Raw genomic sequence first — 52,221 nt, 5'->3', positions numbered from 1 at the left:
TGCAGATTGCAAAACCAATGGATGGCAGCAAGGTGGCTACACCCATGTTTATATGTCAATGGCCCATAGCAGGACCTTAAAAAAGCCTGAAAATTGAGTGTTGATGTTCCTGAAATAAAAAATTCCACTCATATTCTCCATTAGGATTAGGATTAAGAGCCATAACACTGAACCCATTCAAAGTAGTTTCACTAAAGGTTACAACATTGTGAAACAATTGTATGTGTTCCTGTAGAAACCACAAGTCTGAATAAAATCAAGCATGTTTTAACAAAAACATATTTTACCAACAATACCAAGGAAGCAAACTCTTGTATCCACAATCCTAAACTAATAGCAATATCTCTGATCGGTGGCCACTTTTTCAACCCACAAACATGTGGGCTCTTTGCAAGTGCCAAACGTCCAAAACTGCAGTGTTCACAGTCTAAAATGAACCACTGTGTCATATTGATAACCAGGCTATACTTTACTAAACACACACACCACAAAAATGACAAATTATATTATTATTATAAGTTGAATGAAACTGATTCAATTTAAGGTTCTTTACTGTGGAATTTTGGGGATTTACAGTGCATTGTGGGATTAGTAGTTCATTATTAGACTTTCTAAAACGTTAGTGACGAAAATGAATGAGAAATGCACCAAAACCCTTAAAAAAAATGGGTGCTTATGGCTGAGCTCTACAGACTTAATTTTTACATTGTCTACATAGTTTGGTGACTGCTAGGTCTATGGTAGCTAACGCTTATTAAAGTACTTTGTGGTTCCACCTGACATGAAACATTATATAGACCTGCAACCTAAACTTATTCTCCAAAAGCCCAAAACCACTATTTGACATACATAATGTTCCATCTCCGTGCAATGTAAGTAGACAACACTATTAGTAGACCTGAGGTTCAGCCTATCCACCCAGTGTCTCAAACTACAAAAATGACTAATGCAAAATTAGTCTGGGTACCAACAGCAGGATGAAATCAGGACACAACTGGTTGTTAGACATGACGTACCAGCAGTACGTGGAAAATCAGTGGAACACTAGGCAGCAGGATTTTAATAATGAGAATGATAAACATAGCAGGTATTTGGATATTATAAGCAAATATGAACTGCAGTAAATGGGTCAGTTTTCTTGAGGAAGATGTAGCATTGTCAAAACCTTGTGAAAATTCCTAAATAATTTCAGTGTAATCAGAAACAAAGCTATTTAAATGTAAAACCTTTGCATCTACAGTTATCTAGACCTACCGATGAAAAGCAGTAATGGGAACATTTAACCTTCTCCAAACCCACACCGCAATAATAAAGCTTTGGCTACTGCATATATATTCTTCAAGGCAACTACTTTGCATATGGAAGCAATGTCTTTTCTGAAAGGGACACTAGCACCATATTGTGGATAAAGTCAGCATTACTGGACATTGATTACAAAAACTACCTAAGGCTAGTGACAAACAAACAGACGACTTATTCAAAGGGTGTTTTTCTCTTTCGCATTTCTCGTCTAATTATTTACACTGCGCTGCACGCTGTCATTTTGAAACTCAATAGTGAGGTCACTTCTGTCACTACCACGAACCCCAATGTTTCTGCATCTCCGTGGGTACAGTCTTAAACATATGGACTCTTTTAATTAAATCATACCTTGACTCAGTCCTTCTCAGTCTTACTGACAGCAAGGTCATTAAACTATTAAAGGGAGTCACAGGCAAAATTGTTGTGAGCAGACTGAGGCAGGAAAGGTTAATTAAATGGCCATTGCTTCTCCTTACCTCAAGCAAAGCAGCATTCTTCCATCCCAGACAGGCCAATATGAGAGAATGTGGCTTTTTTTTTATGCTGCACAAGATGTGTGAGCGCAGAGCTATTTTTTTCAGCACCGAGAAGAAAAGAATGATTTATCTTAAAAAAAATGTTGTTTTTTTTCTACTCCCACAATGCTGATACAAAGCTGTGACCTCTTCCAGTGAACCCTGCAATACAGTAAAACTAAGGAAACAAAAGCAGTGAGATAGCACCTCTGTATCTGGCGTGGTTAAGGACAAACTGTTTTAGAGTATTTCAGAGATTATTCTAAAACATCCAGATGCTGCATGCGTATGCCTCTCCTATTACTGTTTCGTGAAAAGGTCAAGACTAGCCATTATAAAGTCTATTTCAAATAATTAGCTTTTAATTAGATAGCACACACTGAGAAATTAGCCTTATTTTCACTTTGGTTTGTCCTTGCAAAATTCCAAACACATAAACATGCCTTTCCGGTATGTAGACGGAAAAACAATTCACTGCTTCCCACATGAATAATAACATCTGCAGCTTTAGCACTGATTAGGTTTGTGTACCTCTACCACCAGCTGCAAGACACACAAACATTTACCGTAATTAAATATTACAGTGGGACATAAAGGATGGCGATTCGTCTTCAAAAACATTGAAACATGTAATCCCGGCATTCTTCTCGAGCCTGAAACCTCACCTTCGTTGTCCTGTTAGGATTTTATGGAAGATAACAGGAAGATGCCATCTGTATTGTGGCTACAATCACAGGCCTCTATTATAGCCACCTTTGCATCAGACAATACAGTGTTTTAACTGAAGACAGCTGTGATGATTTTAACAACAGCTGGAAGTGATACTTTACAGATCTCAAGAATTTTATCTGCTTCGTGCCTGATGCTGGAATTCCACAACAACCTTGAATTGTTTTGTCTGTGCGTTATCTTCAAACACTAAACTGGTCTGTATAATAATCTGGACATACAGTAAACAGATTTAAAAACTGTATGTATTGATTTCTAATTTAAAAAAAATCCCAAACCACCAGAAACCAAAAGCATGACTATGTAAAGGTAAACACTAAACAGTGGCCTCGAATCCCAAACCTCTCTCGCAACTCATTATACAAGATATGACACATAAAAGACTGCAAAACAAGATCCAGTATGTACAATGGAGAAATACGTCAGTGGTTTGTTGACTTTTCTAACCAGCTGCAATGTCAGTGACAAAACTCTATTACTAAAAAAAGACTAGAAGAACAAGATTCAGTTTACAGGCATGCTAATAGGTCTGGACTGGAAGCGACTTCTGTGGTTACAAAAGTCCAGTTTTACAGACATTTACACAAAGACTTGGCCTTTCAAATTCATTTATGGCCTTAGCTGCAAGAGTCTTATTTTGTAAGTTTTGGTTCCTTTTGCAATCAAGAGACAATAAAGCAGGGAATGGTAGGGTTGTAAGCTTACAATCCTGCAATCTCCCTCGGTATGACAGTTAAATCCACCCCGAACACGATAATGCAAATGCTCGGATCAAGGCTGGGGACACTGGCTAACCAGTGAGTGAAATCACAAAGTCTATATACATATTTTAGTCAGTCTACATTTGCCAGCAGAGGTAAATTCCAAAAAGACGTCTGGTTTTACAGAAGACGTAGTCCCTCTTAGCCTGTGACCCCCGTAAACATTCTGATGATGAGCTTTTAGGCTACTTGGTTGCTTGTTGTTCAGTCGTATTGAGTACAACATCATGTTGATTTTGTCACTTGGGATCCCCATTAGAGCCTCCCCACTTGAATCTATAAAAAAATGCCAAAGAAAACAAAGTTTAACAGTTAATTACATTTATTAATTGTTTTGTCAATGAAAAATATCTAAATGTTCCAACAGCATGAAGTCAAGTCTTTCTAGAGCTCAATAAACTAAAATGTGCTGATAAATCAGTGTGAATGGTTTTATTGTAATTCAACATTTTTAGTGCTATTTTATTGACCCTTTTGTGGTTGACCACACAAAAATGATAGATGAACAGTTAAGAGCATAATTATTCAGCTGAGTGTTTAGTACTGTTTTTCTGAGGGGTTGAATTGTTCTGTTTTCATGTATTGTTTTCAAAGTGTGGGCATAGAGAATCTCTGAGAGATTGTGACTTGATTTGAGAATGCGTTTGCTCCTCTTTAACTGCTGTGAGCTTTGCATTCTTAAATACTGAGGCAACGATGTATGCAATACCAAGCAACCATGTGAACAGTAGGAAATTAGTAGCTAAGACGGAAACAGTAGGAGGAATAAAACCCTGAAAGTCAACCTTGCTGCCAGCCAAACAACTCTTCTTGGCTCTGCCATTAGTCATATTTCATCATTTGCCGTTATTGAACTATTAAAGGTTTAATTCATTTTGAAAAGTTGCATCAGAATGCTAATTTCCAGAAATAAGTATTTGTTAGCACACAGCTCTATCATTAATCTTATGTACTTAGAGTTTCCATATTCAGGGGATCGAATGTGAAACACTGAGTAGCAATGGTTTTGCTAAACGTTGCTGTGTAAATGGTGGATCCTTTCTAACAAGCTTTCTTGTGCTATTTAAGCATAGGCAGGAAGGCATGGGACAGCACAGGCAGCTACATTTACTGGCGTGTTACAGGCATGTTTCTGTTCATGCTACACAAAAGTGAAAGGAGTGCACCTCACTGCTACTCAAAGGGGAAAAAAACTTCTCTGCCTGGCTCTGCTAGCTGTTGATGAACTCTCCAGCTTTAAGTTATGAAAAGAGTTGCAGTCTGAAAGCTGCCAAGTCTAGTCTGAGGCCAACTGAATCTCATGTCAATGCTAAACTAACAATGAAGCACCAAGCAGCTGTTTGGCTAACACAGGCCGAGCTGAGGTTCAGGACCAGCAGCACTTTAGCAACAAAACTAAAACAAAACATGCTGAACTGCAGTGCTAATACTCCCTCATTTCTACTGGTGGCAGCAAATACCAAAAGACTGATTAAGCTGGTGTGATTTGTATAAGGTTGGTCAAGCTAAAGAGCTATTTCTAACAGCAGTAACATTAACACAGGCTATCTGTCATATTATACTTCAGTCTGAGAATTGTGTGAGCTTAGCTGAAGGCAAAATAAGTCGTTTTAAAAGAAACAAATGTGTTTGACTTTATTTAGCTTGATATGATTGATCTATATCAGTTTCAATGGATGATTGCGTATAGTCAGAAAGGAGTGATAGGACTGCAGGTTCATTTCAATTCAAGTGACTTGATGTTCTTTTTATTTAGATTATTCATTTTCATTCATTTTATTCTTGATTTGTTCTAAATTTACATAAAAAGACCTGATGTATCATAAGTTCACTGGGGGCGATACAACAAAAATGGCAACTTTTAGTAGTGATACAAGTTACCACTAACTGCACAATAGATGATAATGTTAAATAAATAGCAAACTGTGTTGAGACCACTAATAAAAATCAACTGGTGCCAATACAGCTTCAATTTTTACAAGCACCCATGAAGGTTAATGTCCTTCATACACAGTGTGTGATGCTAACACAGACCTAGCAGTTAGAAATGCCCAGATCTACACCTAGCTCATAACTACTGTGGATCCAATGTAAACATAAGGGATATAGAATTGAACACACACCTAGTATTCACTGCCAACCATCTGCCAGACCTCGCAGCAAGAAAACTGCTGTTTTTGGCATCATAAATGAAGTGAACTGTAGCTATAAAACTTGCATGCTATTAGCATATACTAAGACTGCACCTGTGTAGTGTGGGATTTAGTCATTCAGTAAACGAAGGATGCTTAAGGCCATTAAACATACCGACGATGAGTAGTATCACCTTCCTACTGGTTCAGTGAAGCCTTGCAGCTACATGAAGACAACAGTAAAGAGAAAAGCCCAGAGTCCCAGGTGAGGTGTTAGAGCTTGTGCCTGTGTAATTAAAAAGGATGAAAGTGCCGGACTCAATTATGAGATACAGTACATTGTTTAAGGCACAATGTCCACCATGCCTATACTCAGAAGATGAAGTTAGCATGGCTTCGTCTTTTGTGCTCACATGGCATGCAAGCATGATCAATGAATTACTTCGTCAGGTAGCGATGCCAAATGGGCACGGAGCTTTAGCACGCAAGAGGTGCAGAAATTGGTTATTTCGTCACTTTTAGTGAAATAAATATTTAATGGATTAAATAACTCCATAGCATGGATACTTCATGTTCCTTTCACAAACCAGTTGGGGGGGTGTTGGTTCATAATGTGAACCAAACTTCCATCACCGCCATCACTCACCACAAGGCTACTGCAAGAAACCCTCAACAAGCTGCATAGTTTTGCTACATTTTTTCAGCCTGTTGATCAGAGGTCAACCTCCTCAATTAAAAGCTTGTTTATCAGCTATGCGCTAACACTAAAAAGAATGTAATGATTTTGTATCAATGTTTTCGTCACATACCAGATAACATCACAGCTTCTGTATGGAGGGAATCTAAAGCATTAAAAACACCCACTGACACAATAAGCATGATATATGCTACAAACTCACTTTCTGATATTTAATTTAAAAAAAAATAGTTAGCATTAGCTGCACATGATGATAAAGGAACACAAAGAAAGAAAGTTGATAGAGAATACATTTAATACTGAAAATAATATTTTTTTCTACATTATTGTTTCAGTTTTGAGGTTGTGTTTTTTATTATCGTTTCAGACGAACGTGTTATTGTGACTTGTGACTTGTGATGTTGAGTTTTTAAAAACTCAACATCACTCATTTTATTCTTCCATGATAAGGATTAAATGCAGAACTCAAAGGTGTCCTAGTGCAAATTTAATGGATACCAGCAAGCTAACAAGAAACAGGTTGTTTTTTTTTTATGTCAATGATAGAACAGTTTTTTAAAATAATTGCTGTAAAGAGATATAACTAACATGACCTGACAGTTTCTTGACTAAACCTAGGGTTGGATTTCTGACATCAAAGACTTTTAAATTGAGTCGCCCGACTTTTTTTAGTTTTCTAGCTTGGCATCCCCGTTTTTTCCTGCACCAATCGTTTTTTGATCAACTCGGGTGTGAAATTCAGCGACTTGACTCAGGACACTTCACCATGCACACTGTAGGAGACAGGAATCAAACCAGCGAGTTCACAACTTAGAGTTTACATCGATTTTTCAGGTGGACTGCTGAGCAAAAGTATTCCTGTTGGATTAAGAGTCAAACATGTGACTAGAACTTCTTACTCCAGGGGAAATAATTAATCATTATTATAATTACTGTTATAATTCAATATACTGAGCCAATATATGACTTTAAATGGACAAAATAGCTCAAGATGAACGAAGGACAGCATTTGTGTCTTTTGTAATTTCTCATAGAATGTCCACACACAGTTTGGACCAGGCAGTTGTTTTTGTTTGATTAGTATATGCAGAATCTACAAGGACGATGAACAAACACTCTATGAGAGGCATTAAATTCAGCTTTGCAGCAGTCTGTCTGTTACACTATTGTACCAAAAACCTTCAAACTACAGTTTATTTTCTTTACTTTGCTCTGTGCCTCAGTAAAGCAGTGTTGTAGTTATAATGCACCTACAATTCTATGTATTGTTACATTTTATTTTATATATATTTATTTCTTGTATGTGTCTGATCACAGCTCCAATTTACTTATCACTTTGGCTAACTCACTATAACACTTTTCTCTGTTGTTTTTTTTTCTTTAATTTCCCCTAATGCTTTAATTCAGCGGTCCTCAAACCTCGGGCCTCGGACCGGTACCGGGCCGCGAGAGTTGAGGCTCAGGTGTGAAATGTATGGTTTTCAGGATTTTTATCGGTTTTCAGCGTTATTTTGTTATCGTTTTTATCATTAACTCGGTTTTCCTGGGTCTTTTCACGTGTGTTATGAATAAATCTTATTTTTTTCAGTACCGGTACTAGTTTTATTTTGTTGTATTTATCCGCAACACCTTAAAGGCCGGTCCGTGAAAATATTGTCGGGCATAAACCAGTCCGTGGCGCAAAAAAGGTTGGAGACTGCTGCTTTAATTCGTTCATTTCTAAAAGCTGGTCTTGCAATTACATTGTTAAAAAAATATAGTAAGAAAACCTCTGTCGATTCTTAATTGCACTGAAACAAAAACAGTCTGTCTTGGAGGTCATTTAAAGTCCTTTAAAACACAATGAGCCCGTGAAGCAAGCAGAGCTTAGAGTAGGTTTAAAGATTAGGTGGTTCACCATTCTCTGCACCACTCATAATTACACACAATAAAACCTGCCATCCTCCTCTTCCTTTGCCAGGGGATTGTGGTCAGAGGGAGTGGAGTTTAAAAATTGCCTTCATCGCTGCCCTGGCATTACCTATGCAGATCTTTATCTGGAAGGCCAGTGACTCTATTGTGACTATTTTGCTAGCTTTACAATGGCTTTCTGTGCACCCATGCTACCAGGAGATTGGCTAAAATTATATTCTCTTCCTGCTTGGCTAGGTTGCAGCTTAGAAACAAGCTGCTTATGGAAGCCAGTGGAAGATTGCTGATAATAGTAGCTTCACATCCAGTTGACCTTTTTCCCCACTCTTTTTTCACACCTTTGCAATAGCTCAATTGCAGTGACAGGAGGAAACAATCTCTTCTGTAGAGGACACACAACCTGCACCATCTAAGCCAAGGCCCAACTTCTCTGAATGGTAAGGTCTTGGCTCCTTGGAAGCAATACTGTGATTTCAACTAACTAAATGGGATTGCTCAGGCTTACTCATTATTTATGTCTGTCAATTTCCACATCTCTTTGCATCTTATTGCCTAAAGCTGAGATTCCATACCGTCCGGTCTGAGAGCTGCACTGTGCCGGGGGCTGTTTGCCACAAGGCAGCAAAACATCTGAAAATCCTCAATTTTATCTGCGCTTTGTACAACATTTACAAACAACTTTATAAGCAGAGTTACAAAAATATTGTAAAACTTGAAAGCTGTGCTTCAAACCCTAAAATTACCTGGATATTTTGAGTAAATTCTGAGAGCAACAAGCCCTCAAGAAGTTTGCATCAAACTACCTAAACTTTGGTGCTAACATTATCTGACTTCATCTGACTCATTTTACAATATAATATTTGTTATATTATATATACACACATATTCATTCTTGTGAAATTTCTAACCACTAAAAGTGATATGGAATGATGTTTCTATAAGGTCACCTTTATGTGGACGAACATATAAAAACAGGCAGCAGTGGGTTTCACTGTTATAAAGGAATAATACGCTAACAAATTCAACAATGTAAAGATGCAAAAAAACAACAACTTGCAGCCAATGTCAAACATAAACAATTCAAGTTTTATAAAATTCAAACTGTCTTTGTAAAAAAGTTTTAATGACAAAAAAATACATTCAACACGTTCCAGTCCACCCGCGACCCTGAGTTGAATAAGCGGCTAAGAAAATGGATGAATTGATGGACGGACGGTAAATCTCAAGGATACATAAAATCTGTCTCTGAGAAAAGAAAAGAAAACATACTTTGGCTTAGATAATGTTTATTCAGTTACTGTATCTCTCCCATTTTATGTATTTTCTCATGCAGAGTAAGAAATGAACAAGGATAAGGTTTCACAGAATTCTGTTTTAGCTTTTGGCAGATAGGATAATTTGTGTCTAAATGTAATGTTTCATTCATAAAAGAAACCTTTAAAAAAAAGTCATTTACATATTTAGGTCATGTAAAGTGTGGCTTCATTAGCTTTGATGAAAAAACGAAATACAATATAAATAAGACACATTAATGTAAATCTTTTTATCTAGTCTAAAACCACCCATCTGGCCACAGTGGGTTAATTTTAAATGTGCATCATACACATTTTATTCTTTTAGTGAAGGATCTCTGCTGGTGTAAACTAAATAATGAGTGGAGACATTACAAGACGTGTGCACTCTGAATCATGTACTGTATATATTATCTATAGTCATTTAAAATAGGAAACATGGGGAGTGGGACTGCCACCAGCCCTCAGCAAAGTAAATGACATGTAAAAATGAAATGCTCTAAAATGCTTGGAAGCTCCATTTACATCAGCTTTAATCCTACTAGCAGCCTTTTGCAAGAAACTTGGGCTTGCAGAACACACCCTGCCTGCTTAGTTTATACAGAAATAAATGATGCGTTGCTGTCATAAAAATGTAGAAAGAAAAAATAACATTCCCATATTTTTCTTAGATTCGGTATTAGATTTCCAGTTCAGTTGAATTCATGCAAACTCTTAAAGAGTTAAACTGAAGTCTCACATTTTCACCCTTTCAGATTAAAAAAAAAAAAAAAAAAAACAAGAATAAAAGTGATCCGAGAGATAGCTCTGGCCCTCATGTGGGGGCCAGTGGTTGCAGGGGATATGTATATCTGCAGATAAAGCCTTCTGTTCCGAAACAGTATTTACCAGGCCTTTTTAGATACACATCAGCTGTGAAGCCATGGGTCCAGCCTTCATTATACTGTGTGAATCTTCCCTCATTTAGCCCGGATAGCATCTTCTTTCTTCCACCTCCAAATACCCCCATCCACATTGCCATTCGCTCTGCACAGCTAGCGAGCAAGATGTTGCCATTGATGGTGGCAAAATAGCTGGAAACAAATGCCTTTGTTCAGTCTTTCTCCGAGACCCCCCCGGTCGTTTTTGACAAACCTCGAAAGAGCCGAGAAATCAAAAAGGTGCTCAAGGAGACGACACAAAGTCAGGAGGGGCGAGGTGCAAAGACCACCGTGCGATAAGGGGGCAGGATAACCTTTGAGAAGTTATCTGGGAAGAAAAAGAAACAATAATATCAAGAAGCGATCTTTCAAAAACTGCATCAACACTGCACACCCCGGAAAAAGCCATCCTCGACTTTAAAGCATCAAACACTAAATTTACGTGCAAGTATGTCAGAAAATGACTGAACTGACTGTGAAATTTAGACCTGACACTTCAACATGCAGTGATTCATGTGAGAAAGCAGAAAAGGCGAGATGTGCTGACCTCTACCGCAGCTGTAATTAGAGACGCTCTGTCCCGATCTCATAGCTGTCATACTGCTGTTTGACAAGAGAAAAATATCCTTTATATCCACATGCACTGACAGATGTTAACAAAATGATCGCTATCTGAGCTTTGCGAGTGTAGTTTACACAATAAAACACAAAAATGTTCCAAAAAATTCCCAATTTTAATGCCAAAATACAAACAGTGTTACAAACACACGACAGTATTATTCAGCTCATGGGTCAGACGACATCCTCTCATTGGCAAGATGCGCCCCGTGACACTCTATTGACATTTTTCCCCTGAGAACACAAGACCCGGGAAGCATAAACATTGGCTTGCGAGGCGTGCACTTGCGCTGATGTTGAGATGGGACCATTCCCATATCAGATTTCCGTCATATTTCTCCGGCTGACTAGACTAAGCACAAGTCAGAGGTATGAGCCGATAAAGGGTGTCTTTCACACAGCAACAACACGTACCAGTGTGCTTATCACCTCAGTTCCTAACATGCAATCACAAGGAGGACAGGAGAAAGATTGTTACATTTGGTGATTTGTTTTTTTTTTTTTTCTTTTGGTGACTGATAAAAAAAAAAAGTGGAATCTGAGCAGGAAAAGCCCGTCTCTGCAGGCACGACATGAGCCGGTGCTAAGGCAGGCCTAGATTTGTTCCCCTATGTCTTAATGTAAATAAAATGCTTTGTTGGGTGGCAACAGCAATAAACACAAAAGGTGCGAGCCGGAGAAGACGCAGCCAAAGCAAATGCTGAAAATTAGATCATGAAATGAAATCAAAAAGAGAATCATTTTATGCTGAAGGTGACAAAGAGAGATGAAAATGTATAGACTGTTGTTATTAATATGAGGCATTAAAGGGCTTTCTTTCCATTCAAATCTGAGCTTTTAGTCTGAAAGCCACTGAAGGTTAAGGCTCGCTTTTATTCCTTTAGCTGTAATGGCAGCAATTAAAAAAAATATATGGTAAACTTTTTAAAGAGCCCTTTCTCCAAGATGAAAAACACTGTGTAGCAAAATGGTAATAATATATTCATCCCTAGGTAAACATCCCTGCCATGTCCTTTATAAACAACAGCGGTGAACAAAATGAAAGTGATAATTTCTCTCCCTTTGAGAATTCTCTTCTTTAATTCTGACAGTAAACTCGTGGCTGTTACGGGGTGTTAAGTAGGATTTAAAACTTGTCAGACAAGACATGTTTGAAATTGCTTTAAATAAGTGCACTGTGTTGCTGTCAACCACAGGCTTAGAGGAAAATATCCCTACAATTGAAGCACTCATCTGGGCTCAGAGAGCTGTGCCCCAGCAACCGGCGCCAATTTCTTCCTCCTGGTTGCCGGCTCTAAGTACTGTGAGCCAGCACCCCCTGCTGGACGAGGGACACGCTGCCACAGTATCAGCTAACATTCAGGTGACGTTCCCATGCTCATCCGTGTCTGGGTGGCTGTCTGTGAGTTAGGTCCTTATGATTTAGAAATCAATAAAAGAAAAAATGTTTTCAGGTGTACAGAAGATGTGTTTTTGACCTCACATAGCTGCTCGCTGAGTCTTTTTTCCTTGTCATTGGTGATATAGTTTTCAAGCAAGTGTCCATGTCTTCTTACACCATTAGCCTCTACTGAACCTGTGTTCTCCGGTGCCAACGGCCAAGTCTATACGAGCGCCTTGCATGCGAGTGCAGTTTTAAAGCGTCTCAAATGCATTTTTCTTATTATAGAAATATCCTTGGAGTATAAATGGAGAGGAGAGTAGACTAATATCAGTGTTTTAATGAGTTCTGATTCTACCCTGAATCATCTGACTCCCGCAGCTTATAAAGCTTCACTGAGATTTGTCCTGAACTTCAATTGAGAAAGAATCAAAGCGTTTTCAAAAATTTACAGTATCACCAACTTCCGTGAGAGTGTAATAATTTCTCCTTCTCGATTCCTGCAAAGACCTAATTGCTGAGTATTCATGTTCACTGTGGAGTCGAAAGACGAGTCTAATATGGGACTACAAACTAATATTTCAGCGCAAGCTAGTATTATTTGGAACATGTAGTAGTTGTGTGTTCATTACTGAAGCACCTCAGATGTTATTTTGTACATTTTGTGATTGCTTTTCTTTTCTCTAAAAAGAACAACAACCCATTCAAATTACAAGTAAAGAATTCTCAGTTTAAGATTTTGTTATTTCCAGCAAATTCTAAGTTTATTCAATTAATCTGTAGCAACGTTTGGTTAAAATATTTTTAGGCAGACGCAAATAATGTTCCTTCTCCAACGTGTGAGTTTTCAGGTTTTCTCTAGATTTTTAAATGGTCGTGAGACAAAAAAGGAAATATTTCACCATTTATTATTTGAGGCAGAAAACAACTAATCGCAAAAATAAATAATAGATTCTTTAATAATGCCGATATTTGTTCCTGAACTAAAGATCCAGTTCTGCTCATTAGAATTCCCTCCAAATGCTCTCTCACTCAAATTTACTGCCGTTTAATCCGCTACAAGCATGAAGCAGGAAGAAGCCATGGCACTGCTGGCACTGCTGAAATTTTCTGCAAACACACATTACAGGAAGGGGTTAAATCAGCTGTTGTCAAGTGCATCACACAACTTTTTGTATTAGTGTAATAACTTTGGCTTCTGCGTCTCAAATTGCTTGTATTTCCCAGTGAAAAGAGGAGGGAAAGAAAGCGCGGGGTTGTGATTTGAGGGACTAAACCTCTGCAGCACCTTGTCCTATGATCTGGCACACTCTCCTGCCAAGACAAGTCTTTATCATACAAAGGGATTAGATTGCCCAGTGTAAGTGCCTTCAAGTTATTAGCACCTTCTTATACAAAGTATAACAGCAAACCCAAAGACATTGATTGCAGGGAACAGTTCAAATATGATTTCCTTATAGCTATTAATATGTATGCCTTAAATAGAAGCACACCGCTAAGCAGCTTATGATATTATGAAAAGAATGTTCCCTCAGGGGCATAATATGCCAGCAGTGACAGTAAGGAGAGATTCGTATTTACCCAGATTGGCTGTACTTACGTCAAGCATTCTCAGAGCTTGTGGGAGGGAAGATGGGGCAGTGGCAACAGCTCGGTTTCGATAAGCACTTACCGTGAATAAAAGACAAGCATGAAAGTGAGGTTTAGCCTCTTTAAAGATTCCCGACCAAATGTAGAGGCAGATAGGGCAGGTGCCTTTGGTTCCGGACGTGATTAGCTGTCTGTGCAGCACTGTTCCCACAGAAATGAGACATAGCAGAGACATTGTCCAAGCTTGTCCAGGTGGGGGACCTGTCATCCCAAACCAGAGCTTAGCAGTGCAGTGCTTGGAGCGAAAGATTAGGACCCAGAAATTCAGATTTTTTTTTTTTCTCAATGAATGCTTAATTCAAAACTGTTTTTTTCTCTCCCTTCTGCATGCCTCATACCAGCTTTCATTTTATTCTATTCATCTTCACCTCCATATTATATTGATAATTTATACCTTGTCTCTCGTTTTCTCCTGACAGCTTTATAAGCTTCCATGTCGTGCAGACATTTTTAGGTACAAATGTGGTTGACAGACATCACCGTGTGCGCTGGTGAAAATATGACTGTGTGCACTCTTTTAACCGCTTTGTTGAGAGATGCAGTATATTAACACTGATCTGTAAATGTGTATTAATTCTGCCTTATGACCAAAACTAAACCATCTACAGCAGAAATGATCCTTTGAGCTACAACAAGCATGTGTCCTGTGATCACGACAAATCTGATGTAATTATTGTAATATCTGACTTGCCCTGGGTTTGTGATTGCAGAACATGCCAGGAGAAATCCCAGAAATGAAAAATAAAAGAGCAAAATTATCAAAGGGGGTATAATGTGTGACCATTTTGCTCTCTTTCGCTTAGGTGATGTCCAGCCTGCACTACTGAGCTGGTAAGCAGTCGAGCATGAAGGGCAAGTCTTTGGTGAAAGGTGACCAGGTTTGAAAGCCTTGGGATGGGGAACCAGACTCTAACAAATGTGGTGGATTTTCTTTAGGATATACATGTTCTGCTATTACAGCCTAAACTGTGCTGTTTATTATATTTTAAGAATTAAAGTTGAATTATTTCTAGGAAAACGATTTCTCAAACACTATCCCTCTGCGAGGCTTTAAGGGGCAATGAGTCAGATTTACTGCCCCACAGCTCAGCAGATATCTGTGATGGATTGGCAGGATTATTGATCCATACCAATGACTGCTTTGCAAAAAGCAGAGATTTGCGGTTTTCCAAACTCACTTTCCACCCAATACGAGTGGAAATAAAGACGCTTTATGTCTCTCTCCCAACTGTTCAGAGAAAAGATGTTTTTTATCCATAAGTTCCATCATTCATACAGTATCGTACACTGTATTTATTATCACTTCACTTACTCATCGCTACTGTTAAAACATGACTGTACTGTTGACTCACTATTGCTCATGAGGTGCAGCACATATGATAATTTTAACATTCTCTTTGTGTCACACCATAATATGAAGCATCCAGGATGCTGTGTGAGCAGATAGGCAGGCTGAAAAGTACAGTACAATCATTAAAATGCCTGTCATCTTCACAGGTGATGATTCCTCAGAAACAAAATACTTAATATAATGGTAAAATAGGTACGCTCTTGGCTAAATATTAAGTAAATGTAACAATGATAAGGTATAAACTACTTCACTACAGTAGAAACAGTAAATGCCAGAGTGCTACTTGACAAATTCAGGTGCTCTTTGGAATTAAGGACTCCTCAAGGAGACAGACGGGGATTAGAGACGTACTTTGCTACGTCTAACCCCTGTCTTACAGTTATAACGTCTGAAGTGAACAAAAGTGGTAGCAATAAATTTGTTATTTAGTATGGCAGTGATCTCAGAGACATAAAGAAACACCAAACATAAATTTAATGTAAACAAGTCCTGCATTTATGCTTTTTGTGTGAAAGTCACTTTTTAACTACTGAACCAGGTGAAGGTAGGGCCTATTTTAACTAGTTTTTCTCTGCTGGTTAACTAGTTTTTCTCATTAGCAATGTTTATGGTCCCAGTAATAACTGTGCTCTAAAACATTTACAAAAGCTCTTAATATATTTAATGGTTAAATTGAAATATAATCTTCAACACTGGAGGATTTTTTAAAAGAAAATAGAAATTCATTTCAAGCCAATCACAGGGCAGCAACTTAACTGAAATATCCAAAAATGCCTACTTAAGGTCAGAAGAGAATAGCCAGAGCATCTTTAAACACAAAACATATTTGAATCTACAGAGGCAGAAGACCACACCACATTAATATTCACACACTGGGTGCCCCTCCTGTCAGCTAAGAATGGGAAACTGAGGCTACAATTCCCAAAAAAAGGATAATAGGATAATAGAAGACTAGAAAAATGCTGATATGATGAGTCTGTTAGGGTCAGAATTTGACACAAACATGAAAGTATGGATTCCCCATGCCTTGTGTCAACTGTTTCAACTGAACCTTCTTGAAATACCACAGTTTACCAGAGTTATGTTGCTGACCACGTCCTCTATGACCACGGTGTACCCATCTTCTGGCAGCTGCTTCCAGCAGCAAGATAACGTGCTGTGTCACAAAGCTCAAATCATCTCAAAATGGTTCAAGTGGCCATTTAAGTGGCCTCAGCAGACACCAGATCTCATTCCAATAAACCACTCTTGGGATATGGTGAAACAGGACATTTGCAATACGGATGCGCAGCTGACAAACCTGCAGCAACCATGTAATGCTATCAACATGTCAATATAAACCAAAAGGAATGTTTCCAGCACCTTATTGAATCTGTGCCATGAGAAATTACGGTAGTTCTGAAGCTAAAGGGAGGTCCAACCCAATGCTTACAAGCAGTACCTAATGAGGTGGCTGGTCATTGTATATAAAATGGACCAAAGGTACAAGCTCTCTATTATTTTCAGCCTTTTACATAAGTTCCTGTCAAAGTATGGTTAATTAAATGCAATTTTATTTATATAGCGACAAGTTAGCATCTCACTCAATGACATTTGGTATTCAGACCAACCTACCTTCCAATTGGTAGGTGGCCTGCTCTACCACCTGGGCTACTGCCACCCCAAAGTAAAGACTATAATAATACATAGAAAACAAAGAAAACTCCAACAATCACACGCCCCCCTGTGATCAAGCTCTTTAAAGGCAATAAAGACAAGAACACACCAAGAAAATTAATGTCACACCTTAATTTTCACACTTACAGTATTACCCAGTGAAGTGATAAAAAAAATATAACATTTACATCACTGAAGGACAAAGGCTAAAAACACTGTCCTTTTTTGTCCTTTTTCCTCATAGTCTGCAATAAAACCTCAGCTTGTTGGCAAAATTTCAAACTTCAATGAGCAACAAGGTGTTTGATGTGCCACTAAAACCCAAGCAGGTGAAGGCTAAACTGAAGAAGGTGGTTAAAATGGAAACACAAAGAAAATCAAACAACAGCAGGATTGTGAGCAACAGTGAACAGCAGCAGACGCTATAGTATGATTTTAATGAAGTCAGTTGACAAATGGCTACTGAGTCACTTACTGTGCTCGTGATATGAAACTGGTTTCTGAGTGATCAAGGTCTTTAAAGTAAAACTGCAGGTAAGACTAAAATATGTCATTTAGCTGTCATTTGACTGCATCTTTAACAAGTTTCTGGAACAAATAATGACATTTTAGAATATAGGAAAACAACTCCTGTTTTCTTTGTTTTTATGAGTATAAAACATTAAGAAGCTTAGTTTTTCCTACTTTAAGTCTACTGCCCGGGGAAATGACCTTGGATGCAGCTTAAAGACCACACATTTAATGACTAAAGAAAAATCAGAGATATGTTCCTTAAAGCATTATACTTATTATAGAAAACATGACCTGTGTTCAGATTTTTTAGAGACCAGAGGAGTACGATGTTGTTTAAAACCTGCTCTAACACGATAATATCATAAAAACTACAGAGCATTGGTTCGGTCAGATTACAGTTACAGTTTAGTACAGTGTAGTTTAAGTGTTGTGGTTAGTAGTTTGTCCTTCTGGGAGTGTTGTTAAAATGCCGAGCTTGACTGACATGAAAAAGCACTTTTATATACCTGGAACAAGAAAAAGTTTTGTCCCCTTAAATTATTTTTTTACCATCAATATGGATACTGGTATGGCCCGAAGTTGTCAGTGTGGCCACTTTGACAGACTGGTTTGCTGACATCAGCTGTAACTGGTCAGTGTCTGCTAGGCCTCACCTTAACTACTTCATTTCACTGACCTGGATGCCTTCACAGTGTTCGGAATTTTGCTTCGTTTTGGAACATTTTCTAATAAATAATATGACTTGCTGTGAATTATAAACAAAGTTTATGCTTCAGTTTTGCTGAAGTTCAATTATTTTCTTAGTCTGCTGTTTAGCGTAGTTTAGTAGATTCAAAAAACATTATGGTCAAAATGCTAATGCTGAGACTTCAAACTAGGCGACTGCCACACAATTGCCACATTATTACAGGTTTTCCTCCAAGTATCGCTTTAAACCCTCCAGACTAAGATATGTGATATATTAAAATTCAGTGGTGGCAGTTTAAAAAAAAAAAAAACTTGCCCTTGCTTGTCCCTTTAACTTCTAATTTGTTGTCATTTTAAAAAGTAGCTCCAATTTTCTAACAGATATTTTCACTTAACTGAAAGCACATTTGGCGAAAGAAATAAGGTTTCATTTATATACATGATATGGTAATGTCACATTTGTGCATGTCCCAGTGAATCTCAGCATGATAACCATTCCACTACACAGTTATTGAATCAACATGGCTGACATGGGCATCAAATGAGCATCTGTTGGGATTTTTTTAGCCTATTTCCAAATACATACCTCCAGGCAGTGGAACAGCATTAGCTTACAGCTGTTGTTATTGGTGGTTTTTTGGTGGGAGGGGGATTCCCCCTATTCGGGTTCAGATAATTCATAATTGCACACATGTACTGATGCATCTTCATTACTTAGGGATATACAAAAGTTTCCTTGTTTACATCTGTAACCTGTAATTTTATGAAACCATGGTTCAATCCCTATGCTAGCAGTGTCACTCTGTGCTTCATATCTGCTCTTCTAAGTGCTGGTGACCAGCAGCGAGAGCTCCAAGCGTTCAGGCTGATGTGCATACTCGTAACCAATCACATCTGTCACACTCGCAACATTCTCTGGGGTCAGATCAAGGCACATTGATATTTCATGTGACCTATTTCTACCGAGCATGTCGCAAATTATATAAATTTTCACATCACAAATGTAGTCTGCGGCAGAATTAGAGAGGTCATACTTCTTCAATTTTTCATCTCAGATATCAAAATAAATTGCAGACTGGTTGCATGTTGCATTATAAGATGCTGCTCTGTACAGAAAATGCTATAGCAGGCAGGCAGTCACAATGTGACCCTAAGTGTCCTGTTAACTATCCACACAATCACAGTTTTGCGAAGTAGCCCTTCATGGGTCAATTCCTGCTGGCAAATATGGCAAATAACCAAAATATGGTAATATGCGTATTGATATTGGACTAAGCACCTCCTGAACAAGCCCCAACAATGATCTCACCCTGACCCTAATGTTTATCGACTCAATTATCCTTCTATCTCCACATTTGGAGCGTACACTTGGACTACTTATTCGTCCTGCGTAAAAGATGAAAGCAGGTGAAAAGTGTGGCGAGGAAAAAATGAGGGATGTGGAGAGAGAGTCAAAGAGTTTCATTTATAAGAGGAGGGGGGCATTATGAGCACATTTATCCAAAATTGGAAAATAATGAAGAAAGATTAAAGCCCTCCCAGTATTTTAGATGTTCCAAATGGACAACCAGTCCTGTAGTTGACAATGGACCACAGAGAGTTCCAGACACCATTATGTGCCACAAATAAGAGACTGACAATGTGAAAGCCTCTTTGCAAGATAGAGGGAAAGAAACTTGAATCAGGTCTACTTGTTCACATCTCCTTTCATACATCTTGTGTTGTAGTGACAAGACAAGAGATAAGCGCTCACTGTCTCAAATGAAGTAAAAGAGGGAAAAAAAGTGTAAAGAGGCTTTTACATCACCCATTATGGCTGTTATTATATTCCATATTTGCAAGTGCAGCTGCTACAGGCTACTCCTGCTGACCTCTGAGTCCAGAGCCGCACTGTAATATGTGCAGCTAACGCAAACCTATGCAGGGACCTGCTCATTCAGGCCTTGCTGCTGCTGATTAAATTATTTAAAAAGCTGAAATATATGCTTTATTAGTTCCGTTTTTCATCGAGTGTTCTTGAATGAATCGGCTCCTTTGAACTTGGGGCGCAGTTTCAGCTCCACATGACAGGTTGAGCATTTTGTTCAGCGAAGCTAGATGAGAACTACAGCCTCCCATCACCTCCACCTAAGCTGAGAAAATACAGACAACCAGGTCACAGAAATTCTGTCACAAGTTATTGGGCACCTAAGAGTGTGGGAAATCCTATGGCGCAATATTATTCTCTGTAAATCTCAAACTGTGAATAACACAAGCCAAGCAATTTAAGCAGGAAGGTCATAGCAAAGTAAAGCAGGAAAATTGCCACAAAAAAAAAAAAAAAAAAGGCTTTCTGAGAGAGTGAAATAGATGAGAGATGTAGGGAGATGAAAAGTTGACGGGCTACCCAGGCAGGTCTACAAAAAGTAATGAATATCCCTTGGTGTGGAGCGATTTTGAGGAACTGTCATACTGAATGAAGTGAGATAAAAATTATATTTCACCCAGATAAAAAAACCAACCATTACAAAAGCAGAAAGGACATATGTCTGCCTGATGCTGCCCTTAATCCAAGACAAGGCCTGACAGCCTGCGCCATCAAATGTCAGCGCCACTGAAGCATCAAAACAGTGATTATACAACACATATGGCAAAAATAAAATAAAAAAATAACACAATTTAAGAATATAAAGTCTGAATTTTAGGCAACTTTCAATTATCTGATGTCATTTTCACATGAAAAATGGTGGGAAATGGAGCTGAATATGCCCCATTATTCCATGTATTTTTAGGATGGATTCAGAAAACAACTTTTTAAAGAATGAGCTGTATTAAAAAAATAAATCATTAAAAAATGAATCAAAATGCGTGTGCAGGGTTACAGCTTTTATCTGCCTTTATCTCAAATGGCCCAAAATGGTCCACAAGGCTATCAGCTTTGAAATGTGCATCACAGTGTCAATCGGTTGAACACGTCGGGTGCGGGGTGGGGGGGGACCGTCTATGAATTCAGACAAACTTTTCCCCCTCCCCTCACATCCTTTTATCAATTCAGTTTCTTTTGTGCGGCACAGAATGAATTGAGCAGCCATAGATTTTGCCTTGTGTGTACAAAATAACGTGTCCTTCACAAAAGAATACAGTCATGCTTCTCATTCCAAAGTCTTAGTGCTTTTTCCTTGAATAAATCATCCACATCTATTGAATCCTTTTCATTTCACAACACAAGCCCACCTTTCACAGTGAAAAGAAAAGAGTCTGAATTACTTCAAGCTGAAGAGTTACCTTGCATGGAGAGGAATTAAGGACCATTTGCCAATATTGTGGATCAACTATGCTGAGAATAAAAGCAGCATTCTTGTGTTACCTGGCTGAGGAATTTCACCACAAAGGACTTCAAACAAGGACCAGCATACAATCCACAGACTGATTTTTACTTGAGGGACCTTGGACTCACAACAAACCGTCTTCAGCAAAGACAAGCATAAAGGGAAGCGTCTGAATACTCGTTGTATTACCCTCTTGGCCTTTGTCAGCAAGAACGTAGGCTGTTTATTGTACGTCAACGGATGACCTCAATCTCATAATTTATCACAGTCGTGCTGGAAAGTGAAAGGCTGTTTCTGGAAACTGTTGTTTTCCATTGTTCAGCCCTTTCGTTAGTTTCTGCATATTTCTGGGCACCTTTACATGCCCCCGTACGTTGTACAATGCGTTACTAATACAGAGAAATTCAAAAACTAGAAGGACAATTGGAGAGCAGAGAAAGAGCGCAATCCAGATCTAAAATTTTATGGGATCTCTTTTGTCAGTGATCCCCTCTAGCGAGTTTCGGTCACATCGGACACTTTCCTTTTGCCTACTCGTGTAAATACGCAAACTGATGAACAAATGGTAATGAAAATATCAATTAAAACGGGGATAGCACGCGTTCTTTCTGTAGAGCTTGGAGACGTCAAACTTGGCAAAAGTCATGTGACTATGCAGGTCTGATGTTTGCACATTTCATCGTCAATACTGGAAGTTAGCTGACTATCCCCTGCTGCTCTTAAAAGGTGCCCACACTCCCACCTGAGTGACACTCACTTGAGCTCTGCTCCAGTCTCTAGACCCTCTAACAGCAAGATAAGACTCTTATCACCTCCAAGAGTGAAGATTTGGCCTCAATCCAAGAGAACCAACGGAGCAGGAAAACCACTGTCTAGACACTTAAGGTGAACTAAAAGCAACAATGCTCTGTTTGACAGGAAATACTAAAGGGCTGTCGCTGAGGCACGGCAAGTCGAGGAGGCTGTAGTTCAGACATTGTCATTGTGCAAAAGGGCCTCACCAGATCCCCTTTCCTGCAGTCATTTTTCATCACCAGCTAGCATGAACCTTCTGCAGGACAGGGAAAGAGATGCTGAGGAGTTCTGATACCGCATTAATCCCATCAGACCAAAGGTATCCTGTATGGGTCTCTTACAAACCCACACGTTCAGGTTTAAATCATGACAACAAAACATATTTTTTTTAAAAACTGTCCTTGCATTTGTCAGGGTGATTCTCTTAACTAATTTACTGCCACCTGTCAGTCACTTTAATAGTGTTAACGACACAGCAGGAATGTGTGTCACGGCACCCACGTGTTTGCATATTTGCATGTAAGAACAACAAACAAAATATTTACCCAACAACAAAACAAACTGCACATCCACAGGGCACCTTTAAGATAAAGTAACTCAAATTTGCTGCATTTTCTTTATGTACAACAAAAAATAATACTAGAAAACACTTGCTTTTACTTACTTTCGTCAAGGTAATCTAAAATAATTACTGAATGCAACAAAATAAATAATTGTTACTTAACATAACAGCTTTCCCGACCTGATGTTTCTGTGACTGCTCACACAACTCAGAGAAACAGACTTTTAAACACTACAGAAATTAACGGAACAAACTGCATTTAAGTATTCATGAGTCATGATAAGAGCTAAAGCTTAAAAAACATTGGTACGCCCCTTTAAATATAACTATTATTTATGTATCTAACAGGTTTATGACCCAGTGCAAAATGAATCAACTGTTTCACCCAAAAGTCAAGTTAATTGCCATTCAAACAGTTACCTTTAATGTCAGTGAACAAAAACAACTTTTAAATTATGAGTTCGAGATGCAACAACAAACAGTAATGCTCTGTGCCATCTTGTCTGTACATCAAGGTGTTGTGGTAAGGTTTGTCTTAAAAACAAGGCTGAGCAATGAGAGATGGCAGCAGCTGCGGGCTGGAGCGTGCAGGAACATGAGGCTATGTGTGCTATCTAACACCTTTTATGTAGAAACTCACCTCAAGTTTTCTCTTTTTCTCTCCCCGTGCTTTGTTTAAGTGGTAAAACAATTTAAAAACAACACCTAGATGTGTTTCGGCACAGCAGCCAAATCAGATTACCTAGAAAATAACTTGCTAAACACAGACTGCAATGCTGGGAAGAAAAAGCGTCAAACATTTCCTGCGGTCTTATCATTTTGCAGTGTTTTTTTGTTTTTTTTCTTCAAGTATCACACTACAGTGCTAAAGGCTCGCTTTGAATCATATAAATTAAAGCAGCAATAAACATCAAATGACAACCTCCCTCTTGGCATGTCTGTACGGAAACCTGGCTTTCAGTTTTAAGCAGTTATTCAGCTAATAACTTGTGAAGCTAATGCTTGTGAAGCTCGCACACAAGAATTTCACTCACATGTACTGTACCAATGTACCTGCACATGTGATGTGACAATAAAAAGTGATTTGATTTGATTTAATAAGTAGCAAGGTTTTGTTTCTAGCCAATCCAGTGGAATTAATGCTAACTGAAAACTATCATATTATTCTGCCAGTCAGTGATTTACTTATATGTGCTTTTTATTCATGTCAGTTTCTTTCACTCTCTTTTCCACTTCTTCTACCGCTTTCAGCAGCTCTTAAAGTACTCAAAGTTGCTCTGGTTGGTCAACCATGCACTATCTCAGCTGATACACCAAGGACCATAAAAGCTCTATTCTCTTGTTGCTTGTTAGTTTCATAAATGATCCTTTATTTTCCTCTTGTGCACAGTGATCAACAGAACCATGCATTATTATAGAGCCTCTACAATGTTAGCAATGACATTTACAGAGGCAATTTAGCAAATTCATTTTTAAGTAGATATTATTTCACTAAGACTTCACTTCATGATTTTCACAGCCAAAAAAAACCCCCATTATATCCACTATGAACGTATGAATATGAAATGTCCAATTTCATGTTAAAACATTGCCGTCATCATACAAACGCTACTGATGCAAACACACCTTTGCCAGCTCATGAGGATATTAAAGACCCCCCCCCTCTCTCGACTCGAAGTGCTTATAATGTGTTATTTTTGAATGTTTGAGCTTCACCCTTCAGAATGACGTGCAAACCCATGCGGGCTGTTCTCAAACGCTGAAGGGGAGAAAAGTATATTTTCACTTGCTTTGAATCCGAATTTAAGATGTGCACCTGCAGGTCTGATTTTGTGAAATCACAAGTAGTCTGGCAGCCAAATGTGGTCCAATATATAATGTCAAAGGTTGTTTGAAGCATGTGAGCAGGAGCAAGAATGTTGCTGTGTGACTACTGCGAAAATATGGGAGTATCTTATCGAACTTTTGTATTGGCTATCCATGTTAAGCAGGATATTATTCAAACTGATTGTTTTTGTATGTCTTAAAAATGTGGTAGGGAAGATTGTTGTCTAGTGCATGGTGGGAAAACAAACAAACAAAGCTATCAGCTAATGGGTAAAAAACAGGACATTAGAAATAAAACTGCAATTTTTGTTTTTTAAATTAAAAAATATAGAAAGGATTTTGATTTTGCAGATTCTTTTGTTTACATTTTAATTGCACAAAGGGCATGGAAATGGCTGGAAAAAAAATTTCCTGGCCAAATGTGACCCCTACTGGTCAGTATAACAGATTCCCCACCATCACAGCCTGCTTTTCTTTGCTCCTTTTCACTCCAGAAGTGCTGACACAGTCAAATAAATATTTGAGTTATGTGGCCTGCCCATTCTCACGCTAAAATCTTGGGATACGGTACTCCTATCCTGTCAACGGATTCAAGAATTCGCCGAAATGTGGTTGTTGATTTTTTTTATTATTATTAACTTGACCGAGTCAAACCCAATGCAAGGCAAATCAGAAGGCAAATTGAAGTAGGGTTTTTTATGGAAGTGTTCAAGTTCAGCAATATTTCATGTGGCCAAGCCTTTTCCGAGAGCGTGTGTCAGGGAACGTTGTATTCACCAGCATATGAATGTGTCGCCTCTCATCATTTGATTGAGCCCTGCCAGTCTTGAACGCAAGGGGATTCCACAGTCTGCCAGTGCCATTTACTGCCAGGGCCCTAAAATCCAAATTGACCTAGACACACAGACAGATGGAGAATTTCTTTTAGCAACTAAAATATGAAAATTAGGGAGGCAAGCCAGGAGACACTATGGCAATTTCTACTTTTCTTTTATAACTATTTACTATTTCAATCATGTAGAATAGCTTAAGATGAACACCATAATGTTTAACTAGATGCATCTAACACACAGGATGTAAACCATCAAACTCATTATAAACTAGATGAAAATGACTAAATTCAGCCGGTATGCCAAAACAGGTAAAATGTACACTCAGGGTCTGAATGGTTTTCTTTCCACTGGTGGAGAGAAAACTTGTCAATTTATTTTTTCTGTTAAAACTACCAGGAAAGCAAGAATTCAAATTTAACAGAATAAGAGAAAAGGAAGAAATGTTACTTATAATGTCACAGCGGGTGAAAGACTTCAAAAATGTAACAAGCATTTCCTCTCAACACCTGAAAAACAGCAGTGAACAGTATATTTCAGTGAACAGTGAGGGGCTATCCACATCTGTTTACAATGAATTTAATATGTGAACATGTATGGGGTGAGCTGGACAGTAGTATAGAGGCTGCTGCTGGCTGAGAGATCAAACTCAAGTCTATCGATGCCATCTAGTGGATATAAGGATTTAAACTGTGGCTTCAACTGCAGCTTCATTCTCCATCACATGTGCTATGCAGTTCATACTTCTATTTGAAATTATAATAAAAAGAAATTTACTAGAACTTTGGGGTTTTTTTTAGAAAGGTCTTTTGCAGTCTTTTATTATTTGCCTCTCTTTTTTTTTGGCAAATTCACCCAAATTTACAAAATGAAGAGCTTAACATACATTTTCATGATCCAGTCACTGGGTTCTTTGTGAATTTCCCAACAATGTCCTTCTTTTCTGGAGGCTAATGTCATGGCCCACTTGTCTGCTGCAGGAATACTGTACCAATGTCACTACTATATTCTCCATATAGAAATGAGATGCATGTTTAACTTATGTAGTTGCTTTTTCTGTTATTAGATGACAGAACAAGCATAAAACAGTGAAGTTAAACACTACATTGTTAGCTAAGTACATGCTGCTTTGCTAAGATACAAATTTCATAGACATGCTATGTGAACATGTACATATGTGAATATAATTACATGTAAAATCATCAATAATCAGACAGTTCATTTTAAAATCTTCAGCTAATTCACATTCATTAAGGATATCAAGCTGTGTAAACCGTTGTCACTCACTGAATGGTGCCAGCTGCAAAGAAACAAAAAAAATAAAGCAAGCAACTCTTACATTGAACAATCCATTAGGATTTTCTGAAAAGTTGCCAGATTTTCACGAGGTGCTTCTTTCAGGTCGCTAAATACTGCTAAATACTTCAAGCAGAAATATTACTCGATATACGCTCAGATCCTTAAAGAACAACGACCCCAAACTGCTCTCAAACGATAGTGTACATAGTTGGTGTAAACTTGTAACATGGTAGCTTCACCTGGTTTGGACTGGACTTCATTCTCATTTATATTTTTGAAGAAGCTCCACAGTAGCCATCTTTGGCTTTGCATGTACAGAGGCAATATCTAATCTTGCCACCTGGTTGCGAGCAGCTGTTCGTCTATTTTTGCTGGCTGGCAAACAGCTTCAAGGTGCATTACCTTTTGGATGTAGCAGCATGTTACAAACTGCCAGGCAATGATGGAAACAAGGGGGAAAAGTACATTTTAAGATAAGAAATACGAAGACCATTTATAACTTAATGATTATTTGAAAATCATTACGTTATATTTCTTTGGATTATTGTTGTCATTTTTGGTTTTTTGCTTTTAATACTTCCTGATTAGTTTGTCAGTTGGCTGAATTAATCAAATAATTGTTACAGATATTTAAATTGTATTGTTTGAAGTAGTTAACTTGCCATGATCCAAAACCAGATCCATTTGACCAAGTAGGACAGCATTTTTTTTTCCCATTCTGACATTCCTAAAAACCAAAATGGCTGAAAAATCAACCACAAGAAGCTAACATTGACCAAGATTTCCAACCCCCACATGTGGTAATCTCATACAGTATGGGTCAAATTTGGAGTTTGTCATTGGATGGCAAGTCGGAGACAGAAAAGGGGAAACAGAGAAAGAAAGTGTGAGAGAGATAACGGGCCACTTGGCTCTTTCATGTGGCAAGATGCAGGAGTAGATGGCAGCAGAGGCAGGTAATAAGATGACAAATGCCCAGAGACACAAATCCACCACTCAAATGTTTCTTTCATTTTCAAAATCAAACCTGCATTACCTTCCAGCCAACCTCAATGGGCAAAGAGATACCTGAGGCCACCTGGATCCCACTCCAAAGAGTTAGCCAAGACAATTTCCCTCAAATCACCTGCTATCTTAATCTGACAGCCAGACTCGATTACAAGGCGTAAAAATTGCTTTTCTTGCCACCAGCAGTGGTTGGGAAATTATCTTAATTGTGTCATGATTATGCCTCAGAGCTCTGGTGAGAGCTTTACGTTGCTCCTTTCAAACACAGGAGCGCTTCATGAGTGTTGAAAGTGCGACTATCAGCTTTCAAGAGGAGACCGGGGAGGGAGGAAAACATTCATCTCCATTTCTTTGCTGCCTGTTCACAAACATGTACACATGTAATCCACGAAAGGGAGGAGAGCTCTGAACCTTGTGATACTGAAAGAGCTCAGCAGAGGAATACTCAACAGTGATTACAAACTACCTTTTTCAGTAGTTTTCAGGAGCATCAATAGGAAGGAGGATTTCCAAAACAATGACCTGATAATGGTGACACCAACAGTGTTTCCTATTAGGATTTACACGACCTCTTAGCACCGATATCGTTCCTCAAATTATCTAACACACATCATCTTTGCCCTACATTTAGTTTCTTTGTCGTCTGCTCTACATTGTGGTGAATATTTCTCATATATGTATATACTGTAGAGGTGGGAATCACCATACATCCCACGATACGATATTATCACAATACTTAACGCACGATACGATATTATTGCAATTTTTTAAAAATATTTTGCGATATTCAGATTCTGTACATAAAGGTAAACTTTATCAATATTCATTTTATCTAATATCAAAGTCTTGCACTCAGTCTTTCTCTCATTTCAGTCAGTTTTATTGTTGACAAACTGAACGGTTTGTATTACAGTCTAGTCCAACTTAGCTATTCTGAACTATGCAATTTATGAAAACTATGCAGCCCCTTCAGCAACTGAAGAATTTGAAAGTAAATTAAAACAAAATATAATTTTACATTAAATAAAAAAGTTTTAAACTTAATTAAAATAAAACATGTCTTAAATTAAAATAAGTAAACTGTCATGTTTATTGCTGCCAAAAAAAAGTTAAACACATTTGGACAGTGAAGGAATGTCAGGATTCTTGCTCAGAAAAAGGATCAACAAAACCTTTTTTGTAACAAAATATCGATTTCTGCTGTCCCTGTATCGATACATTATTAGCAAACAAAATATCACGATACTACACAGAATCGATTTTTTCCCCCACCCCTAATATACTGCTCTATCAGCAAATTCAATAACAAACAGCAAACTGAACAAACTAATTTTATAGATTTTATCTTTTCGGTATGATGCTGGCCATCACACTAAATAACATTTTTAGTTTACCTTTCAGGTGTATTTGACAAACACAGGAAGTGACTGAGAATCTTCACAGACAAACACAGGAAGTCCTCCACATCAGTCTGGCAGTGAATTATCTGTTCGCTTATGTCAATAGTTTATTCAACCCTGCTCTTTCTCAACACTTTTCTGTCATATTAGTGGTTCTCAAACTGAGGGGCACGTTGTTTCTGATGGGGCACAGAACCACTGGACATGGAGCCCAGACAACTATATGAAAAACATGAACCGAAACTGTCATGAATGAACACGATAGTGTGTTGGTGCCGTTTTATTGACCTGCATTTAAGTGAAACTGAACACAGTATTTTTTGTTTGTTTTTTTGTTTGTTTTTCTGTTAATGAAGGACAGAATATGAAGCAGCAAGAAAATCGAACATTTTTTAATTGAAGATATTAAGTTTTGATATAATTTTATTTCCATTTTTATTTATTAAAATAAAAATTTATTTACTCTAGATTGTAACCTTGTTGAGCTCCTTTTTGTAACACATTCAACCACTCCCCTGACTTTTAGTTGTATTTTATTTAATTTTTTTATTTAATTTTTATTTATTTTATTTCACTACTTCCTAGTATTTCTTTTCTTTTTTTTACCAACTTGAGCTGTTTTGTGTTGTCATTATATTTTGGGTTTGTTTGTTTGTTTGTTTCTGCTTTCTTAAAGCTTTTTTTTAAATACACTGTGTTCTGGCTTAAATCACAAATTACCGTCAGCATATTACTAAAACCCAACGAAGACGTGTGATACGAACAATAACAAATAAACAGACGTAGTTAAATTCACACTCAGCCACAGGTGTGACCAGGTGACCACAAACTGAGAAGAGATACTTTTACTCACTTTATTGATGTCCCGTCCACTTTTGTGTCTTTCATGAGGAAGGATCCACACTATGTTACGTCCGACGATTTTATTGAAAAAATAAATAAATAAAATAAACTCGATACAGCTGGAAGTTGTCCAAAGCTTTTGTTAGCAAACAGAACGCTGATGTTAGCTAGCTAACAATTCCAGGCTTGTTTCAGGTAACGTGTGACCGCTCCGTCCCAAGACCTTCCCATCCACAGTTATAGACTGACCTCAACTGTAACTATATTATTCTTATTTATTTAATGCTTATGAACTCACCTTGCTACAATTCATCAATTCAACCCTACTCTCGTTTGAGGCCATTTGATTTTTATCAGCCTTTACAACCCAGGGGGCGCTGTTTCACACATTTGCCCAGACTCAGAAAAGAGTAAGGACTACAAAGATGGTTCCATTTCCCACCTGACCCCCTCAGAGTCAGCCCGTTTTTTGCATTAGTTCATACTATGAGGACAAAATTTTGCCCTCATAAAATGAGTGTTTTCCAAACTACAGGCCAAACGTTTTAAATGTGCTCATTTTTTGTTTATTTTTGTCAGAACTCAACATCAAATTTCCAGGTCTGAAGACAACCAGATTCATTTTATGTCACAGTCTGATGACAACACCTGATTTCTGATAAGCATTTTTCTGTAATAACCTTTTGATTTCATCAGTATCACAGGTATCAGTATCACAGGTATCAGTATCACAGGTATTGTAGTTTCAAATGTACAACTACACCAGTTTCATGTCTATGACATTAGAGGAATAGAAACAAGCACTGATACCCTGGAAGTTTGATGTGTTTTATTTTAATAAACTGGAGAAAAGCTAAAAACTGGCATTTGGGGTAAACTTTAAAGGTTTGGATCACCATATGGGATAGCAGCTCAAAACAAGTTATGAAAAGTCTTTTTTATTTTTTTTTATTTTTTTTATTTTTTTACCAATAATCAGGCTCATCTTCTGCCTGGATTTTTCTTTTTTGGCTTATTGATAAATCTGTGGCTTAAAATAAATTTTCTTATTATTTGATGAACGTGAAATGTTTTACCTATATTCTGTGACTTTATTTTTGCACTTTTTGTTGAAATTGTTTTTTGTTGTTGTTTGCTTGTTTGTTTTTATGTAACACCATGATGAGCACTAAGTTTTGCATCACCGTTGCTGCCTAGTAAAGATATGCTGTGACATCTCCGGGACCTGAACATCACATTATTTTAACAGGATAAACACCAACAATGAAGGGATTTCTCATTAGGTTATTTATAAAAACATAAATTCTGGTGACTTTAAAACTGTTAAATTTGGTAAAATAAGACCGAAGTAGTGATACAATTCCTGGGATTCTTGCTCTGAATATTAGGAATCATGTTATTGTTCATTAATACAATATCTGACTAACGTTGCACCTAGTTTTAGATCACCACAGACATCAAATTAGAAAAGAGAAAACAATCTCGATGAGTCTCCATGCATGGCATGGGCAGATTATTATATTGATCGTGTTTTCTGTGTGTGAGAGTTCATTGAAAAATTAGAAATTCCACTTGATAAGGGGGGGGGGGGGGGGGGATGAAGAAGCACAGAGCATTTTCAATTTTTATTGACTTTTTTGGACAATTTCTTTTCCAGTGTCATCCATAACCGTTCACTTCAATGGTATTTGCATAATCTTTCATTCAATACTAGGAGGATAGAAACCAAGGTAGGCTGATGCTAGATGCTGAATTAGCAGCTGACAAGCTAAATCTGCACTCGAGCAAAGTAAACTAGTAATTGAGGAGGAGAGGTGGGGGGGGGGGGGGGGGGGGCGGGACTGTCCCGAGAGTTTGAGGAAACAATAGACATACCTTCCAGTTGTCCATTAAAAATGCACCTCAACATCATCTCTACCTGGTTTGTATCTTTCTAGTTGTAAGGCTGATTAAAAATAAAAAGGGCCGTTGCTATTTAACAGAGCAATCTGCATAGCAACTGGAAGACAAAAGGACTGGACACTGACCCAATACAGAGGATGAGTAACACAGGACATCACTAGACAGGTAGTTGGCACACGATGGTCTGCCGTTTTGATCACAAACACACAGTCATTTTATTTTGTAGAGTGACTTACTTTTGAATGTCAAAAAAAGAAAAGAAAAAAAAAGAAAAATGAAAAGAAAAAAAAAAATATATAGGTCCAACAGTTAGTGTGAGGTTGGATACGTTGGAGCTCTAGGCCTAGTGTTGCAAGAGGTTTAGTTCTGGCATGATCTCCAAGCATCTGGCAGTTTGAGTAGGTGCCATTCTGCACTGGCTAAAACCACCCCCCGCCCCCTTCCCTACCCTTCCTCCACTCCCACACCCCCTTTGAAAAGTTCACCAATTCATAAGGCTACAAGGTACATGCCACTACTTGACAGTATACACAGAAGCACAGTTACAAGCAAATGGAACGACGTGACGGAGGACAACCACTAGAGTGTGCTTGAGGGCTAATGACTGACAATTTTCACGCAGCTACATGAATAAGGCAGGAGAGGGGTGGGATACTGAAACAGCTGGCCTCGCTGGTCAGGCTTCATGTCTGAATAGGTCACCAGCAGCAATTCAATTGCTTCACCCCACCCTGCGAAGGCAACTAAGATAAGGGCAGCTCAAAAAAAAAAAAAAATTAAATTAAATTAAATTTTTAAAAAAAAAATTTAAAAATAAAATAAAAAGAACCTCATGTCTGGCCACCACTGAATTTGGTATAACAGTTCAAACCACAATGAAATGTCTTGTCTAATCAACATTTAAACATCGGTCTTTTACAGACTGTAGACTTCACCGTAACAATGGGTTGTTTTTTTTGTTTGTTTTTTTTAAGCATAAGACAGTATTTAATGCAGAAACAGAGCTCACAAGTCAATTACAGTATCTTAGAACACTTTTAGACTGAATCTGCGAGGCTAGACCGAGATAAGTAGACAGAAGGATGACAGTCTTAGAACTGAAGACTTTTAGGGTCAGCGGTCAGTCCAGGTCAAGAGGGGGTTGGGGAGAATAACGGGGTAGATTGTGTTGGTTAATTTCAGGCCCGTCTGTAGCAGCACGGCTTAGAAGCGCTTTGGTCCCCAGGGTGAGGCCTTGGTTGCCACTGGGGCTCCAAAGCTTGGGAAATCTTCAGAGCTGCTCATATCAGGGGCCTTAAGGGTAGGGAAAAAAAAAAAAATTAAGGAAAATGAGGATTTAAAAAGAAAAGGGCGTGACCACTTTGCAGATTTTTGACCTTGATATTAGAAGACCCTCACCTTCTCATTGGCAGTAGCCCAGGGAGCCTCCCTCACCACGAAGCCTTTGGATGGGCCACGCTGTTCGTCGGCGGCAGCAGCGCTACTGCCAGAAGGCCTCATATAAGCCATCTTTGCCTCATTTTCCACAACATCTGCCATCTGACACAAAACAAACTGTGTAAGTACCAATTAACTCACACAAAGCACTTTTTGTTTTGGACATTATCTGGAGAGGGAAGCTTACGTATTCCTCTTCCAGGTTGAGGAGATGGTCGATGGCTTCATCCACAAGCTCAGGGCGACCGGTGACTGTCACGAGGTTTGGGTCTGCAGCTCCACTCTGGGGAAACCTGAGATCAACCTGAAGAGTTTAAAAGAGAAGTTAAAGTTTGTAAGAATACAGAAAGTGCAGTATTTGGAATGACCTATTCCACTAATTACAATATCATTCATTTCTGTATGTGAGCACAGCTGTGACTGTGCTGTCTGGCAGGTTTAACCTTTTCCCTTCTGATAGTTTTTTTTGTGTGGGGGGGAGAGGATTTTCCCCCCCACACCTCTTTGTCTCTGTCATTATACACAGATTTGTAGAGCAGCTACCTACACCTTCTCGTTTCACCATCCTAACCTTAAACTCATCCATGATCTTGCGAATGCCCTTGCCACGGGCGCCAATGATGCGAGCATGGACCCTGCTGTCCAGGGTGATGTCCTCAGAGATCATCTCTTCCAGCTCATCCACGATGGCCTGAATGGCATCTCGTGCAGCTATGGCTTTGTGCTCATACCCTGTAATAGTAATCTGATCCTATGGAGACACAGCAGAATTAATTTAAAAAAAACAAAACAAAAACACCCTTATACCAAGCAACTGGCCCGATATCGAGCACCATTATCAGGAAGCCCATTTCGATTTAATACCATAAGCCATAGACATACCTGGTTTTCATCATTCTTCTCTGGGAACTGGATGTTAACATCATGCTCAGTGCGGATGTTTGTAATAATGGCACCCTTGCGGCCGATTATCTTGGGGTGATACTTGGGGTCCACAGTGATGGTCAGCTTGAAGCTCCTGAGTGCCTGCAGAGGGTTTGAGAAAAGGTGGCAAAATGTTGGGTTGGAATTTCATAAAGTCTGACAGCTGGCCATTTCCCACTACTACTCAACCTGATGTTTGCCTAAGATAAGACTAATTATTAAGCCCTTTGTTCACTTGAGGATTATGATAAGGGTGCCCTTTGAGCTAATCTGAAAAGATTAGTGCACCATTTGACTATAAATCGTCAACACAGAAATAAAGACACCATAGTTCAGCCTCAACACACATTAAGTGCCACAATTGATGCATTTTAGTAAGCAAATACTAACCCGATCCTCCTGCTCGGCCTGCAGCTCTTTGACGCGCTCCAAGAGGCCCTCTTTGGCGCGGTCGAGAAGACTGGCCAAGCCGGTGATGGCGATTTTATCAGACTGCTGCTCAGGAGCAGGCACTTGAATATTAACCTGGAGAGAGACAGTGATGCCAGATCAAATATCCAGTAAAACATCAAGGCTCCTTCATTCCTATAAAGACATCTGCAACACACCTCAAAATCCTCCATCATCTTGCGAATTCCACTTCCTTTCTGTCCAATGATGTAGCGATGAAGCTCAAAAGGCACTTCCACCTCAATAGTTACAGGAACCAGGGCCTAAAGAAGGAAGACAGTTAGCTGTAGTTCTTCAAAAAGTTGCTTTTTAACATTCCTGAGCTTGAATATGAAGTCCAACCTTCAGTGCTTCGATGGCAGCCTCGCACCGCTCTTTGCGTCCGGAAATTATAATCACATCGCACTTCTTGGGCGCGTTGGGATCAACTGGCTCCTTCACTTCACCGTCAGCTTCTCCATTCTCCTGGACAGGAGCCTCAGCAGGAGGTGCAGCTAAAAGAAAATCAGAGTATTCAAAAAAATAAATAAATGTACATGCCCAAATGCTTTTTGTTGGCTAAAAATATCAACCATCAGTTTCAAAACTAAGTACAATTATTTTATTTATTTATAAATAAAGTGTTACTTAAAAATAAATAAAAATATCAATGTTCTCATAATGAAAGTTATATTAAGACAGAAATTAAAGTAATAGACACACTGCAGGTCTTTACTATTTACCTTGTGGGTCCTCGCGTTCTGGGAACTTGATCTGCACGTTGTGATCTCTAGTGATCTGCTGGATCCGTGAGCCCTTAGGACCCATGATTGAACGGTGGAACTTCTGAGGAATTACACACTCCATAGTCACTTGAGCCTCCTGAAAAATAAAAAGAAGAAAAGCTTGTTACATTTCAAAGAGGAGAATAAACAGAAAGACTTCCCTTAACAAAACACTACTAACCAAGTCCTCCACAATCTCCTGCATGCGTTTTTTGGCAGCTTCCACACACTCTTTGGCTCCTTTAAGGGTAACTTTATCACTCTGAGAAGCTGTGCGGGGGAAGCTCACCATAACCCCACCATACTCATCAGCAAGGTCCCTAAGGACTTGGCCACGGCGGGCTACAAAGTAGCGATGATGCTTGGGGTCAACGTTCATAGTGTCCTCAACAACATTGTCCTGTAACACAAAAAATAAAAAATAAAATTAACCGAATTGTTGGTTCATTTCATCCAACTGTTGACAGAACTCATTTGAAATCTTACCAAACTCTTGATGAGTTCCTCCAGCTCTTTCTGTGCATCCCGTACTGCTTCCTCGGTGCCAACCACAGTGATGAGTTCCTGGTCTTTGTCCTCAGGGGTGGGAAAGATGATTCTGGCGCCGGTGCTGTCACGAACCTTACGGATGTTTCCACCACCTTTCCCAATAAGGAATTTGTGGTACTCTGGTTTTGCATGCAGCTCAACAGTGTGACTCTTTGTTTGCTAAGGAAAACAAAATGGATAAAATTAGGCTGACATTTATTACAAGTAGCTTTTAACTACATAAGGTCTTTGTTCAAGTCTTTTTCCAACTGAAATGCATGAACTCCCTGATAATGGGATAATAACTAACCAAATCAAACTTCAGAAACATTTTCTTAGCCATTTGCGAGCGACTAAAAGGATGACCGAAACAAATGCTCAGCATGTGCTAATACAAAAGGAGCTCTTTGCCTTTTTACCTTCTCATTCTCTTCACCCCACAACTTCAAAACAATGAGTTGAACAAAAGTTCAGCTTTAATTCAGACACATATTTACAAACCTTCTCCTCCGCCAAGGCAAGCAGCTGCTGCTTAGCTTTCTCCACCTCCTCTGCAGGGCCTCTGATGGTGACCTTATCAATCCCTGAGCCCTCTGTGGGAAAGTGAATGTGCACGCCGCCACACTCCTCCATGATGGATCGCACCAAACGTCCCTTCGACCCAATCAAGGAGTTGTGCAGCTTCGAGGGAATGGACACATCCACTTCTGAGATGTTCGCCTGGACAACATGACAATTTATTAAAGCAAACAAGACAAGATTTGAAAACAACCCTAGTTTAAATAAAAAAAAAATAAAAATAAAAATCCCCACACATGCTAAAATGAGTGCCTACCAGATCCTTCTGAATGGCCAAGATCCGAGTCCGTGCTGCTTCACAGTTTGCCTTCTTCCCAGTGATGACAATCATCTCTGAATTGCTGTTCTCAGCAGGCAGATCAATTTTGGTGTTCGTTTCCTCTCGAATCTACAAAGCAAAAAAATAAAGGAGGTGTCAAATCAAACTTAAAATAAATTAACACGCCGATTTAACGTGAATTCAGAATCGGAAAACGTGCAGTACCTTCTTGATGTTTGACCCTCCTTTTCCAATGATGTTTCTGTGGAACTGCTTGAAGATGGGGACTGAGACAGAATAGCTGTTCTCCACCTGACCAAAGGAATCACTGAAGGTTAACACTTAATGACACTTCAACGCTGCAATAAAATACAAATACACTAGCACAGCATTTTAAACTTCAAGTCAAACTGAGATTTACCATTTCAGCCACTATCTTGTTCATAAACTTTGAACATTTTTCTACTTCAGTTCTTGGGCCCCGAAGTTGAACAATGTCACTTTTCTGTGCTGGGTCAGGGAAGTTAATGATGACCTGGAACAAACATTTAGAGGTAAGGGAGTAAATTTTCCAAGGTTAAAGCAGAGGGAAGAAGAAGGGGAGAGAGAAAAAAAAAAAAAAGAAAAAAGAAAAGGGGGGACAACAAAACAAAACAGAGAAACAACCACAATGATGATTTACAGCTCACCTCTGGGAATTTGTCCCGCACTTCCTTAATCTTCTCCCCTTTTTGGCCAATGATGGCCCTGTGAAAACGTTGTTCGATGATCAAGTCCTTTGTACGCTCGTTCTCCTACATGAAACCATGCAATTAGAGACATAACAGGAAATCATTTGCAGAATTTTGCCTCTAAACTGAAGCTTGAACTAACCATGCGTGACGCAAGCTCTAGCAGCTCCTTCTTGGCTTCCTGCACACCCTGGGGATCCCCCTCAATGCGGATCAGGTTGCTCTTTTCATTATCAGGGGGGATGCGGACAGTCACCTTGTGCACCTCTTTGATCCGGTTGACTAAATTAATAAGTAAATGCATTGTTTCAGAAAAACATTCCTTGTTGTTGTTGTTGCAGCATCTGACAGCAATATACTCACTATTAACACCTCCTTTTCCAATCAGGTGACGGTGGAATTTGGGATCCACACTAATCTCTGCGTAGTCCATTCGGCTTACCTATCAAAACAACAAAAATCATGAGGAGCTTGTTGTCTAGCACTTAAGGTTTGCTCATTCTCACTTGATACGACTTCAAATTTAAACATTTAAAAATGTTCAACTTTACAGCAGGAATAAACACATTTACAGCCTTTTACAAAAATTTACAACACAAGTGTATAAATTTCGCTGAAGCTTACAGTTTTCATTACCGTGTGCAAGGCCACAGGGAGGTGACAGGCTTCCCTATCAGCCAATTTCAGGGAGAAACATAGCCTGACAAATTTCTGTGTGACTAAAGATTCAACACACTTACCAAATCTGTAACCATGGCTTCAATCTGGCCTTGCACCATTTGCACATCTTTGATAGGACCCTCCAGGGTGATCTTGTCTTCTCCCTCAGTGAACTCAATGTGCACCTTCATTCAAAATACATGAGACAGAAGTCAAAAGCAGGTTTAAAAAAAAATTAAACAAGTACTTTATTTAAGAGCATTTAACACACCTTGGGCATTTGTTGAGTGATCTTTGCCAAGTTCTGGCCCTTCTTCCCAATAATGAAACGATGAAGCCAAGAAGGAGCTGAGACCGAGGAAACAGTGTAACTGTTTGCCTGTAGAAGGAAAAATGCTGTCGTTACTCCTCAATTCTCATATGTTTAAATAACTCTTAACATTACCAGTCTTCACATGGTAAATGTACCTTGGCATAAACTTCAGTGAGAGCCTGACCCAGACGGTCGGGCTCTCCACGAAGGATGACAGTTTCTGAGCTGCTGTCAGAAGGTGGGATCTCAACTGAGACGCCAGTTCTATCCAGAATCTCCTGCAGGGTGTTTCCCTTGGGGCCGATCACATATTTGTGCTGAGACTTCTTCACCTCCACAGCAATAGTGGTGGTGTTCTTTTTCTACAAGACAGACAAGAAGGTGAGGGACTTTGCACAAAGTAAATATTTTCATTTTTTGTTCCATTTATCTGGACAAAGGAACACAATGTGCAGGGCAGGACGATTACTGGTGTCAATCTAGATGATAAACACCAATACCAGCTATAGAAAAATATGAAAATCTGACTGTTGCTGCAGTCTGGACACAATTTCTCAGTGCTTATTTGCATACCTTGTCTTCATAAACCTTTTTGATCTTAGTCACAGCAAGGGCCACCTGCTCCTTTTCCCCAGTGATGACGATCTCAGTCTTATTCACACTCTGAGGGGGGACATTGATGCGGGCACCAGTCTCTTGCATCATCTCGCCCACTAGCTTATTGTAGGCACCGGTGATGAATGGGTGGTACGCTTTTTCAATGTTCACCCTCTCCACAGCACGCTTGTCCTAAAAAGAGGAAAATTGCTAATGTATCAGATTTGGAAGAGCTATACAACAAACTTTGAACAAATTATATACAGATATCCTTAAAAAGGTGTTGGCGTGAGGTGGTAAATTACCTGCTCAGCAGAGATCAACAGGATCTCATGCTTTGCCTTCTCCAGCCCCTCCTTGGTACCAGAGATCTTGATCTGGTTGCTGAGGTCGTCAGGTCGTGGGATCTGGATTTTGGTGGCAGTCTTGAGCTCCAGCTCCTGAAGCTTCTCCCCGTTTTTGCCAATGACAAAACGATGGTGCTCCTTGGGGATGCCAACACTAGCTGAAGCCTGTTGGTTTAGATTAGAAGGCAAATTTGGTACCACAGTCTGCAACTTATCATTTAAGAAAACCAATAAAGGCAAATCTCTTAACCTGAGTCTGCAGTCGGGACACAATCTCCTTACGGGCCTTCATCACGGCATCCAACTTTCCAGACACCATGATGGAGAGACCCTGATCTTTTGCTAAGGAGAGTTCCAGGTGCGCTCCGGTCTTATGCATGATGTCTACGCAAACCTTTGCTTGGTCTCCTTCCCCAAACTGGTTGATGTCCTTGTACTTGCGCTCCTCCAACGGCACATGGAAAACCTAGGAAAACATAGTTCATGTAAAAAAAAAATTAAAAAAAAAATAAAAAAATCTGTGACAAACAGGATTAGCTTGACACAAAGAAAACCTAAAATGTGAGGCAAACAAATGCGTTCAAATAGAACACCACCAGCTCGGGTAATCCTCACCAAGATCTGTAACCAAAATACACAAAAATGTTCCTTCTACTAAAACCCTTCTCATTCTCAAATATAAATGTTTTTCCTTCCGTTTTATATCATACTGAAAACATGCCAATGAATTAAACATTTTATTTAAAAAGGAAAGATAATGATCCATTAATTCACTAGTCACACCCACCCCCCACCCTAAAGTAGACATCTGATTTATTTAAACACTGCAGTAATCAGCACCAAAAAATTTAGACATGGAAACTAATGATTCATCTTTTCTTTGTGTACAACACCCGTCAACCATCGGGTCAACACAGCTAGCTGCCCACACTGACGGAAGCGGGCGACAGCAACCCACTTTTGGACGGCAAGTTATGAAACAGGCAAGTGGGAAGTAAGACTGATGATGTCCCTATCAACCAGCGGAGTGCTTAGACTGCTGAAAGCTTAGAAGAAGAGTAAATAACATGACTAACAACACAGGCTCACGTTAACCTGCACAGGGAAAAAAAATTAAATAAATAAATCTGCAGTGCTAGCATTACTAACGTTAGCCTAACAGATGTATAACAAATGCATTGTTATTTAGGGAGCCAAGTGGCACATGCTTCTGCACTATTTAAATCAAGGCCGTACATCAAACAACACTGACTGTTCTGAATGGTCTTTAAACACAGCATTTGTGTAAACAGCATTATACCTCATCTATTAGATAAGGCTCAAGCTCTCTCCTCCCCAAGTTTAATCAATTAAGTCATTTTCCAGAAGAATCTGGAAAGAACAAGAAAAAAAAAAATTTGACCCTCCGATGCTTTTTAAAGCTTTGAGTCAGTTTTTCTCCTGACTTGCTTACAGAAGCCTAATTTCCACAGATAACCGTTTGAGTCACACAAATCTCCTGCTATTTATGGGTAATCATTTCTTTAATTGATTCTAAATGACTGATAAGGCTTCCTGTGTCACTGTAGCTGTATGTGTCTGTGCTATGGTTGTTTATTTCACCATGTTTACTGCTGCGTGTCGCAGAGCATGCCGTCTTCGTACCAACCACTAGTGTCACAGAACATACAGAGACAGTTATTACACGACGAGGAGGAAAACCCTTCTTAAAGGTTCGTCTTTTTACAACATCCAGTGTCGCCCTGTACACAGAAACAGCTGCCATGCCCAGTGGAGAAGAATCCATCATCAGCAGGAAACAGACATTTTAGCTTTGACATACACAACTACAATCCACTTACATGGAAGGATCATATTTGTCATTTGATTATTTAAGTCTCCTATTGCTACACATATCTCTAAATATATAATGCATGTAGTAAACTCTTAATTAATGTCTTTGTCATTTACTTTCAAATCATATAATTAAGATCCTGTGGCAGACTCTTTTTTTTTTTTTTTTTTTTTTTAAAAGTTCTATAACTGCATTACTATTTCAAAGGAGAAGTTGTACCTGGGTGATAATCGAAGACTTGAGAGGACGGATCTTTGATGCCCAGGCGCTGGAAGTTTCCTGGGTCCCCTCAGGTTGGGCCGCCTTCTCGGGGAGAGGTGGGAAGGCTTCCTTGTAGGTAGGAAGGGCTTCCTCATCCTCTCCAGCACTGGGTCCTGCCACAGCAGCTGTGCACATAGGAAAGACATACACCATGAAGCCACTTGTGGCTCGGCTTGCATTTTACAGGCCATAGAGTCTTATGTCCAAATACTCACCACCACCCTGCTCTGGCAAAAGCCCACTGCGGTGCGCATTGAAGGTTTCCTGCGTAAGTACAGCGACTGAGCTCATGGTCGAAATCCCACGTTAACACGGAGTCCGAGTGTGCCACTAAAAGAAGAGCTTACGTCATCTTCACAAGCTTAGTAACAGTACACATAGCAAGAAAATACATATACAAGTCTCAAAGGAGACGTAGTCTGCTCATTTTGAGCTTTTTCTCAAATTCACCTCGTTCATACAAGAGATGTCGTCGGATTTCTTTCTGATTTGTAGAAATTAAGGATGGACAGAGCTGATGCTCGAAATGGAGGTCGCTCAGTTCTCTGTCGTTCTGTTTTTACTTCGTCCTGTGTCAACCGTAGCAGCTAGAATAACCTGCTACAATAACTTTTCTGTGTGCTGAAGTTTGTTTGTTTCCTTTACTCTAGTTCAAAACTGACTGAGTTAGCTGAAAAGCTTCGACGAGTCAGCTTCTCTCTCCCTCATTCACATTCAGTCATGTTTCATCAGACAAACATTACATAAAAGATTAGTAATCAAGGATGTTTGTTCAGTGTTAAACTTGCACTGCACTTATAACAGCACCATGAGCGTAAATGTGTGAGGTGAACTGGCAGTCTGCAGCCTTATGACTCACACTGAGCTGAAAGGAGACTAGAGCAAATAATTTAGGTGAATGAAGCCAGTTGAATTTTATTTTTCCATGGCTTTTATCTTCAGCCTGTTTTCATTTATTGTATCAATAATTACCAATTCAGCACATTTTTATTCTGATGCATTTTTTTTCTTTTTTAAATGAATCCCTGTTTCTTTCTCCCAATGATAAATACAACTTATTAATATAACCCTCCTAACCGCAGACACCCAAAGCTAGAATACTGGTATTGTATTGGAAAACATTATACTGGTGCATGCTCGTTACAACACTTCACTATAAGTCTCTGGGTTTTAACTTTTTGGATTGAACCAGTTAGTTAGCCCTGTGTATGTAATTTGCATAACAGCAGTGACAGTGATAGCTATAATGCACTCTTTGTTTAACCAAGAAACTGAGTTTTGCATGCACTCACAGGCAATTTTAGCAAGGCCCTTGTTTCAAGTGGTGAAAGTGTCACAAGCACAGTTTAATGTGCTAAACAAGCTTATCACACACACGGACTTTGGGATGTTCACCTTTATCTAATCTACATTTATCAGAGAAAGCCATGTGCGACAGAATAGTCACTCATCACATTCACACGTCAGCACTTTGCTAATGTATGCCGAGTCTAAGTGGGGAGTAACTGAAGAGATTACGTCCTAGCAGAGCGGTGGTGTGGGCGGGGCTGCAGCTACAGCACATTTTGTTTTTCCAACAGGAACTCTGTTCAACCATCTTCTCCAGTTCTATTCTAAGAAATGTAGCCAAGTGACAAGGCTGCAAGGTTAAGAGGATTTTACCCCACTGACCCCTCTGCATGTCCACGCTGGATAGGATTAAAGCAAAAATCCGCCAACATAAAGCTCAGCAGCCCCGTCTAGGATCTTTGAACCAATAATTCTTTCCAAGAAAGAAACCACAAGGCCAATCCGCTTATCTATAACAGTTATTTTAAAAAAACAAAATGAAATTAACTGATCTTGTTGACGTTTCGGCTTTCTGAATTATAAACGAAGTTGATGATAGAGTTCCATTAAAAACAACAACTGCACTCTGTGTTCCAACTACAGGTCAGTTCGGTTTAACCATCAATGATGAAACTTGATATCAGCCAAAGCCATCACCTCGTTCTTCTTGTTTTGTAGACAAACATCAATTCTAGCCAAAGCACAGGAATGCAAGTTGCTTCAGTGAGGAGTTTCCCCTCCCAAGCGTGACTGAAATTCATCTGAAAGCATAAAGACTACATCCTGACTTTGTTTTGTCATCGATCTGTAAATTGTGGGAAATTTGCTTCCATGTGGCTGTGTGTTTAGCTGCTCTATGAACACCCTTGCAGTGGGGCCTCCTCCTTGTCAGACTGCATAAACTTCTTGTGCCCACTGCTCATTAGCGGCACTATAAATTAAATCTCTTTACGGTTACAACTGATCATTCTTGGCCTGGAAACTTATTTTAAGTGAAGCTGTCAGGTAACTTTGAAGTGTTTCACTGCAAAAAAATTTAAAGCACCAGTGATCCAAATCCAAAGTTATCCATGAGGGGAAGGAAGAAAAAGAAGAAGAAAAAAAAACTGTAACGATCATCTGTAACGAGCGTAGGCGGTCAGTCTGCTGTTTACTTTGATTGTCAATATGATGGGTGTCCATGTCTATTTACTCTGGGTGAGGCTGTAAAACTTTGTGAAAAGAGTCTGATGATAAGGATACTGAGGTGAGTTATTTAGGAGATCCTAACTAAACAGCCAAAATTGTTGGACCTGGACTCTTACCGAATAAACTCCTATAATGTGAGAATGTGATCAAACCGTTTATCAGAGGGAGAGTGATTTTTAAGGACTCATGCTAGCTGCCATAATGTTAACTTAAAACCAGCTACTGTTTAGCAGTCTCATTATCAGCCAAACGGAGATGAGAGGATCGTATATCTAATCTGATAACTAGTAATTACGACGACATTATGAATAAATAAGCATATTTTTGCACATTTGTGTTAGAACCCTGACACAGTTCAGGAGATGGGGCTTGAAGTGAGGAGGTTAAGGAAATGCGGGAGGACAGATACAAAATACATGTACAAAACTTAAAGGCTTATTATGGTTTGAAAAATGTATTTGCGATTGTTAAATTAAACTAGTTGTACCATGTATGTGGCAGCTGTTTATACACAAGTGATTAGGTAGAACAGCACTACTGTATTAAAAATGGAGGCAAAACCTGGCTGCTTCCACAAACCAGGGCCTGCGCCGATGCATTTTTAATGCATTAATTCTAAGTTCATGACAATGTATCATTTTGTTGGAGGCCATAATTACTCACTAATCAGTGAATATTTGAGTAAAACTGTCTAAATAACTTAAAGAAAAAAAAAAAGAAGAAGACGACTTAATGTTATGTTGGCAAAAGTAAGTGCCAATATAAAAACTGTACAAACTTACCAGCTAAATGGTCAGTTACCAGATAATCCGTCCTGTAAAGATGAAAGCTCCCGTCAGCCTGCCAGCTTTTGCCTAGAAAGCAGAAAAAGAAAAAAAAACAACTGTTAAAAAAAAAAATCTGGGACCTCAGTTTAAATCCACAAAGAAAACCATGTTTTCAGATAAATGTCTGTGTATGAGTCTTACACCATGACCTGCATTTAAAATGTAGATCATTAAATTGCACAGTAATAGTGGATACTGATTACAAACAGAGCCAATATAAGGAAAAAGAAAAAACATACTCATGCTTCACAGACATATCCACTCGTCAGGCCTAATTGCACATTTTGTTATAGTTGTGGTTCTGATGAGCCCGGTAAGATAAACACTGCCAACTCATGGCTGAAACCAAATGGTAAATTAAGAAATGTTCAGATAAAGCAGATGCCAAGAAATGCATTAGTGAACAGCAGTAAAGCATAGCTGCCGCTGGAGCTCGCTCTCCTCAACAAGCATCTGGCTTTCATAATCAGGACGCTGCCTTGTCGTACAAAAAGGACAGAGCTGGCAAGTGATGAAGCTGCTGTGTGTGAGCCAGGTAACCAGGCTATCACGCTCTCATGCAAGAGCCTGTAAAAGCACACAGTGAACAATTCGCATTAAATGTCCTTATTGACATGGCTGTGCTGAGGTCTCAGAAACACTTGGGATTCATTTCGCTAGTTTGATGTCACAGATTTCCTCACTTGCTCAACAACCCTTGGAAACAGTCAAATTTTCCACTGAGGTGTGGACAGACTCCCATAGGACGAATGTTATTAACTCAACGAGTGTTGTTTGGGAAGAGGTGTACGATCTGCCAGGCACTTTCTTTGGAAAGCCCAATATTATAAGAAGACGCACTAAAAAGTAGGTTTCTAGCTCCATTTGTTAGCGTTGGCAGAAGTGACAACATGTGGCCTGTTCTCATTAATATTATTAAAGCGACTAGTGATAGAATGGCCGTGTACAGCTGCTGTTAATAAAGCTTAGCACTTGTGTTTTTATTTGGAAGACAAATCACAAGCCCAAAACAGTTTCTAATAAAGAGTCCCCCCAAAAAACGCCTGTACATTTATCTAATTGACCATTCACGTGCTGGTGTTACAGGGTGCAGAGGTTTGGCTGCTCATAGAAAAACCATAAGGAAGAGGAAAAAGGAACCGCATTGGCAAGAAGACCTGAGATTTCTTTGTGTGAAGAAACAATAAGGTGGAACTGAAAAGGAATACACTTCTCTGAAAGCAACACCAGCATAAGGCGGTCAGGGCGGAGGAAAACTTTGGCTGACTTGTTGCAAAGCAAATGGGACGACATGTCAGAGGACGGCATCTCAGTGGGTGGGAGTACCAAGCAATAAGGATGAAATTACAAATGCAAGTGAGCCTACCAATGATGTCTTGATGCATGCTCAAACTAATCAGACCCAATCCAACATGGGTATTTGAGGAACGTCTTCAAAATGTCTCAGCTTCTATCTGATCAGTTTATAAACTAAACCAGTGTCAGGAGTATTTCCAAGAGCCTGAAAGCATAGTCTGGACACTATGCAAACGAAAGATACTTTTGTCTGCTTCCTTTTTTCCACAAAGGATCGCCCCAGCAGATAGCTCCACATGGTTGATTTGGCAGAGTTCTTATGTAAACAGGGTAAGTTACATTTGTAGTCGCCGTTTATTAATTAACATAAATTGGAAGTCTGATTGCTTCAGATGCCATAATTTACAATATCATTTACAAAATGTTCAGTTTCAGTATGATCCGAAATTATCCACAGTAAAGTCAACAGGCATTTACAAATGCCACACAGAAAGGACTTGTTTTTCTATAGGCTTCTACACAGCCATAAAGTGGTTGTTAGAAATAACAAATGTTTAAGGCATGCTCATGATATCGTCACTTTGTGTATCAGGACACCACTATTATCTTTTTTAAATCATCTGCTGGAGGTAAGCAGGTATAGGACCAGTCTATATGCAATACGGAGAGCACTCCAGAATAGCAACATTATTCAGGAAACCCTTTTCTTTGAACAAATTTTCCTTGGAAAAGAAAGAACTGGCCTGATATGATACTTGCCCTTGAAAGGCCAGAGGCCTTTTGATTAGCAGTTTGGTTCAACAAATAGCTGCCACAGCACTAAAGCGCAAGTGTGTTTTGGCACAACTTTGGCAATTCCAGAGTAAAAAGTCTGCTCAAAAAAAGAAAAGGAAAGAAAAGGGGGGTCCAGAAACAGGATCGTGACCCAGACGGAGGCCACATATTTACAGTGCTAAGCAATGAGATTCTTTTTATACTTGAAGTTGTCCTGGAGCCGTCACCTCTTCACATGTAACCACAGTATACATCCGTTGCTTGAAATGAAACATGCAAATTCCTCAACTGTCAGGACAAATTACTTTGCCTTCTCCTCCGAGATATCAGCAAATTCTTTCATTTTTTTTTTTTTTACTACACACTATAACACAGTCAATATTAAAACCATACAAGTGAACCGCTTCTTCCAGCAGAGCCTGTGCAATTTAATAATGTTTATTAATGCAATTATACAAGATAAAGAATTTAAGAGGTTGTTTTTTTCTTTTAAAAAAACAAAACAAAACAAAAAACACAACAACAAGGAAAGAAAAAATGTGTAGCCTAAAACCAAAATAAGAGTGTAAGTGGAGAGCATTCACCAGAGAGACCCCAGAACATTAAATAAACATGCCACGGGTACAGCTGTAGCAACCATTAATTAGACTTATTACTAGTTTAAACCAGTGTAATGCAGCTAAATGACATTTTACGTTACGTATTGGAGACAACTTGTACTAACGAACTGCTAACAAGTTCAGAGTGCCTGGCTCGCCTTTGCTAGTTAAACTCCCATTAGCTTCAGCATGACAACCTTCGAGCCTTTATGACATTATACCCCAATCCCAGATTAAGGATTTAAGAGGCTGGTTAGTGTGACTGCCAGCTAACACGATATCAAGTTAACCAAAAGCTGACAGCTGCCAACGACACATTTTAGTTAATGCTAGCTGCCGTCATTTGGCTAACATTGGTCAACCATTAAAAAAAATGTAAGAGATCGAGACAAACTAACACTGTCCCTACTGTCGGGGTTACTGTAAATATATGGGTCTCCTATCTGAGGTGGGATATTCACCGGGATAATCAGTGAGTCACGGATTACTGAATCCAAACCCTTAGCCGGTTAGCAAACTTGCTAAAAACTTTGAATGCGGCGTGTGACACGTAGCCCCTCAGCTAATGGTGAAGTTAGCTCAACGAGACCCACACACAACTTCAGGCTGTGCCTCAAAACAGCTAACAGCATTAAGATGGCAGCGAATCAACAACTAAAACAGTACCGTAATTCTGAACACATTCTCAACCCGATGTGTTGTCGTTTTTATATGTTTTAGCCAACACTGCTGAGCTCGTTAAAACTAGTTGAACTGAGAGCCTTTAGCTAGCGTGCTAATGTTAGCTTCGAATACAGTTGGTTCTTCTAGCTGGCTAAGTCCACGTAGGCATACAGCTGAGCACGGGAGAAATGACACGGAGTCAGGCCAGAGCACGCTATAACGATCTGGGTTCATGGGAAAACTGTCCGCTTTTAACGAGCACAGCTATGGCATAAAAAACTGAAGTCATGTGTAAAGAGGATATAGTCACGTTCAGGAGGAAACTAAAAAGTACTTACTTATTTTTATGTTCTCGTCTGCCCTGAAGGTGCAGAAGCTGAGATGAAATTCCACTGGCGAGAAGGTGGGATGGAAGCCGGACGGATATATACCAGAACCGCCCACCAATCACGTCCTCCAACGTCACTCCAGAGAGTCTGGTTACAAATAACTTCTTCTCATCTCCAGCAGTATAAGTTCTGAACTTTGATCACACTGAGCAAGAAAATCATGTGATAAAAAACGGGATTAAAGTTGTCCTCTCTTCTAAACAGTTCAAAGTCCCGCTAAAGTAAAATATAAATTAATAAAATGAAATAACAACTACAAATTCATTTGTTATTATCAATATCACATTTAAATATGAAATAAACAGGGCTTTTAAGTAAGTGATCAGTATAACATTTAACTCATAAGTGTTTCTTACATATAAAATAATTGGGGACCTACCAAAGAGGTTTTGACCTTCCCCAAAGGAAAATTGCCATAACTCATTAATATTAATTCACTCAAACATAAAATACACACGTTTTTCGAAGTCTTCTTTATCTCAGGTAGCACAGAGTGGTCCCTTATCTATAGGCTACACCATGTACCCCATTCATGCTTCTACACATAGGGGCCCATTCTCAAAGTGCTATGTGAATCCTGCCTAATTAAGTGCAAGTCTTTGTTATCATTTTTAATTACATTGTTATTACATTTTGTATATATAATCAGCAACAATGATATACAATCATATATTATAATAATATAATAAATAAGAAGGGAGACACACCAAGAAGGTCCTGGATTCTAATCTTCAGGCCTTTATGTGAAGTTTCCCTGTTCTGCATGAACCTGCATGGATTCTCTTTGGGCACTCTGGTTTCTTCCCACCATCCAAAGACATGCGTAGGTCAACTAACAATTCCAAATATGCGATATAGTTCAATTGTGCAGAAAAAAAATGCATATCAGTTTTTCCATCCATTTTAATTGCAAAGTTGTAACAAAGTAAATGTAAATCACCAGTGTGTGAATGTGAATGGGTGGATGACTGAATATGTAAAGCGCTTTGGAGTCCTTAGGGACTAGTAAAGCACTATACAAATACAGGCCATTTACCATTTCCAAAAGTAGAATGGGAAGCTGAGTTTTCAGCTGTCAGGCCCCTCCTCTGCAGAGCCAGCTCCCAGTTTGGATTCAGGAGACAGACAGCATTTTTATTTTTAAGATTAAGCTCAAACCTTTCCTGTTTGATAAAGATTAGTTAGTGCTAGATTATCTGTGTAGGTTCTCAGTCACCCAGGTCATCTCTTAAGATTAGGGCTTAAAAAGGTGACCCTGAACCATCCCTCAGTTATGCTGCTATAAAGACTCAGCTACTGGGGGACTTCTTATACACTAAGCCTACCTTCTCCACTTCCCTCTTTACATTCCTCCTCCTCCTCCTTCTTTTTTTAAACTTTGTCTTTTTTCCTTCATACAATCCCAAAAACAACTCATATGTAATCATCTGAGTTTTTGTTTTTCTCTCAGATATTATAGGCTCTTGGCCCTACTAAAGCGCCGTGAGATGGCTGTTGTTCAAATGAAATAAATATTAGGCATAAATGAAGGAAATTTCTGCAATTTAAAGAAAAAAAACAAACAAACAAAAAAGTAACTGGTGAGAGTTTAATGCATTTTTATTATTATTTTAAATTTTGTGGTTATGATTCTAACCACAGCAGCACGGTAGCACGGTGGTAGCACAGTTGCCTCACAGCAAGAAGGTCCTGAGTTCAGTTCCACCATCAGTGTGGAGTTTGTTCTCCTCGTGTTTGTGTGGGTTCTCCCCGGGTACTCCGGCTTCCTCCTACAGTCCAAAGACATGCAGCTGGTGGGGATAGTTTAATTGATTCATAGGTGTGAATGTCAGAGTGAATGGTTGTCTGTGTCTCTATGTGTTAGCACTGCAACAGACTGGTGATCTGTCCAGGGTGTACCCCGCTGGGATAGGGTGACAGCTGGAATAGGCTCCAGCTTCCCCCGTGACCCTGAAAAAGGATAAGCGAATGGATGGATGAATCTAATGACTTACATGTCTATTCCACGATCTATATTATAATTATGGACAACATATTTCTTTAACGCCCTCCCAGGTCATGCAGGTTGACTCATACTAAGGACACTGATTTTGACAAGCTTGGCAGTCGCCTTGCTGTTAGGTAAGGTTTAAAGGGTCAAACCGCCTCGACAGTGATGGACATGATCCCCAAGTCAAACAAACAGCAATGACAACATGGAAATTATATAAACCCATGCTTAGGTCTTGTTGAATAACCTGCTGAGGTGACTCATAATAATGAATCAATACCAAAGAACTGGGCTTGGTGTAATTGTTTTAACAGTATCTACCTTAATAATCTTTGTTAAAAAGTCAACAAAACTTGTCTAGTCACATTCTCAAGACTATTGCGCTGGCATCTTTTGCTGAATGTTTAAGCGTCACCTTAAACAAAAGTCACAGAAAGTTTGCATCATTATTTGTTACACGCCATGTGACGTTATAAGCATTTAGACACACCAAGCCATCTCTGACATCACAGAGCCAACACCTGTGAATGTAGAAAAAAGCTGACACTCGTTATAGTCAGTCAGGATCATCTATCATAGTTCTGTACAGTGTCAGGGAGACTGGATATTCCTTATATGGTCATCTCAGGCCCATAGCTCTGGCCGTGAATAGAGAACCCTCGTCCACCTGCGTTTCACGTCTTCTGTTTGGAGGGGGTAACCAATCAGAAGAAAATTGATTTCTATTGACAGGTTGTGATTGGCTGCACCAAGATCCAGTATAAGAACTATGGTGTGATATGTTGCTACTCTAATAGAAATGCTGAATAAAAACAAAGCTGACAATAACAACTGTACATCCTGATTCAGTAATGGCATCTAAGGAAAATTGTGTAATTCAAGACCTGACAAGAAAAGAAAATGTATAGATAAACTTGAATTTCTCTCAGAAAACAAAAACAGGACTGCAGAGGAGCAGCAGCATAGCACAGAGAACTACTACACTGCTGAATTTCCCAAAGATAATCCATAAACAGGGAAAGAGTTAAGAAAACTTTATTGCAGGCTTTTTTCAAAGGTCAGTATCTTAAGTATGCAAAGCTACATCTGGACGAGTGGTTTTGGAAACAGGTGCTATGAACAAATTAAGTTAAGAAACTGATACTGAAAAGCAGTTAGTTTCTGAAATAGGACAGTGTTGTAAAGAACTCTCAAAATTTAAAGCAGTGGAATAATGATTAATGTGGTAAAATGATGAACAATAGTTATATTATTAATTATACACTAATATTTATCTTGCATTCTTAAACCTACTTAACAAATGGCAGATAGTACCACCAGCAGTGTGCACTAAAAGTCTTTATTGTGCAGAAAAACTGTCCTATCAGTATTTTACTATATTTGATGTTTTTGTTGCATATTACCATTGTTTATAGTTTAATACACTGATTAGACATCATATCCCTTAAGCTATTCAAATAATTGTAGGGTTCCTCTCTGTAATCCCAACAGTCTTGTTGTCATCTTTCTGGCTATGCATTTTTCAACTTACCTGGCAATGTTTCGTTTCTTTAGCTTTAGAAGCTGAATAAACATATTACTGCAGATCTTGGC

At 39.0% G+C, this 52,221-nt stretch overlaps 1 protein-coding gene and 2 long non-coding RNA genes across 3 annotated transcripts; 1 reads left to right on the top strand and 2 right to left on the bottom strand.

The window, feature by feature from the left end:
- Nucleotides 1-10,450: 10,450 nt before the first annotated feature.
- Nucleotides 10,451-30,131, bottom strand: LOC113016837 (uncharacterized). Its single transcript, XR_003271316.2, has 3 exons — nt 29,998-30,131; nt 25,385-25,501; nt 10,451-10,587 (listed from the first exon to the last, which is right to left on the bottom strand). It is a non-coding gene; the product is annotated as an uncharacterized LOC113016837 (long non-coding RNA).
- Nucleotides 30,132-31,599: 1,468 nt separating this feature from the next.
- Nucleotides 31,600-48,691, bottom strand: hdlbpa (high density lipoprotein binding protein a). Its single transcript, XM_026159983.2, has 28 exons — nt 48,588-48,691; nt 44,873-44,944; nt 41,789-41,903; nt 41,532-41,698; nt 39,729-39,944; nt 39,437-39,643; nt 39,108-39,323; nt 38,690-38,896; nt 38,493-38,600; nt 38,302-38,406; nt 37,925-38,003; nt 37,704-37,843; nt 37,520-37,624; nt 37,252-37,365; nt 37,056-37,142; nt 36,828-36,959; nt 36,494-36,712; nt 35,951-36,172; nt 35,646-35,864; nt 35,423-35,561; nt 35,043-35,194; nt 34,859-34,963; nt 34,641-34,775; nt 34,209-34,352; nt 33,898-34,077; nt 33,514-33,630; nt 33,288-33,428; nt 31,600-33,182 (listed from the first exon to the last, which is right to left on the bottom strand). The coding sequence occupies exons 3-28, from the start codon at nt 41,862-41,864 to the stop codon at nt 33,093-33,095; spliced, it is 3,822 nt and encodes a 1,273-aa protein (XP_026015768.1). The 5' UTR covers nt 41,865-41,903; nt 44,873-44,944; nt 48,588-48,691; the 3' UTR covers nt 31,600-33,092.
- On the top strand, nt 48,123-48,898 carry LOC145424223 (uncharacterized). Its single transcript, XR_013905243.1, has 2 exons — nt 48,123-48,248; nt 48,617-48,898. It is a non-coding gene; the product is annotated as an uncharacterized LOC145424223 (long non-coding RNA).
- Nucleotides 48,899-52,221: the final 3,323 nt, after the last annotated feature.

Source organism: Astatotilapia calliptera, chromosome 23 (genome assembly GCF_964374335.1).
Source record: "Astatotilapia calliptera chromosome 23, fAstCal68.1, whole genome shotgun sequence".
Lineage (NCBI taxonomy): Eukaryota > Metazoa > Chordata > Actinopteri > Cichliformes > Cichlidae > Astatotilapia > Astatotilapia calliptera.
This window is presented reverse-complemented; position numbering and strand designations above follow the sequence as displayed.

Coding starts and splice junctions, on each gene's coding strand:
- hdlbpa (XM_026159983.2), bottom strand. CDS start 41,864: ATGAGCTCAGTCGCTGTACTTACGCAGGAAACCTTCAATGCGCACCGC. Junction 36,713..36,827: donor TGGCCATTCAGAAGGATCTG/GTAGGCACTCAT, acceptor CATGTTGTCCAG/GCGAACATCTCAGAAGTGGA. Junction 34,078..34,208: donor AGAAGAATGATGAAAACCAG/GTATGTCTATGG, acceptor GTGTCTCCATAG/GATCAGATTACTATTACAGG.